General features: G+C 30.5%; 2 protein-coding genes and 2 pseudogenes across 2 annotated transcripts; all 4 read right to left on the reverse strand.

Annotated features, from left to right (window-relative positions):
• Positions 1-18,807: 18,807 nt before the first annotated feature.
• LOC124943833 lies at positions 18,808-21,546 on the reverse strand (annotated as a pseudogene).
• Positions 21,547-28,493: 6,947 nt separating this feature from the next.
• Positions 28,494-30,538, reverse strand: LOC124943834 (serine carboxypeptidase-like). Its single transcript, XM_047484297.1, has 8 exons — positions 30,213-30,538; positions 29,808-30,096; positions 29,591-29,734; positions 29,386-29,536; positions 29,199-29,299; positions 28,869-29,127; positions 28,657-28,790; positions 28,494-28,589 (listed from the first exon to the last, which is right to left on the reverse strand). The coding sequence occupies exons 1-8, from the start codon at positions 30,536-30,538 to the stop codon at positions 28,494-28,496; spliced, it is 1,500 nt and encodes a 499-aa protein (XP_047340253.1).
• Positions 30,539-37,266: 6,728 nt separating this feature from the next.
• On the reverse strand, positions 37,267-40,031 carry LOC124943835 (annotated as a pseudogene).
• An 8,121-nt stretch (positions 40,032-48,152) lies between these two features.
• Positions 48,153-48,801, reverse strand: LOC124943836 (serine carboxypeptidase S10 family member 2-like). Its single transcript, XM_047484298.1, has 3 exons — positions 48,456-48,801; positions 48,284-48,384; positions 48,153-48,212 (listed from the first exon to the last, which is right to left on the reverse strand). Exons 1-3 carry the CDS (start codon positions 48,799-48,801, stop codon positions 48,153-48,155), a joined length of 507 nt encoding a protein of 168 aa, XP_047340254.1.
• Between the last annotated feature and the right edge of the window lie 23,288 nt (positions 48,802-72,089).

Raw genomic sequence — 72,089 nt, forward strand, 5'->3', positions numbered from 1 at the left:
TTTTGATAGAACATATGTTTGAATTATTTTTTATTAGTTCATAAATTTAAGTGAACTAATTGTACAAATACATACGTCTAAGTGAGTTTTTTTTTCAATGTTTGTTATCATGTACCTCAATTTATTATTTATTTGTAATATTATTTATGTTTAAATTCCTTTTTATTCGATTTTATTTTGGAATTAATTATAATTTTTAAAAGTTAAGAATTTATTTATCTTGGTTTTTTTATTATTTATGTATTTTAATTATAACTGTATAAACACATTATAAAGATATTGACAGAGAGTAGTGAAAATAATTTAAATTAAAAAATAATCGGATTATCTTCTTCTCTTTTTTCAGTATGCCTTCTTTTATGCAACTAAGGACACACCCAATCAAAATGATCGGTAAAACGGGTCTCTATGAAAAAGTTTTAGAGAAGTTGAAAAAACATTATTTTTTGGACTTTCGATGGTTTTTCTAGTATCGAAGGGTGCCCTATTTTTTTCTACCACTTAGATTTGAGTTAGTGTTGTATTTTATTCGATGCGACATCTTATTTAGTCGAATTGAATTTTTTATCTCGAATTTTTGAGATCTGAATAGTTCTCTCATTCTTTGGTGAGTCGTTTGCTGCTTATATCCTCCGATTGTGTTTGTGATGCTTTCTCGAGTCCGTATTCGTTCAATTTTTGCAGCAAAAGAGACGTAGTTATCAGATATAGAATTATTTTTCATGTTTTCAATAACGAGTTATTTGATTTGATATGTAATATGAAGGGTCTCCTATATGTATCCTCTCCTGATTTGTATAAGTTTTTACTATTTCGATCATATATATGTGGTCAATTATTATTTGGAAAAATATTTTTTTGCGTCGCTTACAAACCTCGACTAAAGATAATTTTAACAGCCGCTAAGAATATTTGATAGAGATTTTTTCAATGTCGTTTTATTGGTTATTTCGGCTAGCTCTATTTCAACACTAATCGTTTAAGGACTCAAATGAGTTCGTTCCGGAGTGACCTCAATAAATTGCATTATTGTTGAATTATTTTAATTAAAAAAAAATAATTTTGTAAATTGTTATTATATTTTAATATCTACATCATCAATTATGTGTATTGATTTTTTATTTTATTTTTCTATTATTTATTACTTAATTTTCTATACGTAACTCTAATTGATTTAATAAGAAATATTTTTTTTATAAAAAATATTAATTTAAATAAAATGTCACACTTTTAGGTTGTAATCTCAATTTTATATACATTCACCAAAAACTTTAATATAATACGTCTCACCATTTGCTTAATTTTTAATACAAATCTACTCAAATTTAATTTAGGCCAACAATCCGCAAAATGTAATTTATTCTTTCTAGATTTTAAAATGATTTACAAAATAAATGGACACAATTAATTATATATTGATTTAGAAAATTTGTAAATTCTTTGTTTTTCTAAAAAAACAAATAAATAGTTGAATATAAGATAGGGTGAATCTAGAAAAAATTAAAAATACATCATATAAATAATTGTTTTATTCTAACACAATAATATGTAGATTGTTTTTGTATTATAAACTAGATAAAATAAGAACAATATATATATATATATATATATATATATATATATGAACATTTAATTAATTTTTGTTTTAAAAAAAAGTATATATTATATTAATAAATATAATGTAAGAGTGGTTTTTATTAAATATATATTAATAAATATTATTAATAATTTCTTTTATCTATTAATTAATTATATTTAATTTATTATAATATCAAAGTCATATCATCCCACATAAACTAAAAATATTTAAATTAGAGTGTAAATATAACTATATTATGTTTTTTATTAATAAGATTTGAACTTTAAAATATCTTTTTATTTTATTTTATATCCTCCGATTGTGTTTGTGATGCTTTCTCGAGTCCGTATTCGTTCAATTTTTGCAGCAAAAGAGACGTAGTTATCAGATATAGAATTATTTTTCATGTTTTCAATAACGAGTTATTTGATTTGATATGTAATATGAAGGGTCTCCTATATGTATCCTCTCCTGATTTGTATAAGTTTTTACTATTTCGATCATATATATGTGGTCAATTATTATTTGGAAAAATATTTTTTTGCGTCGCTTACAAACCTCGACTAAAGATAATTTTAACAGCCGCTAAGAATATTTGATAGAGATTTTTTCAATGTCGTTTTATTGGTTATTTCGGCTAGCTCTATTTCAACACTAATCGTTTAAGGACTCAAATGAGTTCGTTCTAGAGTGACCTCAATAAATTGCATTATTTTTTAATTATTTTTATTAAAGAAATTTAATTTTATAAATTATTATTATATTTTAATATCTACACCATCAATTATCATCAATTATGTGTATTGACTTTTTAGTTTTATTTTTCTATTATTTATTGATTAATTTTCTATACTTAACACTAATTGATTTAATAAGAAATAATTTTGTATAAAAAAATATTAATTTAAATAAAATGTCACACTTTTAGATTGTAATCTCAATTTTATATACTTTCATCAAAAACTTTAATACAATCCTTCTCACACATTGCTTAACTTTTAATACAAATATACTCAAACTTAATTTATGCCAACAATACGCAATAGTACTTTATTCTTTCTAGATTTTAAAATGATTTACAAAATAAATGGACACAATTAATTATATATATAAAATAATAAGATGAAAATATTTACTTTTATCTCATGTAATTTAGAAAATTTATAATTTCTTTGTTTTTCTCAAAAATAAATAATTGAATATAAGATATGGTGAATCTAGAAAAAAAAAATCGAAAGTACATAATATAAATAATTTTTTTATTCTAACACAATAATATGTAAATTATTTTAGTATTATAAAATAGATAAAATAAGAACAATATATATATATGAACATTTAATTTATTTTTGTTTAAAAAAAAGTATATATATATCATATTAATAAATATAATGTATGAGTGGTTTCTATAAAATATATATTAATAAATATTATTAATAATTTCTTTTATCTATTAATTAATTATATTTAATTTATTAAAATATCAAAGTCATATCATCCCACATAAACATAAAATGTTTAAATTAAAGTGTAGATATAACTATATTATTTTTTTTATTAATTAATAAATTTATTCTCCTAAAACATTACTTAATAGAATGATTGAAATATATAATATATATTGTGGGCAATACTAATAAATTAAAATATTTTACAATATAATAAAAAAAAAACTATTACAATTTGAGGTTTAAATTTATTTATTTTTTATTAAATAAGATTTGAACTTTAAAATATCTTTGTATTTTATTTTTAGTTTTATTTATTTTGTTATTTATGCATTTTAAATGCGTTGAACAATTTTAATAAAATTCAAAAATGATAAAATAATAAAAATCAGTAAAAATAATATTTTTAAACAAGATAATTTTTCTTATTTTTTTCCATGTGACCATAAATTATTTGTACGTCTTCTTTTTAACTTCCTTAAAAAAAATTGATCTTAAAACATTTTTACCCATTTTTAAAGGTAGTTTGTGCGATCCAAAATTTGTCGTCCCATGCCTTATATTTCTCTCGAATCTTGAGGAGTGAGATGAAGAACTGAAATTGTAAGCTCGACCCGTGCACTTTTTGGAAAATATTTAGTCGATTACCTTGTTAAGTACTTTGGATTATTTTTCTCTCGAATCTCGTCAGATTAAACGACAGATCGACTCTCTTAGGAATCGCCTCGTCTTAAATTGAGATGTGGAAGATATACATGATTTTGGCTCTTTTAAAGAATCGTCACTTAGTTTGATTCGAGAGAAACTACTAAATATTTTTTTTTAGAAATTCTTTTAAGTTTGGTACTTAGTTACGTGTAAGAAAGAACATTTGACCCTATTACCTACATGCCCATCCAAATGGAGAGTCTATACTATGAAATAATTGACTTTTCAAAACGTGAAAAATTATTACACTTTTTTTTTATTCTAAACCTGATTTATTCATCTAAGAATATAGCCTACGTCTAAAAAGACTACGCTTATTTTGTCCCTATACGATGTCTATGATGTTTTAAGCTTTAGACAAGACTAACAATATAATATACTTGACAAAGCATTAATAACGAGATGACTGAAAGGAAGCACAAATGTGAACATGTCCAAAGTTCATTGTCAACACGTATTCTCTCACCAGAGTTGTGAGTTTCATTTCTCCATTTTCTAAGATCTGTCTTTTTTGATTCACGAAAATACGATTTCACTTCGCTTCGCGGCATGTATATATATATATACTTATGTTGTTTTTTATAAATTTCGGTCTTGTTTGTGTTACTGGAACTTGCTTACATCAATACTCGTCTCCTTCTCTTGAAATCGACTAAGAAACAACGCACATGTTCTTCTTTTCGTATTTTTAAGTTTACAGTAGGATTTGAGATTACTCTATGAATGATTTTTAAATTTCATTGTTTGTAATTGAACATTTAAGTTTTCATTTAAATGTATTCTATGTTATTACTTCATCTGGAACGAAGAAAGGAGAACTGCTCTTAGCTGATGTGTATACTCAGTTGAAGAACAAGAATGTTACTACAGAAATCGAAGTACACACAAGCTCCAACATGAGCTTTTACCCCTTTCCTCTTTCGTTTCATTTCTTATATCGATGCTTAACCTGTATTTTCTACATTGTTCCAGATTTTCACAACCTTCACAGTTGATGAATATATTCCTAAGTTGAAGACAATCATTAGTTTCAGAGTACATCTAGAAAGGTAAAGAACATCTTATTATGTTCATATTTGATTTAGGGATGGGTAAGGGTTCTAGTTACTTACACGAATGAATTTGAATCCATTTGACAGTTGGAAGTTCAATATCCACATGACTACAGATGCTCGAAGTCATCAAGAGAATGTCCAGCAGATTAGATTTCTAACAACGATGATATTGTCCAGAGCTTACAAATCTACGTAGGCGGTGGGTCTCTCTAGTTGTCGTTCTCATTAATTGTGTGATCTCTAACATTGCTCCCATAGCTGATACTAGCAGGTAAAATGAATCCTATTGTTTTTCAAAGAACACTTGGTTTTCCAACTTAGATCTTGAAGATAGGGATCTGAGAATGGTGTGCATATAACTACTTAATTACTATTACATATATAGTAGTTTACCCATTTTTATGGAGGTCACTGAAATGGTTGGGGGCACAATATACTAGAGAAGATACCTTGATCATTTGATTCCTTCATGTTGTCTCGATGACAACACATTCAGAAGCATGGAACCTTTTCTGTTACAGGTAAAATATCGCATTTAAAATAATTAAATGTAATCTTTTTAAATGTTTGTCTTCTTCTAGTATATATTATGAGGATTGATTTCTACGAGATTGTCTTATTAGATATGTCTGCCTATATTGTTATAGATGAGGTAAATTTTCTAATGTTTCCTTCATTATGAACCCTAAATTGTATTAACACTCACTCTCTAAACATAATATAAGACTTACCAAGGTTGTTCTTAGGATTGGTGTTGGTAACATGGTGAATGTTATTCTACAAAAATTAGTTTCACTTATGGTACTTTTTTAAGAAGAATAAAATTGTTTTATTCATTTCCATGGAATTGCATGATCAATATAACTTAGTATAGTAAGCAATTCTGCAGGAAAGTAACTTACTTTCATTACCAAATATAGAAGTCAATAAGGACGTGTTTTTGCAATAATTTATTCACATCAAGGTGTATGCTCACAGCAACTACTACACTCATTTATAATATTATTCTTTGAAAAGATATTTTCCTCTTGTTGTTTATATTTGTGGTTTTGGTAGTGGATGGTTAGGCGATGGATAAAATATCTTGGACGCGATGAAACAGTTAAGTTGATGGTGTTGAGCAATAGTAACCCCAACTTCATCTTGAGGTTCATACGCTAACAATTATTATTTTATTACGAAAATGAATTTATTTCTTATTTTTCTGAAATCTCTATCTTAGAGCAAACATCAGAAATCTCTATTCTTTCATGGAAGATAAAATGAACTTGCAAATGGAGAGCAGTTAACTTTGGAATTGCATTCGTTCGTAGGTTTAATTCTGAATTCGCCTTTCATGGTTTGAACTATATGAGAAATGAGTCTAAACGCCAAGTTATTTCAGAATCCAAACATCATCCTTGCATAGGCTTAATTCTTACTTTGTCTAATCTGAACTGCATAAGAAATAATTTGTATGGATTTAAGTTATGTCTACTGATAGTAAGGAACTATTTTTTTATGGCTGAAAATGTAAAGTGAACTTGCAAGTGGAGAGCAGTTAACTTTGGATTTGCAATTGTTCATAGGCTTAATTTTGAATTTCGGGTCTACACCATGAGAAATAATTTGTAAACGGTAAGTTATTTCAGAATCTAATCATCATAGTTTGAGGATAAAATCTCTTTTAATTTTCTGATTTTTCCCTCTATATCAGAATAAATTCTATGGGATAGACATAATGTTTTAATGTTTACATTTCAACTGATAATCATTTTAAGGACAGTGTTCAACAGCTTTCAAAACCTCTAGAGTTTATAGTTGTTCGGGAGAAATTTTCTTTCTTTTGATAGCAATTGAATCATGCAATCTCAATTGTACATGCAATCTCGGAATACCTCCAGTTCATCAAGCTTCACATAAGGTATAACTAATTTAGCATGTTTTTAAAAAAAGAAAATTCCGCAACCCACCATCTCCCTCTCACATGTCCAGTACTTATTACCCTCCATTGATAAGCACACTTACTTATCACTGATAAGTCAATATAACATGGAAAGTAAGACCCACTGCAAAACGCATCAAAGATAATGAGACCGATGCATCCTCTCTCATATTTCCATTTCTGCAATCTTTCTCCAGAAACCCTAGACCTCACCGGAATTCTCCTTCGATTCTGAGCTTGATTCACCGATCTGCTAGGTTTTACGTTGTTAGATTTTAGTTCAGATCAGACTTTTCTTACGTGATATGACCTCGCTCAGTAGAGAATTGCCAGTTTCTGGAGGAGGAGAAATTTAAGGGAGCTGTTCACAAGTAAGTTTTTATCATGTTTATCTTTTACTGTTTTGTTCATATATGAGTGACTCTTCTTGTTCTTGTTTTTTTTTTTATATCAATGATGGAGGTTAAGATGTTAAAGACCTCTTTATCTTGTAGTAGGGGAGGAGATGATTATTACATTTGAGTGCTTCTAGGTTTTATTTCCCTAAATCGAAATTTTCAGTTTAATTAATGATTGCAATGAAGTTTTGCTTGCTTAGTCAGCAAATAATTGCTAACATAAGTTTAATCAATCCATTTGAAAGTATCATTTCTGCTTCTGCTGCTTTGAGTTTTAATTTGATATACAAACCAGCATTTTACATTATCAAAACTCGAAACAGAAGCAACCACTTATTTCCTTTCTTAGCCTCTCTCACAGATAGAGGATAACCCGAATGTTTTTCATCTGAAATTGATTTTGGTGATCAGGGTTGAGCAAGAATCGGGATTTTTCTTCCACATGAAATATTTTGAGGAGAAAGTACAAGCTGGGGAATGGGATGAAGTTGAAAACTACCTCTCTGGATTTACGAAAGTTGATGAGAATCGATACTCCATGAAGATATTTTTCAAAATTAGGAAGCAAAAGTACCTCGAATAACTAGACAAGTACGTGTTTAATTTAAACATTTTTTCCTAGTTGAATCGGTTTGACATAGTTAAAAAAGAACTTAGTTTTTCTTACATATTTAACTAAACTGAACAGGCAAGATAGAGCAAAGGCTGTTGAGATACTAGTGGGTGATTTAAAAGTGTTTTCAACATTTAATGAAGAATTATACAAAGAAATTACGCAGTTCTTAACACTTACCAACTTCAGGTACACAATAGTTTAACACCAACTTTTGGATTATGAGAAGTAAAATTTTATTCTGTCTTAAATACAATGGAGCCTCGGTAATTTTGTGTTCCTATTATAGACCTTATAAATTATTATATTACAATAACTATAATAACCATGCTATCACTGTCCGTCCACAGTTTAATGTTTGGTAGTTCCAAATGAGAACATTTTGAAATATCTCAATCAGTTTTTTTAGTGACTTGCGACATTTTCCTGTGGAGATCCTTCTAGCCTTCATTAGTGCCTCAAGTGAGATTACTTACCTCTCTTAGAAGTTGTTTTTAGTGATCCAACTAAAAGTTCTTGAAAGATTTTTGATTGATTGTAGGGATGGGTAGTCCACTTCAGTGCCATAGCACAAGTAATGAAATCTCAAAACTTGATATAAATATATTAATTCATTGAATTAGGTTAGTTTTCTAATAGGTTCTTCATATGTTGGTTGGTTACCAGGTCAAAAACTTGCATCAAGTTGTTCTCTACCAAAACCCAAACATGATGACATTTACACAGATAATTTTCAATCTTATCAATCTTTCATAAAACAAAAAATATTTCCAAAACTATCTTTGTATGATGTTAAGAAATACAGGAAATGAGCAGAAAATTGTGGTATTCCTGGTATTGGAGCCAGTATTATTGATCCTTTTGACAATTGATGTTAAATTCTGTTGTATACTCTAGAAAAAGAAGAAGCTTAAAGGTGAACAAGAGATTATGAAGTTTTTGGAAAAAATGGTAAATCAAACTCCTAAAAGATTATGTGTGTGATATTATTATAGTAGAGATTGTCAAGTGTGTGCTCAAGTGTAAAGATTGTCCAAGTTGATATGCTATATAAGTAGCTTTATTCAAATCGTCAAAGGATCTATCTTATTTTAATCGTCAAAGAATTGTGTTGGTAAAAAGTAGTAAGTTTAAATACTTAATTTAATGCATTTTATTTAATGAAATAGTTCATTAGTGATAAGTTAACAAATTAATTTTTTTTATTTAATTATTTAAGTCTTAATTATTATATTTTAAATGTTGGTGTTTTTAATTAATTTATGAAAAAAATTAAAATAACATATAAAAGAAAAGTAAAATTAAAAAAAATTAAAATAATTGTTAAAAAAAGTTTAAAAATAAAATAGACTTTTTGGCGACGTTTGAATTATTGTTGCCAATGTTTAAATAAGCGTTGTTAAAACTTCTGTCTTTCGGCAACACTTGTACCGACGCTTAAATAAACGTGGTAAAAACTTGCGCCCACCCTGCTTTCGGCGACGCAAGAATAAGCGTCGGTAACATTTTTAGCGACGCTTTTAAAGGTTGGCAGAAATCATTTTTAGCGGCGTCGTAAGTCAATTTTTTTGTAGTGAAGTATATGAGCATCTCGGACGTGAGATGTCTTTTATTCAACGGAAGTGAAGAAACCATTGATCATTTGTTTGGGAGTTGTAGTATAGCATTGGAAATTTGGGACAGATTTTCTAAAAGCTTGGAGTTGATTAGTTTCCCGAAGTAATGGAAAGATATCAAATAAACAACAATACTCAAAGCCAAAGGAAACAGGTTCGCAACAATCGTATTCAAGTGCGGCTTTGGATCAGTAATTTACAATATTTTGCAGGAATGTAATGCGAGAGTCTATGGAAGAACCCGCAGAAGTGTTGAAGAATTATGGAGAGACATATTCTCGGGTTTTGACGCACTTGCGGGAACGTGGAGAAAAGTTCTAAGTACGGAGTAGAATTGGATTACGAATTGGAATTTACCGTTTATATCATTATAAACATAAACATTGTAATCAGATAATTCATTTACGTTTTTTGTTTTATTCAGAATGGTACGACTGTAAAATCATTTTAGTTCTGTCTAGAATGATCTCTTAAACTCGTGGTTTTTTTCCTATTTTTGAGAATTTTTTAATGAAATGAAGCTAAGTCGTTTTTCCCTCCCAAAAAAAATACGAAGATGTGGTCTTGTTTCTTCTCCTGTAAATGAGTCCATTTTCCACATGCAATAAATTTCATAATCTGTTTTATTATCAATATCTTTCTAAGGAAATTTCATAATATTGAATGTGAAGTCAGCAATGAAGCTGCGATTCCCGAGTCAACAATCTTCATGAATTCAATAAATGTATTTTCCTGTTTTACCAAGACAAAAAAATATAAACATAAATGTGAAATATAAACACTTTTAGATAAATAAATTCAGCTCATTACCAAGGCCTTAGATGTATTATATTTTTTCTCCCATTGTAAATCTTTAGGCAATGGCAGGTTGTCAAGTAATTGGATTTCTTTTTTTTATTGTTGATGTAGTACACATAATAATGAGCATGTTATAATATAGGGAACAAAAGCTGCATAACAGGACCATTTTATTTAAGATATCATATAGTTAACTAGTCCAAAAATTAGAATGTTCTAAAATATTGGAGAGGTTACTTGCAAGGTTATCCTTCTTTAAGTCTTCAAATGATAAATGAAATAATTTATTTCTTCTTTTTTTTTTTTGAAAAAACGACTTAACGTTATTTCATTAAAAATTCCCCCCAAAAAAACAAATGAGTTACTATATTTTCCTAGACAAACTTAGGAAAATTAAGGTCGTTACGGTCTAAAACAAATAAATTACAAACAATCATCAGAATTACAAACAAATTTAAATTGCGTTTATCTCGCTAAAAAAGCAGCATCTTTGGTAACTTCCTGATATGATACCTTTCCATTCCTGCAGAGGTTCTAATTCTGTTCATTTTTCGGGGCTCTTCTTCACATCTAGATGTTTGCGATATAGTCAGTTACAATATCATCTCAGGTCCTCTCCAGACTTCTTCAATTCCTAGAGAATGCCCTCGCATTTTTCTTCTTTCAGATGTTGTAAACTGTTGAGCCGAATCTGCATTTGAAAATCTTTGACTTAAACTTGGTGCCCTTCTCTTTCTTCACAGCCACTTCCTTAATTTCTTTTCTAACTCCTAGAAATCTGGTCATCTCCATATTTTTTGCAAATTTATTCCAAAGTTTCGAGGTAAATAAATAGTTCCCGAATAGATGATCAGCTGTTACTTAATTCCCTTCACATAGCACACAGCTTGAATCCAGAATTTCCATGTACTTCCTGGCGCGATCTCTCGAGTTTATCCTTTCCCGAAATGTAAGTCATAGGATGAATTGGTGTCTCGTGATAACCTTTAATGACTAGACTAAATTAGCCCAATTTACTATTTGCGCCTTCTCTCGGACACTTTGCTTGAAAACATCTTCTTGTTTCCTCCGCAACCTGTTGATCACATTCAGAAATTCTGAAAAAATCAAAGACATGGGTTAAACTATTCCTTACTAATGCCATGTAAGAAGAGAAAAGAGTCGTCCCAAGTTTTTTAATTCTCTCAAGTTGTGTTCTATGCAAGAGTGGGCTACTTTTGCAACCTCTACGAGTTGAGGTTCTACTTTTACAATCAGAAGTGGTGATATTTCAACTCGAAACGCTGACCGATTTTTAATCATTAACTTCCTCTTAGGTTGTGTTAAGTGGGAGTGGGACTTCTTTTGTAACCTCTGTGGGTTGAGGTTCTTTTACCCAGATTTTCTTAATCGGGTGCTCTGTTCTCTATGAGGCATCTTTGGGTGATGATGATTCACGTATAAGCTTCCTCTTAGACTTCACCACTTCGGATTGATGATATATGGCAATAACCACAGCCTCCACCATTTCGGGTGGTGTTTCAACTCGAACCTTAGCGAGTTGATGATCTATGGCAACAGCCACATCCTCCACCACCACTTCGGGCGGTGTTTCAACTCAAAAATCTATGGGTTGATGATCTATGGCAACATTCGCATCCTCCGCTACCACTTGGGGTGGTGTTTCAACTCGAACCTCAATGGGTTGAGGTTCTTCTACAGGGGTGCCTTTTTGAAATAATTGTGAATGACATCCCTAAGAAATTAATTTTTGTCCATAGCCTCAAACAAGACATGGATGGAGGAATCAAATAGGATAGATGAGTTGAACTTCTATTGTTATGATGATGCTACTACATCTTCCAACCCTTGTATTGTTTTTGCTATATTTTGTGTAGATCTAGCCATGTTCTATGTAGATCTAACAATTGTGTCTAATGTATTTTTATTGATGGAGTAGGTTAATACATGAGGCTCATTCTCTCCAATCTGAGCCCTTCCACATTATTTGTCACATGATCTGCCACCTGATCTGCAACATGATCTTCGACATGATCTGCCAAACTTTCAGATAATCTTCCACCTAATCTTCTACCCGATTTCGCACCTCATTTACCATAATCATAGGATCATTCTAGTGGGTGATTAAAAGTGGAAGTCATCCAACATCACTTCCATGTCTGAATCCTTCTCGTTTCATTTCCATCTGAATCCTACTTCTCAGATTATCGAAAATTGTTGTTCGTAAGGAAGTTGGAGTTTAGGGACCGCAATCCTATCCATGTAGAACAACTGAAATAATAAACAATATGTTAGAACATTTACATTGACATTTGAATATACCACTGAATTAGAGTATTGACAAAGTTTACTTACAATGAGAAATGTATGTAATCTAAAAGAAATTACGAGCTTCATTTTTCAGCAGACTCTGTATCGTTTTCAATAGACTCAATAATTTCATATTCCCCTCTAGGTATGCCCAGTACGCACTAAACATCATCTTCCTCAATTTTCACTTTCTCGCCATTCCGTAGGTTGATCATACAATTAATGTTGTCGTTGTCGAATTCGAATGACCTAACAAAGTGTCGAGAGAGTTCACCCGAACATTTTGAAAGTCCAAGTGTAAGAAGCCCTCTGAAGCCTATGGCCTTCACGACCTCTTTTGTTCTTTTGTAAATTGTTTTTTTAGATCGAAAAGCCTTTTGACGAAGTCCTAGTCAAAAAAATCTTGTGTTCAGATTTTCTTGGAGAGGGAGGAGGTGAGGGATCTGGAGATGATGGAACGAAAGGTGAGGTGGGAGCTTGAGATGAGGGAGCAGAGGATGCAGTGGGACCTAGAGGTGAGGGAGCGGAGGGTGCAGTGGGAGATGGAGATAGAGATAGAGATGATGGAGTTCTAGAAGTAATGTCCATCAATGACAAATTTTTCGTCGAGGGTCAACAACGGTTCATTTTATATACTCTACAAAAAAATAAGCACGATATTTTTAAATAAGCCAAAGAAGAAAAATGATATTAGAAATTAAAACTATCATAAAATTTCAACGAAATGGTCCGAACATGACCATGTTCAGAAAAAAATGGTCCCGACCATGACCATGTTCGGAAATAAATGGTCCTGAATATGGTAATGTTCAGGACAAAATGGTCACAATAATGACCAAAATCTAAAATTTCTGAAAATGTCTAAAACCTATATAACTGCAAATTCAATATTGGTTCCATTTTTAGACCTATATAACTGAAAATGTCTAGAATTACAAATTCATTTGATGTCCTTTCTAGACCTCTATAACTGAAAATGTAACATTTTTGAAAATGTCTAGAACTACAAATGTTGGTGCTATTATAGAGCTATATAACTGAAAATCCTATAAAACTGAAAATGTAACTTTATTTAGATTTGCAAATATATATATAACTATAACTGAAAATCCTATATATTTATCATTAATATGTAATTACACACTATAACCTAGTTTACTATGACACCCTACTAGTTGTCCTTACTATACCATGTCATCAAATCTCCTAACTTAGATATAGAAACCAGAAACAAAAACCAGAAATATAAATAAAAATAGTATCCAAATATTCAATCTAGTTCACGAACATGGACATGTTCGGGAGATAACCCTAACTACATGATGATCATGTTCATGAACTATTTTTTTTGGAAAATCGACATAGCGTTATTTCATTAAAAATTCCCAAAAATGGGAAAAAAAACCACGAGTTTAAGAGATCATTCTAGACAGGCCTAGAATGATTTTGAAATCGTAACATTCTGAATAAAAACTAAAAAGCTAAAAACGTAAATGAATTATCTAATTACAATATTTTCAATTCTAGTGAGTTCAAAAAACGGTAAATTCCAGTTCTTGCAGATATTTCAGTTTTTCTCCGTGCTTGGAATTCTTCTCCACGTTCCCGCGAGGGCGCTGCAATCTGATACAATATCTTTCCATAACTCTTCAACACTCCTGCGAGTTCTTCCATATACCTTTGCATTCCGTTCTTGCTATATGTTATACATCACTGCTCCAAAGCCGCACTTGAACACGATTGTTGCAAATCTATTTCCCTTGGCTTTGAGTAGTGTCACTTCTTTGATTTCATTCCATTCGCTCGGGAAACTGATCAGCTCCAGGCTTTTATAGAATCTTTTCCAAAACTTCGAAGAAATACAACAGCTCCCGAATAGGTGATTTATGGTTTCTTCATTTCCTCTGCATAGAAGACAGCTCGCGTCTGGGATACTCATATACTTGCTGATATAATCACGAGTGTTGAGTCTTTCCCAAAAAGCGAGCCATATGATGAAATGGTGTCGAGAGATAATCTTCATTGACCATACAAGAGGAACCCATTCTACTTTCTACGCTTTTTCCCAGGTTACCTCCCATATTTTCTTCGATACTAGCTTCCCATTGGCCTCAGCTTTCTATTCATGAATATCCGACCTATCGTGTAGTTGTATGTTACTTATATGATCAAGTATCTTCTATCCTTCTAGATTTCTTATCAGGAGTGATTCTCAATTCCCATCTTTAATGTCTCTGATTTTCACTTCTGCGCAGTCCCTTCTGACATGGGTATTTTGAAACTCCTCCTTTTGGATGATAGGCTGGTTTTCGAACCAGGGGTCATGCCAGAATAGAGTGTATTTCCCGTCCCATATCCGGATGTCATAAAGATCTGCAATATCGTTTCTTAATTAAACAATCTTTTTTAGAGACCAGCTCATACCTTCATGAATTTTGGAGGTCCAAATACTGGTTTCGTATTTCATAAACCTCGTATGCACCCATTTAATCCATAGTGACTCCTGGTTGAGCTCCAAAGCCCATAGATGTTTGAAGGTGAGAGAATTGTTCCACTCGATATAGTTCTTCAAGCCGATGTCTCCCTCGTCCTTTGGTTTGAAGAGAGCGGTCCATTTGACTTTCTTTCCTCCTCTTCCGATGCTACCCTAGATAAAGTTCCTCATCAGCGTGTCGAGCTCCTTCATTACCTTCTTCGGAATGACCATCTGCTGCGCCCAATAGCGAATTATGCCCATGACCACGGTTTAGATAAGTTTGATCCTCCCTGCATAAGAAAGTTTTTTCGATGCCCAGCCAGATATCGTGTTTTTTACCTTTTCAATTAGCGGTTTGCAGTGTGAGATCTCGATCTGTTTCACGGTTAATAGAATTCCTAAGTACCTTACGGGAAAGCTGCCTTCCTTGATGCCCGTGATGTTGAAAATGTCCTACTTTGTTTCATCCTTCATGCCTCCATAAAATGCCACACTTTTGCTTTCATTAATAGTTAAACATGTAACCTCAGAAAAGAACGTTAGTGCAGCCCTAATAGTTTTAATGGAATCAATGTCTGTGTGCGCTAGAATGAACAAATCGTCAGCAAAGCATAAATGAGTTACCTTCTCTACCTCACAGAATGGGTGAAATATGTATGGACGATTCTTTCGGAACATCGCGAAGATGCTCTCAAAGATCGCCATGATAACTACGAAAAGGTAAGAAGAGAGGGGGTCCCCTTGCCTTACCTTGTTTCCCCCCTTAAAATAGCCTACATGGACTCCATTGATGCTAACAACAAAGCAGGATGATGAAACGCACTGCATAATCCAATCAATAAAAATCATAGGAAAAACAGAAACAACCAAAAAGTAATGAATGACTTCCCATCTAAAAGAGTCGAAAGCTTTCTTGATATCTATTTTGAAAGTCATTCTCAATGATATTTTCTTTTTCCCGTAGCCTTTTAAAAGGCTCTGCATGAGAAGAATATTATGAGAGATTGTCCTACTGGGGATGAATGTAGATTGATTAAGATTTATAATTTTTCCTATGACATTTTTAAATCGTTTAGAAATGATTTTTGAAATTATTTTATAAATCACATTGCAGCATGAAATTGGTCTAAAATCTTGTACTTTCTCGGGTACCGTAGTTTTGGCGATCAAGGTTAGGACCGCTGTATTTCATTGCTTAAACATCTTCCTGTTCTTGAAAATTTCATGAACCCCATCAATAACGTTTTTACCCACAACTGACCAATTGTCTTTGAAGAACTGTGCATTAAACCCATCAGGACCGGAACTTTTATTCCCATCAATACTAAATAGAGCTTATTTAACCTCAACCCTCGTGACCACCCTTATCAGCTCGCGACTATCTTCTGTAGAGATTTTCCTATCAATAATCTAATACAAGGTATTCGGGTGACTTTGATGGTTCTTTCTTGTACCCATAAGCTGCTTATAGAAATCGATAGCCAAATCTTGTACACCCTTTTGACCCTGAACATATTCACCATCATTATTCTTCAGCATGTATACATTGTTTCTCATATTTCTAGTCTTGCATTTTCTAAAGAAGAAAGATGTATTTTTGTCACCCAACGAGAGTTAGCTCTATCTTGATTTCTGTCTAACAAAATTCTCTTCAAGCTGAATAAGCTTCCTGAAGTTTTCAAGCGCGTCCCTTTCTGTTTCATTGAGTTGTTCATCACTATCATCCCTTAATAACCTTTTCTGAACTTCTTCTAGTTCTTCTCTAGAAGCCAAAAATCTATTGGAGATATTGTTGAATTTCTTCTTGTCAAATCTTTGAAGATGATTCTTCAGAAGCTTAAGCTTCTCAAAAACCCTATACATGTTGTATCCCTTGACATCTGTAGACCATACTCTTTCGAGAATACCCTTGAATTTGTCGTTTTCTATCCATAAATTGAAAATTTTAAAGGGTCTTTTGAACATTTCTTCCTTTTCCCAGAATAATTTAATCGGACAGTGATCAGATATACCCGGATTCAGAACGTGAGGTTGACTTCTCAGAAATTGGTTAATCTAGTTCTCATTTACCAGACATCTGTCAATTCTACTTCTTCTAATTTGCTCATTCCCTCTCGTAGAAGACCAAGTGAAGAAATTCTCAGAATTGGTAGGCTCGATACAACCCATATATCTGATGCAGTCATTAAAGTCAATCATATTTCGAGTTATTTCTGATTATGGGCTACGATCATATTCCCAGAATTTGCTCATGAACTTACCTTCTCTTAGTGTTGGACTTGGATGTAGTTGAATGAAAATGATTTTCCTAAAAAGTAAAAGTAAAATGATTTTAAAGTTTTTGTTGTTTGGTAACATTGTTGTTTGCAATTGAATATAAGGTTTACCATTTTCGAACTTATTGAAGAAGATAATCGGAAGAAAAAATAAATTGCCAAAGTTCAAAGTCACAAAAGAAGGAAGAAGAAAGCCGGAAAAAATCGCCGCAGAAGAAGAAAGAAGCGAAAACCCAGAAATCGAAAATAAGAAAGAGAGGAACTAAGAGAAATTAAAAATATATTAAAAACAAATTATTTTTAATTTTCTTTTGTCGACTGCGCCCAACGTCACTCTCCCTCTATCACTTTTCATATATATATATATATAATCATAAGTTTAAATTTATGTTTAAATATTTTTATGAAGTTGCTCATGGGTGGCAGTGTATATGATCTAAACTCTTTTAATAATTTGAAGATAACATGTATAAATAATGGAAATAATTCATATATATACATATATATATATATATGTCTAATTAATGTTTAAAGAATTGAGTATTACTATTTCTTCATTCGTAATTAAATAAATATATTTCAAATATATATTATTTTTTTCAAATAAATCAAAGAGATAATATGTAATGTTTCCTTAAATTTTATTTTAATTCTCCATTTTATTTTTTTCAAAATTATAGTATAATTTTATTAATCTAATAACAAAATAATTTGAAAAATATTTCAGAATAGATTTAATATCCTATCTTGTAATAATTTTTAATTTTAGTTTCAAACCATTATTTTTTCTAAATTTTAAGATAAAAAATATAAAGTTTTTCAATTCTTTTTTAAAACTAATTTTATTTGCATTAAATGTTTTGCCTGATTTTTATAGACACTTAAAAAGATATAAAAATATTAAAATGACAACCTTGAAAATAATTATATAAATATATAAACATCAAAATCATAATTAAAAAAACGTAATAATAATTACATATAATAAAGACTCATTTTCGATCTCCAATTTATATTTGGTGCCTCGGATAGCCGCTGTAAAGATGCAACAACTTATCCGATTTGATCTTGGGAGTCGTCAAAATTGGATCAGCGATTCCACCGAGATAGTGAAAAACGACTATTTCAAACTTCTAAAAGAGAGATCACACATAGATACAGAGGAGACTATTGAGAGAGAAGGAGACAGATCGAACACATCAACATACGAACAACAAATTAGAAATTTTAGTTTTATATTAGAAATTTTTATCTTCTATGTTCCGAGAGTTTTCTAAACCAATTTGAAATTATTCTTTGTTCTACTGTTATCCTTGTATTGTATAAGTAAATCATAATATTTTATTTTTGTCAAATATTTAAATAAACAAATTAGATTAAGTCAAACCTCCCATAGACAAAAATAAACTATTAAATATAAACTTTAAAATTATCTATAAACATTAATCAAACATTTATTTTATTTTATTACATTGAGAACATTGTAGGACTCCTTTGATATACCCTCAAAAATAAAGATTCAAACTTATTATTATGTTTTAAGACTTAACTAAGAGATTCAATATTCATAATTGGACTTGAAGAATTAAGTAATATTTTGTCCGCCTTATTCTCTTGACATAAGGGTACCACTTTGTGTCCATCTTTCCAGCATCTTTAATGCCGCTTTCGGTTGATCCATAGGAACCATATGCCCCGAGTCATGAACCTGATCGATCACACAAATTATTTAAATATGTAATTAAACATATATATATTTGATTTATTGCCTTAAGGAATGCCAGAGGTCCGTATTCTTTAAGTTCTCCTTTCATAGCATGATCGACTACATATGAAACTAAGTCTTTATCATTGAATATTCTTTGACCCGACCAATTCATCTCAGTAACCCACCTATAGATTCCTAGAATAGTTTGATTGTGAGTTAATAATTAGTTGGTCTAATAAGAAAGAAGAAAAGTTTTGATAATTCATTACCAATCCAGTTCACGATGAGATCATATTCTCCTGCATATAAGACCTTAATTCCATCTTCAAGAAGAGCAGGAATTTCCACTGCATGATTCCTCATCCAATCATTAATCATTGCGTTAAAAATAGTTACGCTCAGGGATACAAACCGAATATTTCCAACTCCAATGGATGTTCTAATCGTTGCATTATTTAACATATTTTCCATATACGAGAAATCATAACACATTCCACCCACACGTTCCTTCCGAATGTCATAATACTGTAAGCACCACCCATATTGTTACACTTATATAACAAAAATAAATAAATTGTAACATTAATTCATTCCTTACATTTCTATTAGAACCATAATATTCTAATAAACGATTGAATACGGCAGTACAAGAAGAATATGCTTCCATACAGCTCCCTCCTACTCCTCATATCCTTGCATCTAAATTTTATTTTTAAAACATGATCATGAAAATTGAAACAATATATATATATATATATAAATATATAAATATATAGTAAAAAAGAGAAAGATTACTGCATCTAGCTGCGTCTTCCTCGCATTTTGGTAACAATCTGGCGACACGTCTGACTTCAGTTTCTGTGATCAGTCTCATATTTGAAGCATAATCTGTTAATGACTTGTATTGAATAACAGGGTGTGTCAATCCATTTCCAATAGCAATACCCTGTTGTATAAATAAATTATTAACTAAAAGATGAATGAATGAATTAATAAATATTACCTTAAGGTTAATGTGATCTCCATCTCTGTTATTGTTTCCATTGCGAATCCGAGTGGCTAAGGCAGGGATATAGTGGCCGGCATATGATTATCCTGTTATGTAGAGATCGTTCCTCAAATATTGAGGATGTTGATGGAAAAATACCTTACATATATGATAATAATAATAATAATAAGATTAGTTTGCTTGATTGATTGTTTGTTTAGAAGTTAGCTTAGAAATTAGACCTGCAAGAAATCATATAAGTCATTGCTAACACTCTCTTGATCGGTACGAATATCAGATTCATCTGAACTATAGCTGAAACCGGTGCCTGTGGGCTGGTCGATATAGATTATGTTAGACACCCGGTCCCAACCAAAGTCATTCCAGATAAGAGAATGGTTGATTATCTGGTAAGGCCCGTTTTCATAAAACAGACCAATTGAACTGCTGGCTCCAGGTCCTCCATTCAGCCATATCACAACTGGGTCATTCCTCACATCCCTTCTCCTTCTCGACTCAAAGAAGTAGTAAAACATCCTGAATCACCAAATCCAAACAAGGGTAAATGCATGATTGAATACATTACAAATATATATTTTTTTTAATTAAGTAAAACTGGCATTACACCCCAAAAAAAAAAATTGGGTCGTTCAAAACCTAGCTGATCTTAGTGTTTTTTATTATGTGAGATTGTTTGATTAGAGAGATTGATTGATATTTGGACTTTAATTTTTTTAATTATTTTATCTAAAATATAACTATCATTTTATTTATATAAATACATTTCATTTAATTATTTAAAATTCATTTTTATTCAAGATAGAAAAAATAATTCAAGGGGACCTTGATCTTTAATCAACCACAAAAAAATGTTTTTATTTTGAAAAAATTATAAGAAAATCCCAAAAATAAATATAAAACTAGATTATTTCGATTCTAGTTATTTTTGTTAGGGTTGATTTGATAGGGTTATTTGCGTATTTTTATAAAACTTTGAGTATTTTTTTATCTCTTAAATTTGTTTAATTAATAATAATATTTCTTTGTGACAATATTTGTAGACTAAAGATTCCTTTTACTTGCATGTTATTTATTTTTTCTTTTTATTTTTTTTTCACACAATCCAAAATGTTTTCTTCATTTTTATCAAACTCATCCTAATTTTTCAATCTGTCCTTAATCAAAAATAATTCGAATGGAAATCGAACCCCGTGATCTTTTAGTCTCTTACTTCGACCCTTAAATTACATTATAAATATTTTAAAACTGAATCTCTACTCATTCAGAGTTCAGTTCAGGTTGCATTTTAGAAAAGACAAGTACCTTGCATCACGCGAGTGAGGAAGTCGATAATAGCCGGCGTAATGACCCAAATTCTGAATCGAAGTCCCTGGATCACCAAGGGCTTGGAGGCGGAATTGTTGTTCGACCAATGATGATGACATTGCATCGGGTAATCGACGGGAAGAAGGGTCACCAGAGTTGACGGCAGAACTGGGAAACAAGTTTAAACTCTTGATAATCCTCTCCACTTCCGTAATAGTCGAATTAACCTTTGATGTTCGCAGGGAAGACGGTGATGAAAGAATTGGACATGAGAAGAAAAGTAGAGGGAAAAGAGTTAGACAAGAGAGCCTTCTTTGTGTCATATTGATTTGCATGTAAGATTGGTTTGGTTGGACTGGAATTTATAAGATTTGCATGTGTGCAGTGTGATAGAGATAATAAAATACCAATGCTTATTTTCATATACCTTAATTCATTGTTTATTTGTAATATTTTTAATGCCCAATTCTTTTTATTCAATTTTATTTTGGAATTAGTTATAATTTCAAGAACATAAGAATTTATTTATCTTGGTTTTTTTTATTGTGATATATTAATTATAATTGTTTATACACATTATAAAGATATGGATAGAGTAGTGAAAATAATTTAAAAGAATATCGAATTTATAAAAAAAAATAATTAATCAGATTATCTTCTTCTCTCAGGTAAGGCTTCTCTGGGAAAAATTTGTTTTGATGAAAAATTTCTAGAGAAGTTGAAAAAACATTATTGTTTTGACCTTTTCGATGAATTTTTTAGCATCGAAGAGTGCTTTATTTTTTTCCACCACTTAGATTTGAGTTAGTGTTGGTTTTTATTCGATGCGACATACTATTTAGTCGAATTGAATTTTTTATCTCGAATTTTTGAGATCTGAACAATTCTCTCAATCTTTAGTTTTAGTAGGTTGTTTGCTGCTTATATCATCTAATTGGGTTGATGATGATTTTTTGATTCATGTCCGCCCCATATTTAGCAACAAATGGGATGAAATTATCGGATTTATAGTTATTTTTAATGTTTTCAATAATGAGTCATTTGATTTGATATTCAATATGGAGAGTTTCCTATATATATATATTCTGATTTGTACAAGGTTCTTACTATTTAGGTGATATATGTTTATGGTAAATTATCATTTGGCAAGATTTTTTTCGGCATCGCTTACCAACTATCGGCTAAACATGATTTCAACTATAGCTCATAATATTTGTTAGAGATTCTTCCGATTTCGTTTTATCGGTTACTTCAATTAGCTCTATTTCAACCCTCATTATTTAAGAATTTAAATGAGTTTGTTCTTGGAGAGACCTCAATAAATTGTATTATTGTTAATTATTTCTATTAGAAATTTTAATTTTGTTAATTATTATTATATATTAATATTTATATCATCAATTATTTATATTGATTTTGTAGTTTTATTTTCTATTAATTACTAATTATTTTTTTTAATGTAAGTCTAATTGATTTAATGAGAAATATTTTTTTTTAAATATATTAATTTAAATAAAATATACTTTTAAGTTGTAATCTCAATTTTATATACTTTCACCCAAAACTTTAATATAATCCATTTTATCGATATATACGCAGATTGCTTAACTTTCAATACAAATCTACTCAAATTTTTGCTTAACTTTCAATACAAATCTACTCAAATTTAATTTAGGTAAACCATAAGCAATATGTACTTTATTCTTTTCAGATTTTAAAATAATTTACAAAATAAATGGACACAATTAACTATATATATATATATATATATATATATATATATATATATATATATATATATATATATATATATATATATATATATATATATAATGAATAGGATATGAACATATTTTATTGTTATTTCACATTATTTAAAAAATTTGTAAATTCTTTGTTTTTCTCAAAAGTAAATAAATAGTTGAATTTAATAAGATATTGTGAATCTAGAAAAAAAAAAGTACATAATAAAAATAAATATTTTATACTAACATAATAATATGTAAATTGTTTTTTATTATAAAATAGATAAAATAAGAACAAAATATATATGAAAAATTAATTATTTTTTGTTTTATAAAAAAAAGTATATATATATATAGAAAAATGATAGAGCGCGACTTGAGACAGCGACTGGAATAGCGATGTCTACTTGGGCAGGTAGAATATTCTCTCTCCTATTATTAATTATTTTTTCTCTCCTATTATTAATTATTTTCTCTCTCTTCTTATTAAATAATTTCTATCATATAAAATAATAAAAAAAGAAAAAAAGGCCATAAAAAATAAATAAAAAATATTTGATAAATAAATGAATTGAAAAGTCATAAAAATAAAATAAAAATAAAAGAGATAAATTCATAATTCAACTAATTAGTAATATTAATTAGGGTTTAGGGTTTAATATTTAGGATTTAGGGTTTAGTGTTTAGGGTTTAGGATTTAGGGTTTAGAGGTCAGGGTTTAGGATTTAGGGTATAAGATTTAGTGTTTAGAATTTATTTAAACATATTATTAAAATATTTAGTAAATTATTGAGAAAATTATTGAGTAAATTATTCCAAAAAATATGTGTTTGTTGTAAATTATTGAGTTATTTTAACCGTGAAAATGAGAGATAATAAATATCAAATAAATGAGTAAAATAATAATCGTGAGAATATGGATAAATGAGATAATTTAATTTGTAGAGATAGAGAGAAAATTTATTTAATAAGAGGAGAGAGAAATTAATTAATAATAGGAGAGAGAATATTCTACAATCGTGTTTTAATTATTATTATATTTTTATTTATTTATTAATTCCACCTGTCGGCCACGTAGACCATCGCGCTTCCAGTCGCTGTCTCACAGTCGCGCTCTATATCATTACTCATATATATATATAAAGAGAAAGAAAGAGAGAGAGTGTGAGCGAAAATATTGTAACGAAAGTGTAGCGAATGTGAGAGTGATTATGATTGATGACTAGGTCTTCTTTAATATATTTATTTATCTCTCCTCCTTTCATTAATAATTTCTCTTTCTTCTCTTCATTTATATTTTTTTCTCTTTTTATCTATTAATTTATAATTGTATATTTAAATTAATTAATATATATATATTTAAAAGTAATAACTGTAAAAATTAATAAATATATATATAAAAAAGAATAAGAAGTTAAATATGAATATGATAAATTTTTTAATTTAATTAATTTTTTGCGATTAATAGTTAATTAATTTATTTATGTATTTTTAATATAAATAATATTAAGGAGAACGAATAAATCAAATTAATAAAATATATAAATACACATATTTTTTTAAATATATATTAAATTATAAATATAAATATATATAAAATAAAAAGTAAATATATATATTCATAATTTGAATTATTTCTCTTAAAAATATTCATATTAAATTATTATTTCTCTTCTTTAAATATTCTTATTTCTCTTAAAAAAAATAAAAGTCGCGTTTTATTCTTGTTTAATCCTCCTCGTTTCATTTTTATTTGAATCCTACTTCTCAAATTATTGTCATTCTAATATGACAATATCAGAAATTGTTGTTCGTAAGGAAGTTGGAGTTTAGGGACCGTAATTCTATCTATATAGAACAACTGAAATAATAAACAATATGTAAGAACATTTACATTGATATTTGAATAAACCACTGAATTAAAGTACTCACAAAAATTATTACAATGAGAAATGTATGTGATCCAAAGAAATGACGAGTTGCATTCTTCTTCCACTACTGGCATGCTTCAACTAAGTCTTTCATTGTGAATTGACACTAATTCAAGTTTAAGATATTATTGACATTATTTTAAGAATTTTAAACCAGCATGCACAAAAATTGGATAATAGAAGTGTACATAATTTACTGATGCTTTCGAATGTAAGTGTATACATGCACTTTTGATTTTGTGAGGTAAAGAGAAAGTTGCTAACAACGTAGACTACAACATCTATCTTAAAATTATTGTCAGATTCTCTGTTGTTTAGAATCATCTTTGAAATTACAATTGTTTTAGGACCAAAACTATTTTGTTTCATTCCCCATCGTCTCCTCCAAGTCCTCAACCGTTCATCATATTCAACGAACTCTATAGCGTTTCCAATAGAGTCAATAATTTCAGTTTCTCCTCGGGATGGCCAGTACGCACTGAACATCATCTTCCTCAATTTTTACTTTCTTGTCATTCCGTAGGTTGATCATAATTACTACTATCGTTGTTGAATTCGAATGACCTAACGAGGTATCGAGAGAGTTCGTCCAAACATTTTGAAAGTCCAAGTGTAAGAAGCCATCCGAAGCTTATGGCCTTCACGACCTCTTTTTGTTCTTTTTTCATTTGTTTTATTAGATTGAAAAAACCTTTTGACGAGGTCCTAGTCAAAAAAATGTTTTGCTCAGATTTTTTTAAAGAGGGAGGAGGTGAGGGATCTGAAGAAGATGGAACATAGGGTGAGGTGGGAGCTGGAGATGAGGGTGCAGTGGGAGCTAGAGGTGAGGGAGCAGAGGGTGTAGTAGGAGATGGAGATGAGTGAGTTGTAGCAGTAATGGCCATCAATGACAAATCTGTCGTCGATGGTCGACAACGGTTCATTTTATATACTCTACCAAAAATAAACACGATATTGCGAATAAAGCCAAAGAAGAAAAATGATATTAGTAATGAAAACTAACATAAAATTTCAAATAAATGGTCCTAAACATGGTCATGTTTAGCACTAATTTTCTCGAACATCGGGACCATTTATTCCTTAATATGGTAATATTCTGGACAAAATGGTCATAATAATGGCCAAAATCTAACATTTCTGAAAATGTCTAGAACATATATAAATGATTCAATGTTGTTTTTATTTCTAGACTTATATAAATGAAAATTTTTAAAACTGCAAATTCAATTGATGTCCTTTCTAGACCTATATAATTGAAAATGTCTAGAACTACGAATTCAATGCTGGTGCTATTATAGTCCTATATAACTGAAAATCCTATAGAACTGAAAATGTAACTTTGGTTAGATTTACAAATTTATATAATTATAACTAAAAATCCTATATAAGTATCATTAACATGTAATTACACACTATAATCTGGTTTACTATGACACCTTGCTAGGTGTCCTTACAATATCATGTCATCAAATCTCCTAACCCAGATATAGAAATCGGAAATAGAAACCAAAAATATAAATAAAAACAGTTTCAAAATATTCAATCTAGTTTTCGAACATGGACATATTTAGGATAATCGTAACTACATGATGATCATGTTCAGGAACTTACATTCCCTTAGTGTTGGACTTGGATGTAGTTAAAGGAAGCTGATTTTCTTAAAAAGTAAAATGATTTTAAAGTTTTAGTTGTTCGGTAACATTGTTGTTTGCCATTGAATTGAAGGTTTACCATTTTCAAACTTGTTAAAAATGATAATTGGAAGAAAGAAGAAATCACCGAAGTCTGAAGTTGCGGAAGAAGGAAGAAGAAAGCCGTAAGAAATCGCTGCAATCGCCCCAGAAGAAGGAAGAAGCGAAAACTCATAAATAAAAAATGAGGAAGAGAGGGAACTAAGAGGGATTTTTTTTAGCCCACCGGCATTTTTATCCACTCTAACTGTCAGCTGGGGCTTCGTTGGGGAGTCGGTGCACCAATATTGTTCTCCCTATCACTTTTTTATAAATTTCAATATATAATCAAATAAATTTTTAAATTTTTTATTTTTAACAACTCAATTAGAACCATTTATGTTTAGAATAAAATGAACTTATTTAGGCCTTGTTCGGATTGGGGTTATTGTAATAACCTAGAGGGGGAAAATAAATAATGATTCGCGATGATTTTGAGGTAGTGAGAATATTTTTGGTAAAATTACTTAAAGGGTATTAAAAATAATAATAAAATAATAAATAGTAATTTAAAATAATAGATATTTTTGTATTTGGGGTAATGAATTGAATGATGTGATTGATGAGAATGAGTGAAAAGAAGATTAAATGAGTTGAGTTATTTAAATAATCTCAACCAAACAAGGCCATAGTCAATTATTTTAGTCAATTATTTTTATGAAATTAGATGCTCTGTGCCAATGAGCCAGAGTCGACACTGTATATGATCGAAACTCTTCTATTTGAAGATAACATGTATAAATAATCGAAATAATTAGTATATATATAATTAATGTTTAAAAAATTGAGTAATACTAGCTATCTTCTCAATTAAATTAATATATTTCAAATATATATTATTTTTTTCAAATAAATTAATAGATAATAAGTAATGTTTCCTTCAATTTTATTATAATTCTTCATTTTATTTTCTTCAATATTATAATATAATTTTATTAATCTAATATAAATATAATTTGAAAATATTTTAGAATAGATTTAATATCCTATCTTGTAATAATTTTAATTTTAGTTTCAAACCATTGATTTTTTTTTTTCTAAATTATAAGTTAAAAAATATAAAGGTTTTTCATTTTTTTAAAAGCTAATTTTATTTGCATTAAATGTTTTTCCTGATTTTTATACACACTTGAATATGAGTACATATAAATACATTAAAATGACAACCGTGAAAATAATTATAGAAATATATAAACATCAAAATAATAATAATAAAACGTAATAATAATTATATATAAATATAAACACTCATTTTCGATCCCGATTTTATATTTTTGGTGGCTTGAATAGCCGCTACAAGGATGCAACAACTTATCCGATTTTATCGTGGGAGCGTGTGGTCGCCGTGAAAATTGGATCTCTAACTCCACCGAGATAGTGAAAAATGACAATTCCAAAATTCTAAAAGAGAGATCCGACATGGATACAGAAAGAAAGGGGAGATCATTGAGAGAGAATGAGACAGATCATTGTGAGTTTTATGACATGGATACATAAAGGGGAGATCATTGTGAGTTTTATGTTAAAAGTTTTTATCTTCTTTGTTCCGAGCATTTTCTAAACCAATTTGAAATTATGCTTTGTTATCCTCATATTGTACAAGTAAATCATAATATTTTATTTTTGTCAAATACTTAAACAAACAAATTAGATTAAGCCAAACCTCCATAGACAAAGATAAACAATTAAATATAAACTTTAATCAAACATTTATTTTATTTTATTAAATTGAGAACATTGTAGGAATTTGATACACCCAAAAAATTAAGATTCAAACTTATTATTATGTTTTAAGACTTAATTAAGAGATTCAATATTCATAATTGGACTTGAAGAATTAAGTAATATTTTGCCCGCCTTATTCTCATGACATAAGGGTACCACCTTGTGTCCATCTTTTCAACATCTTTAATGCCGCTTTCGGTTGATCCATAGGAACCATATGCCCCGAGTTATGAACCTGATTGATCACACAAATTATTCAAATATGTAATTAAATATATATCTATATATATTTGATTTCTTGCCTTAAGGAATGTCAGAAGTCCATATTCTTTAAGTTCTCCTTTCTTTGCATGATCGACTACATATGAATCAAAGTTTTTATCATTGAATCTTCTTTGACCGGACCAATTCATTTCAGTAACCCACCTATAGATTCCTAGAATAGTTTTATTGTGAGTTAATAATTAGTTGGTCTAATAAGAAATAAAGAAGAAAAGTTTTGATAATTCATTACCAAGCCAATTCATGATGAGATCATATTCTCCTGCATATATCAATACCTTAATTCCATCTTCAAGAAGCGGAGGAATTTCCACTGCATAATTTCTCATCCAATCATTCTTCAATGCATAAAAAATAGTTACGCTCAGGGATACAAACCGAATATTGCCAACTCCAAGGGATCTTCTAACCGTTGCATTATTTAACATATTTTCCATATACGAGAAATCATAACACATTTCACCCACACGTTCCTTCCGAATGTCGTAATACTGTAAGCACCACCCAAATTGTTACACTTACAACAAGAATAAATAAAATGTAACATTTATTCATTCCTTACATTTCTATTAGAACCAGAATATTTCACTACAAGATTGAACATGGCAGTACAAGAAGAATATGCTTCCCCACAGCTGATTCCTTCTCCTCCTATCCTTGCATCTAAATTTTATTTTTAAAACATGATCATGAAAATTGAAACAATATATATTTATGTATGAATATATTGTAAGAAAGATAAATATTACTGCATCTAGCTATGTGTTGCTCGCATTCTGGTACCATTTTGGCGACATGTCTGACTTCAGTTTCTGTGACCAGTCTCATATTTGAAGCATAATCTATTAATGACTTGTATTGAATTGCAGGATGTGTCAATCCATTTCCAATAGCAATACCCTGTATAAATAAATTATTAACAAAAAGATGAATGAATTAATTAATAAATATTACCTTAAGGTTAATGTGATCTCCATCTCCGTTATTGTTTCCATTGCGAATCCGAGTGGCTAAGGCAGGGATATAGTGTCCGGCATATGATTGTCCTGTTATGTAGAGATCGTTCCTCAAATATTGAGGATGTTGATGGAAAAATACCTTACATATATGATAATAATAATAAGATTAGTTTTTTTGATTGATTGTTTAGAAGTTAGATAAGAAATTAGACCTGCAAGAAGTCATATAAGTCATTGCTAACACACTCTTGATTGGTACAAATATCAAAGTGATCCGAACTATAGCTGAAACCGGTGCCTATGGGCTGGTCGATATAGATTATGTTCGACACCTGGTCCCATCCAAAGTCATTCCAGAAAAGAGTTTGGTTCATAATCTTGTAAGGACCGTTTTCATAAAACAGACCAAGTGAACTGCTGGCTCCAGGTCCTCCATTCAACCATATCACAACTGGGTCATTTCTCATACCCCTTCTCGACTCAAAGAAGTAGTAAAACATCCTGAATCACCCAATCCAAACAAGGGTAAATGATTGAATACATTACAAATATTATAAAACTGGATTTCTAACAATTTGGAGTTCAATTAATGTTGCATTTAAAAAAAACTCATGTACCTTGCATCTATCGAGTGAGGAAGTCGATAATAGCCAGCGTAGTGACCCAAATTCTGAATCGAAGTCCCTGGATTACCAAGGGCTGCGAGGAGGAATCGTTCTTCGACCAATGATGATGACACTGCATCGGGTAATATACGGGAAGATGGGTCACCAGAGTTGACGAGAGAATTGGGTAACAAGTTTAAACTCTTAATAAGCATCTCCACTTCTGTACTCGTCGAATTAACCTTTGATGTCCGCAGAGAAGATTGCGATGAAAGAATTGGACATGAGAAGAAAAACAGAGGAAAAAGAATTAGACAAGAGAGCCCTCTTTGTGCCATATTGATTTGCATGTAATATTGGTTTGGTTGGACTGGAATTTATAGGAAGATTTGCATGTGTGCAGTGTGATAATAAGATACAATGTTTTTTTTTCATATAACTCAATTGAATGTTTATTGTAATATTTTTTATGTTCAAATTATTTTTATTTGATTTTATTTTGGAGTTAATTATTTTTATCCTGGTTTTTTATTATTGTGATATTTTAATTATAACTGCATATACACATTTTAAAGATATAAATAGAGTAGTGAAATAATTTACAACAAGAATTTATAAAAAATAAAATCGAATTATCTTCTTCTCTTTTTTCGGGTATGGCTTTTCTGGGAAAATAAGGACACACTCAATCAAACAATCGGTAAAACGAGTCTATGAAAAATTTCTAAAGAAGTTGAAAAAAAAAATTTCTTGGCCCTTCCGATGATTTTTCTAACATTAGAGGGTGTCCTATTTTTTTCTTTTACCACTTAGATTTGAGTTAGTATTGTATTTTATTCGATGCAACATCTATTTAGTCGAATTGAATTTTTTTTCACGGATTTTTTAAATCCGAATAGTTCTTCCAATCTTTGGTGGGTCGTTTGTTGTTCATATCATCCAATTGTGTTGATGATGTTTTTCTCGAGTTCGTTTCTGTCCAACTTTTAACAGCAAAAGAGACGAAGTTATCAGATTTGGAGTAATTTTTCATGCTTTGAATAACGAGTTATTTGATTTGATCTTCAATAGGCCTCTTATATGTATCCTCCCATGATTTGTACGAGTTTTTACTATTTCGGTCATAAATGTATATGGTCAATTATCATTTGGAAAGACAATTTTTGTTGTCGCTTATCAACCCTCGGCAAAAGATAATTTCAATTGTCGCTCAAAATATTTGATAGAGATTTTTCGATGTCGTTTCATTGGTTAATTCGACTAGCTCTATTTCAACACACGTCGTTTAGGAACTCAAATGAGTTTGTTCTTGGAGTGACCTCGATAAATTGTATTATTGTTTAATCATTTCTATTAGAAATTTTAATTTTATAAATTGTTATTATATTTTAATATCTATATTATCAATTATTTGTATTGATTTTGTAGTCATATATTCTATTATTTATTAATTAATTTTCTATACGTAACTCTAGATCTAATTGATTTAATGATAAATAAATTTTATAAAAAAATATTAATTTAAATAAAATGTCATACTTTTAGGTTGTAATCTCAATATAATATATTTTCACCAAAAACTTGAATGTAATCTATGAAAAAAACTTGAATGTAATCTCTTTCATTGATATACACGCAGATTTCTTAACTTTTAATACAAATTTACTCAAATTTAATGTAGGCAATACGCAATATGTACTTTATTCTTTCTAGATTTTAAAATAATTTACTAAATAAATAATTAATTATGTATAAAAATATAATAAGATATAAAAATATTTATTTTTATTTCACATGATTTAGAAAATTTGTAAATAAAAATAAACAAATAATTGAATCTATTAAGATTATGTCTTGGATAGGGTTTAAAATTGAGTCGTGCAATTTTTCAAAGCGATTTCATTTCTCTCTCAAATAGGTGATCTTTTTGCTCACAAAGAATCATTAAAAGTGATATGCTTATCCTCGTCAATATATATATTTTTTCATTATAGGATTAATTTTCAATAATAAATTTCCAAGTCAATCAATTAGGCTGTCCCATTGAACCTAGTTCTTGGAACATCTAGTCTGCATAGGTTGAATTTTCCTTCATATTAACTTATAGTAGGCTAATGTTTAAAAAGAGTTCAAATTAACTCTCTATTCAATAATTTGATTAGTGGATCCACAATGTTATCTTTGACTTACATAGACAAATTTGATAACTTCATTAGAGTGTATATAGTTTAATGACATTTTTTATAAGACGTGTATGTCTAGACTTGTCATTGACTCTAAATTTGTCCAATTTCAAATTACTATCACAATAATTAAAAAAAATTGTTGGTACATTCTTAGATAATCTTTGAACATCTTCTAATAAAAAACATAGTCATTTGTAAATGATTAAACATTTTTTTATGAAAATATTGTTTACTTGGCTAACTAGTAGACAAAATATATTTGAATTATTACGCGTTCGTGTAAACAACTACATATTTTCATAGAAATTTTTATTTTTCGACATAGGTCAAAATTATAAATTATAACGTTTAATATATGAATCATAATTTTCTTAGAAGATTTTCATACATTGATTGCACTTTAAGCGTAAACAATTCACTTATAAACGTAAAGTCTTTTATTTAATAATATAAATATATGATTTGATGACAACATGATATTTCATAAATTACAATTCACATTCTTAATGGATTTAATCTTTTTCATCGTAATTTTCAACGATAAAAATATCGTACAAAAGACACGTAATGAAATAATTTTCATTATCTTCATGATATATATAATTATCACATTCACTTTAATCAAAGTATGATAAAATTTTCATATATATCATTATTATAAAATATTTTATAAGTCATACAAACATTTTATAAACATTCTTTTTCGTCTATTTCATAAAATTATTTTGAAGTCATTGGTTTTTCAAATTTTTATGAAAGTAATGTCAAAGAAATGATACGTTTCTTGATATCAAAATTCATAAATTTTAAATATCGATGTCAGAACCAACTCAACAAATATAAACAATACATTTTCTTGTTATTTTATTTCTTTTTGTAAAATTGTGCAACTTTATCTTTTGTAGATAACATATTTTTATTATAATAAATTATCTTTTTTTATTTATCATAATATACACAATAATTTTTGTATTATTATGAATAAAAATATTTACCCCACATTCGTGTTGGTACCTTTTTTAAATCACACATATTTTAATGATTTAAATTATACAAAAGGTCACATGTTCGATTTATCTGAAAACACTTTGAGTTTAAGCGGGGCATGAATGTGAGTGTCATGCTTGTTCTCTTTTAATTCCAAAAAAATACAATTTAAATCAATCATTTTCTAATAAAGAATTTGTCACACAATCTCTTACAAATTTCTTTTGTTATGCTTATCATATAATGAATAAGATAACTATATTACAAATATTTAATTGAATAAAAAATAATTTCTATACAAAAGATTATAATGTTTATTCATATATAAATCATTTTTCACATAATTTTTACATAAGAAATTATAATATTTAATCAATTAAAATATTTATTTATCACAATAATTTTATAAAAAAAATAGAATATTTAATCAAATAAATATTAACCATGTCACATTAATATTTCTACAAAAGAAATTAAAATGTTTCAAACTTTTTTGACTGAAGCCACTTAAATATTTATATTGGTTGCACATTTGCATCCTATAATATTATCACATTTTCCACATTATTCTTAAATCAAATAAAAAAATTTCTAATAATTATTTAATTTCAAAAATATATATCCAGTGGTCTTTATAATGGAATTGAACCATGAATATAAATATATTTTATTAAACCAAAATTAATATATATATTTATATATATTGCTTCTTTAATTTTAGTCACAAACACAATTAACTATCAACTTAATGATTTATTCGTTCATAAGAGATAGGACTAATTTGAAATTTTTTATACTACTCATTCTTTATCTTAATTACCTTAAAACATTACCTCAAATATATCAAATATATGCACGATAAAAACAAATATATATATATATATATATATATATATATATATATATAATAACTTAAAAACATAACCAAATAAATAATATGTCATATATTCAAATATATATATATATTTATATATATATATATATATAATTTCATATATCAATAAATATCTTTATAAAATACAAAATAATTAATTAGAATATTGACCATTAATCTTTTATCAAATATAAATAATTATTCATGTCATCTATTATTTGTTTCTTAATTAATTAGATGATCTTTAGCTTTCTATATAAAAAAAAAAATCTTTGTCAATCAAAAGACACATAATTTTGTAACAAATTTCTTATCTTTTAAAACAAAATAGATATACAATAGATCTTTATTCATATGTATACAAAATGCTAGATAATCATACTTTTTATTAATGAACATGAATCATCATATTAATAGCTGATATATATTTATAATCCCTTAGAAATATAATCAAATAAAATATAACTACATATAAATATTTCATGTCTTAATCGAATCACTTACATTTCCATGTTTGAACAATAATCGACGTAAAGCGACTATGCATGCTCAAAACAAATCTAGATTAATTGTTCTCACCGAGACAATTCTTGCCAAGACAATTTCGACTAATAGTGTCTTTTTAAATGCATGATTAGAATAAGTTCTAACACAAACACTTTTTTAATCTCTTTATACAAATGATCTTCATACTCTATCATGATTAATCACATAATATCTATAGAATAATTTAAAATGCTTCAAAATATTATTGACAACATCATTTTGACAAATTAAAATTCTACATAAGAAATCGTTAAGACCCCAATATATTTCATAATTTATACATAAGAAATTATAATGATTTCAACATTCATGATTAATGTCATTTTGAAAAATCAGATTTCTTATAAGAAATCGTTATCAACCTCATGTTTTACAAGAAATTAGAATGATTTTCACATCAATGACTAAAGTCATTTTAAGGAGTCTGATTTCTATATAGAAATTATTGACTACTATATTCATCTCCAACATCAATGACTAGAGTCATTTAAAAGAGTTTGATTTCTACGAGAAATCATTGACCATCTTATTCATCTCATAATTTTTACCCAAGAAATTAGAATGGTTCCAATATGAATGACTAATGTTATTTTATCACGTCACATTTCTACAAAGAAGCCATTGGCTAGATTCAAACAGGGATCTGCCTTCTGCCACGCACCAATACATCCGAACTTTGAAACACTGCGCCGTTTCATTAGTCTATCGTTGTTTATGACCTTCTGTCTTCTTTTAAAAAAAACATTTTCTTCATATTTCATTTTCCAACTCAACTCTTTTTCCTGAAACATGAAAGACAAAAATTTCGATGAAACAATCTACTAAATAACTTAGCACACGAAACTGTTTGAAGATTGTTAGATATTCTTGTCTTTAAATAAAGAGAAAATATATAATAGAATGATGTTATAAATAAATAAAATAAAATAAAATATACAAAGAATGAAATCATCGATTTAGAGGTTGATTTGAGGCATGTGTTAGACACATTTTCCTTATAACAGTTTCATTGTCTCCTGTTTGTGCTACAGTTTATCCAGATGACTGTCTTCCAAGGTAAAGGAATCTAATATTGATTCTTCATTGGAATCACTACGCATCAAACTTTATCAACGAACCTAAACTATCACCGGGTTTCAATGGAAAATATATATTGAGCGAAAACTCGAAGAACACTCACAAAATAAAAATATATGTTTTGAAATTCTAGAGTGAGAAATGACAAGAGGATGTAGTGATATTTGATGTGTTATGGAAATTATAAAGAAGGGATATTTATATTGTTGAAATAATAAATTGTCATAAAAGTAAAATCAATCATTAATATTTGATTCAACGACTGACATTGATTGTCTCTTCATTGCCCTTTGTATTTCCTTTTCATTAGAAAAAACACGTTACATGACTTTTTCTAATCGCTAATAAATTGTTAATAATAATCTCACGGAGGTTACAATGATAATTAACAACATTGAATTAATTTAATTCATTAAATGTTAATTAAACAATTTTTTAAAAAAATTATAATAATTTAATTATTTGGATCAAATTTCACTTTAATTCACGTATGAATTTCATGTTAATTTCGTTTTAATTTTAATTTTTCTTGGTTTGTCGGATGGATCGAAAATTGTGGTTAATTTGAATATATATGTGAGAGTAAATGAATAGTTGAGTTAGGTTCTGAGTTGACCTACTCATAAACTTGAAACGATAACATAAAAAAAAATAAAAATGTTATATATAAGTGTTGAACTTGTAATCTAACCATGTAAGTACTTGTTTATTAAAATGATTAAATATATATAATGGTAAACACTCCTTTTCGATCTCTAATTTATATTTTGCAATGATGGTAACATCTCGTCCGATTTCATCGCGTGGTCACCGTGAAGATTGGACCACCGAGCTAGTGAAGAACGATGATTTCGAACTTCTATAAAAGAGATCCGTCATGGATAAAGAAAGGGGAGACCGGTCAATCAATTAACAGACTATCAACAAACTTTCACCGATTGTGAGTCTTAGGTTAGAAGTCTTTATCTTCTTTCTTCATAAACAATGAACCCAATTTGAAATTATTATTTCTACTGTTATCCTCATATTATACAAGTAAATCATAATTTTGTTTTTGTCAAATACTTAAATAAACAAATTAGATTTAGCCAAACCTCAATAGAAAAGAAAAAATAAACAATTAAATATAAACTTTAAAGTTGGTCTATACTTTATTTTATTTTATTAAATTGAGAACTCAGAACTCAGTTGATATACCCTCAAAAATAAAGATAGATGCAAACTTATTACGGTGTTTTAAGACTTAATGTAGAGTTTAACTTTCATGATTGGACATGGAGAATTATTCAGGTATTAATAGTTTGCAAATTAATATTTGCAATAGAATAGTAACAAAGAACAATATTCATATAATTATGAATTAATCTAATATCGCTCAAGTAATACTAGGCTCGCCTTATTCTCTTGACATAGGGGTACCTTGTGTCCATCTTTCCAACATCTTCAATGCCACTTTCGGTTGATCCATAGGAACCATATGTCCCGCATCATGAACCTGATCGATCACACAAATTATCAAAACATGTAATCAATATATATATATATATATGTATTTTGATTTCTTGCCTTAAGGAATGTCAGAGGTCCATATTCTTTAAGATCTCCTTTCATAGCGTGATCGACTACATATGCAACTATGTCTTTATTATTGAATTGTCTTTTACCCGACCAATTCATCTCAGTAACCCACCTATAGATTCCTGAAATAGTTTTATTTTGAGTTAATAATTAGTTGGTCTAATAAGAAAGAAGAAAAGTTTTGATAAATCATTACCAAGCCAATTCACGATAAGATCACATTCTCCCGCATATATCAAAACCTTAATTCCATTTTCAAGAAGTGGAGGAATTTCCACTGCACGATTCCTCATCCAATCATTAATCATCGCTTCATAAAAAATACGGTTGACGGATACAAACTGAATATTGCCAACTCCAAGGGACATTTTAACCGATGACTTATTTAACATTTTTTCCATATATGAGAAATCATAACACGTTTCACCCACACGTTCCTTCCGAGTGTCGTAATACTGTAAGCACCACACATATTGTTATACTTGCAACAAAAATAAATAAAATGTAACATTAATTCATTCCTTACATTTCTATTATAACCATAATATCCTAATAAACGTTTGAATATGGCAGTACAAGAAAAATATGCATCCGTACAGCTGATTCCTCCTCCTCCTATCCTTGCATCTAAATTTTATTTTTAAAACATGATTATGAAAATTGAAACAACATATATATATAAAGATCATAAGAGAAAGATTACTGCATCTAGCTGCGTCTTCCTCGCATTCTGGTACCAATTTGGCGACATCTCTGAGTTCAGTTTCTGTGATCAGTCTCATATTTGAAGCATAATCTATTAATGACTTGTATTGAATAGCAGGGTGTGTCAATCCATTTCCAATAGCAATACCCTGTTGTATAAATAAATTATTATCACAGAGATGAATGAACTGATATTAATTAATCAATTAATTAATAAATAGTACCTTAAGGTTAATGTGAGCTCCATCTCCGTTATTGTTTCCATTGCGAATCCGAGAGGCTAAGGCAGGGATATAGTGGCCGGCATATGATTCTCCTGTTATGTAGAGACCATTCCTCAAATATTGAGAATGTTCATTGAAAAATACCTTACATATATGATAATAAAAAGATCAGTATTCATTGATTGTTTTTGTAGAAGTTAGCTAAGAAATTAGACCTGCAAGAAGTCATATAAGTCATTGCTAACACACTCTTGATCGGTACAAAAATCAGACTCATCTGAACTATAGCTGAAACCGGTGCCTATGGGCTGGTCGATATAGATTATGTTCGACACCTGGTCCCAACCAAAGTCATTCCAGATAAGGGATTGGTCGATTATCTTGTAAGGACCGTTTTCATAAAACAGACCAACTGAACTGCTGGCTCCAGGTCCTCCATTCAACCATATCACAATTGGGTCATTTCTCATACCCCTTCTCGACTCAAAGAAGAAATAAAACATCCTGAATCACCCAATCCAAACAAGAGTAAATGCATGATTGAATACATCACAAATATATTTTTTTTTTTAATTAAGTAAAATTGGCATAACACCCCCACAAAAAAACTGGGTCACTCAAAACATGAGTAGGATGAGGGCACCTAGCTGATCTTATTGTTTTTTATTATGTGAGAATGTTTGATTAGAGAGATGATTGATATTTGGATTTAAATTTTTTTTTTTTATCTAAAATATAACTATCATTTTTTTTTTTATAATTTCTTTTTCTATTAAAATAAAAAAAATACATTTCATTTAATTATTTAAAATTCATTTTTATTCAAAATAGATAAAATAATTCAAGGGTACCTTGATCTTTAGTCAACCAAAAAAATGTTTTTTTTCAAAATTTTAGTTAAAAAGTTTTTCTTTTGAAAACATTATAAAAAATTCCAAAAAATAAATAACAGACTAGATTATTTCGATTCTAGTTATTTTTTTAGGTTTGTTTGATAGGATTATTTGCCTATTTTTATAAATTTTTGAGTATTTTTTATCTCTCAAGTTTTTTACTTACTAATAATAATTTTTGGTGATAACATTTGTAGATCATATCTAATCTATTCCTTTTACCTAACATGTTATTTTTTTTCTTTCATATTTTCCCAGTCAGTCCAAAATGTTATATTTTTTACAAATCCATCCTAATTTTTGAATCAGTCCTTAATTATGATCGAAATCAAATTCGTGATCTTTGGTCTCTTATTTCAACTCTTAAATTACATTATAAATATTTTAAAACTGAATTTCTACTCATTTAGAGTTCAGTTAATGTTGCATTTTAGAAAAGACAAGTACCTTGCATCACGTGAGTGAGGAAGTCAATAATAGCCGGCGTAATGACCCAAATTCCGAATTGAAGTCCCTGGATCACCAAGGGCTGGGAGGCGGAATTGTTGTTCGACTGCATCGGGTAATATGCGGGAAGATGGGTCACCGGAGTTGACGCCAGAATTGGGAAACAAGTTTAAACTATTGATAATCCTCTCCACTTCTGCACTCGTCGAATTAACCTTTGATGTCCGCAGAGAAGACGGTGATGAAAGAATTGGACATGGGAAGAAAAATAGAGGAAAAAGAATTAGACAAGAGGAGAGACTTCTTTGTGTCATATTGATTTGCATGTAATATTGGTTTGGTTGGACTGGAATTTATAAGAAGATTTGCATGTGTGCAGTGTAATAGAGATAATAAAATACTAATGTTTTTTTTTCATATGCCTTATTTCATTGTTTATTTGTAATATTTTTTTTGCTTAAATTCTTTTTTTCGATTTTATTTTGGAATTAGCTATAATTTCAAGTACTTAAGAATTTATTTATCTTAGTTTTTTATTATTTTGATATTTTAATTATAATTGTTTATACATATTATAAAGATATAGATAGAGTAGTGAAAATAATTTAAAATAAGAATTTATAAAAAAATATTAATCTAATTATCTTCTTCTCTTCTCTCAGGTAAGGATTCTCTGGGCAACTAATGACACACTCAATCAAACGATCGTAAAACGTGTTTCGATGAAAAATTTTCAGAGATGTTGAAAAAACATTATTGTTTTGACCCTTCTGATGATATTTTTTAGCATCGTAGAGTGCCTTATTTTTTTCCACCACTTAAATTAGAGCTAGTGTTGTATTTTATTCGATGCGACATCCTATTTAGTTGAATTGGATTTTTTATCTCGAATTTTTTAGATTCGAACAATTTTCTCAATCTTTAGTGGGTTGTTTGCTGCTTATATCTTCTGATTGTGTTGATGATGATTTTTTGATTCCATGTCCGTCCCATATTTAGCAACAAATGAGATGATGAAATTATCGGATTTATAGTTATTTTTAATGTTTTCAATAATGAGTCATTTGATTTGATATTCAATATGCAGAGTTTCCTATATGTATTCTCTCATGATTTGTACGAGGTTCTTACTATTTCGGTGATATATGTATATGGTAAATTATCATTTGGCAAGACTTTTTTCGATGTCGCTTATCAACCCTCGACTAAATATAATTTCAACAATAGCTCATAATATTTGATAGAGATTCTTCCGATGTCGTTTTATCGATTACTTCAATTAGCTCTATTTCAACACTCATTGTTTAGGAACTCAAATGAGTTGTTCTTAGAGGTACCTCAATAAATTGCACTATTGTTGAGAAATTTTAATTTTGTTAATTATTATTATATTTTGATATTTATATCATCAATTATTTGTATTGATTTTGTAGTTTTATTTTCTATTATTTACTAATTATTTTTTTTATACGTAAGTTTAATTGATTTAATGGGAAATAATTTTTTTTTTAAATATATTCATTTAAATAAAATATACTTTTAGGTTGTAATCTCAATTTTATATACTTTCAGACAAAACTTTAATAAAATCCATTTCATTGATATATACGCAGATTGCTTAACTTTCAATACAAATCTACTCAAATTTAATTTAGATAAACAATAAAATATGTACTTTATTCTTTCTAGATTTTAAAATAATTCACAAAATAAATAGACACAATTAATTATATATAAAAAAATAATAGGATATGAAAATATTTATTGTTATCTCACATTATTTAGGAAATTTATAATTTTTTTGTTTTTCTCAAAAGTAAATAAATAATTCAATCTAATAAGATATTGTGAATCTAGAAAAAAAATTTAAAAGTACATAATAAAAATAATTGTTTTATACTAACTTAATAATATGTAAATTATTTTTGTATTATAAAATAGATAAAATAAGAACAAAATATATATGAAAATTAATTATTTTTTGTTATAAAAAGTATATATATCATATTAATAAATATAATGTAAGAATGGTTTCTATAAAAATATATATTAATAACTATTATTAATAATTTATTTTATCAAGTAATTGATTATATTTAATTTATTAAAAGATCAAAGTCACATCATTCCACTTAAAATACTTAAATTAAAGTGGAGATATAAGTCATATAACTATATTTTTTTTAATTAATTAATAAATTTATTCTACTAAAAAATTAGTTAATAGAATGATTGAAATATATAATATATACAATATAATAAAAAACTATTACTATTTGTGGGTTAAATTTATTTCTTTTTTAATAAATAAAATTTGAACTTTAAGCTCTCTTTGTATTTTAATTTTAATTTTATTATTTTGTTATGTATACATTTAAAATGCCTTGAACAATTTTAATAAAATTCAAAATAAAAAATATAATACTTTTAACCAAGATATATTTTTTATCCTAGGTGGCCATAAACAATGTCTTCATTTTCAACTTTTTTTTTTTTTTAGTTTTCGATATTTAAACATTTTTACCCCGTCTTTAAGGATGGTATGTGCGATCCGAAATTGGTCGGCCCTATGCACTTTTAAAAAAATGTTTAGACGATTACCTTGTTAAGTTATGTGGCATATTTTTATCTTGAATCTCGTAAAATTAAAATAGATAGACTCTCTAAAGAATCGTCTCGTCTTAAATTGAGATGAGGAAGATAGACATGATTTTGACTCCATTTAAGAGTCGCGACTTAGTTAACTTAGTTTGTTACGAGAGAAATAAAAAATAATTTTTTTAGAAATTCTTTTAGGCTCGGCGCTTAGTTACGTATAAGAAAGGACCTTTGTCCCTATGATCCACATGCCCTTCCAAATGGAGAGTCTATATTACAAAACATTTGACAGTGAAAATTTATTACACTTTTATTTTGATTCAAAACCTGAGTTATTCATCTAAGAATATAGCCTACGTCTAAAAAGACTACGCTTATTTCGTTCCTTTAGGATGTCTATGATATTTTTAACTTTAAACAAGACTAACAATATAATTAGGACGGACCCATTATTCGTTGGTGGGGTGGGATAAAATATAAAACGAGAAAATTTTGGATAAAATAGGTAAATAAATGTAAGTTTTATTTTTTTTTTAATAATTAAATAAATAAAATAGTGAATTCAATTGAATTTTTTAAAAAAATTATGGGGTAATGTCACATTTTAACTGTAAAATTTTATTATTTTTCGAAGTGGGTCGGGGCCTACATAGATCCGTCCCTGAATATAATGTACTTGACAAAACATTAATAACAAGAGGGCTTAAAGGAAGCACAAATGTGAACATGTCCAAAATTGCATTTTTATTAATTTTTTTGTTAGAATAATTATATTATGTCATTAATCGTTTTTTAGATTTTATAAATTATTTAAACATAAATAATGGCTAATGAAATCGAAATGGCCAAAGATCCAAAATCAAACGAGCCTCAAAATACCATTTAGAGATGTTTTTACATATAAAGTTGACTTACATGAACATAAAATCATAATTGGTAAGGCATATACATGAGATACAAAGATATCAAATTCAAGAACATAATCACAACATCTAACAATGGCTAGGAATCAAGCTGGAGTTTCAAATTTTATCCAAATATTCTGCCTAACATTAGAATTCATTTGGATTGATTATATAGTTTTTTAGATCCACAAACGAACTAAGTAATTGATTTAGAATGTGCATGAGTAAGTTAGAAGGCCTGATTTGACCCATATTATCAATTCTCACAAACATGATTATAGTAGAGTAATTCCTACTCTAATCAACCTAAAATCATCCTAGGAAGATAACAACGATCTCAGATTGGCACAAGAATCGTTAGATAACTCTAGCTAACACTTAAGAAATAATTAACTATTTTTTCAAGAATTTTGTGCATGTGATCAAACTTCAACACAACCGTGATTTTCTTCAAAAAAAAAAGGTTTCAAAATCGATTATAAGATGATTCTAGATCATATCTCAAACTTATGCTTGAAGGAGACAATTTAAAATTTTCAACCGAAGTTCAAATTTAGACAAATTTAGATTATGATGATTTCGTTAGTTCTGATATATTATATAGTCCCTAAATCATTCCTAGACCATCTTAAAGCAAACGGATTGAAGAACCGCGGAGAAATGAGATAATTATGAACTTAAGAGCTTCAGAACGAAATTCAATCAAGTTCTCAATTATTGGTAAAATTGATACTTACAATTAATGTAAAAAACTTTCTAAGACCTTCAGCTTCTTATCCCCAGATCACAATCTTAGAGAACTCTTATACAATTTGAGGATTTTTACGATTTACAACTCAGGTCTCACTAACTTCCTCTCTAGCTCTCTTCTAATTGACCTAGGCTTAACTATTTATATAAATCATTACCTCTAATTTTATAAAACGCTTAGAATATTTAATTTAAATCTTTATTTTTTAATCCAAAATCTTAATAATCTAAAAGCCAAAAACTTTTCTTTGCGACCCTAGCTTCTCGAGCCTCCGTGACTAATTCAGTTTATTTGAGTTGTCTATAAATAGGCTCCTTCTATCGCGTTTATGTTTGTTGGTAAAAAAAATATGACAACAAATTAAGCATGTAGCCTACATACACACTTAACCATTTAACTAGGCGCAAAACTTGCCACCTGACGGACCCAAACCCAGGACCTTAAAGTGAGAATATTCACATCTTGTTGCCACTAAGCTAGAAGTGGGGATTATGTTTCTTAGTCATAATTCACTTTAATTGGGTTTATACAAAAATAAGTAAGAATCCATAATGTCTTTTTTCCTTATTTATCTTATCTCTAATTAATGCAAACTTTGAACTTTGCATAAATAGACTATTTTGAAATAGACTATTTTAAAATATTCATACAAATTTTTAAGTATAAAAATTTGACATACCCCAATTTATAATTTTAAAATAATATTTTGAATTTTAAAAATTCAAAATAATCCAAATAAGAGATCAAAGTTAAATTATGATTAATTATTGTGATAATTAAACCTTAATTAGAAAAACTAATTAAAAATTATAAATATTTTATTCATTTTACCCAAAATAAACTTAAATAGGGGTTGAAATGATTTAATTATAACTAGCATTTAGCCCGTGCATTTGCACGAGTAATAATATAAAAAACCGTGAAAAAAATTACGGATAACATTTTTTATTTTATTTTTAACCGTTTTAAATTTATGGGTGGGTCAACACATAATCCGACCCAAGTATCCATTTACTCAACATCATTATATATTAGTTAGTTAAAAAGTTGAACTTATATTAATATTAAAACGCCCCGCATTTATCAAATTTGGTGTTTGAATTTAATATATAAAGTCTTTGTACCCTAGTTGGTTAAAGAGTTGTACTTGTTTTGTTAGGTTGCAAGTTCAAAACATACCTCTAGCATTTTTAATTTTATTTTTAACCGTTTTAAATTTAAAAACGGGTAAACCCACAATCCGACCCAAGTATCCAAATTAACCACAGCTCTCGACCCGGCAATCCGGACACTTTAAAAATTAAGCATCATTATATATATATATAGATTAGTTAGTTAAAAAGTTGAACTTATATTAATGTTAAAACGTCCCGCGTTTATCAAATTTGGTATTGAATTTAAAATATAAAGTCTTTGTAGCCTAGTTGGTTAAAGAGTTGTACTTGTTTTGTTAGGTTGCAAGTTAGAAACATACCTCTAGCATTTTTAATTTTATTTTTAACCGTTTTAAATTTAAAAACGGGTAACCCACAATCTGACCCAAGTATCCAAATTAACCACAGCTCTCGACACGGCAATCCTGACACTTTAAAAATTAAGCATCATTATATATATATAGATTAGTTAGTTAAAAAGTTGAACTTATATTAATGTTAAAACGTCCCGCGTTTATCAAATTTGGTGTTGTTTTTAAAATATAAAGTCTTTGTAGCCTAGTTGGTTAAAGAGTTGTATTTGTTTTGTTAGGTTGCAAGTTCGAAACATACCTCTAGCATTTTTAATTTTATTTTTAACCGTTTTAAATTTAAAAACGGGTAAACCCACAATCCGACCCAAGTATCCAAATTAACCACAGCTCTCGACCCGGCAATCTGGACACTTTAAAAATTAAGCATCATTATATATATAGATTAGTTAGTTAAAAAGTTGAACTTATATTAATGTTAAAACGTCCCGCGTTTATCAAATTTGATGTTGAATTTAAAATATAAAGTCTTTGTAGCCTAGTTGGTTAAAGAGTTGTACTTATTTTGTTAGGTTGCAAGTGCGAAACATACCTCTAACATTTTTAATTTTGTTTTTAACCGTTTTAAATTTAAAAACGGGTAAACCCACAATCCGACCCAAGTATCCAAATTAACCACAGCTCTCGACCCGGCAATCCGGACACTTTAAAAATTAAGCATCATTATATATATATAGATTAGTTAGTTAAAAAGTTGAACTTATATTAATGTTAAAACGTCCCGCGTTTATCAAATTTGGTGTTGAATTTAAAATATAAAGTCTTTGTAGCCTAGTTGGTTAAAGAGTTGTACTTATTTTGTTAGGTTGCAAGTTCGAAACATACCTCTAGCATTTTTAATTTTATTTTTAACCGTTTTAAATTTAAAAACGGGTAACCCACAATCCGACCCAAGTATCCAAATTAACCACAGCTCTCGACCCGGCAATCCTGACACTTTAAAAATTAAGCATCATTATATATATATAGATTAGTTAGTTAAAAAGTTGAACTTATATTAATGTTAAAACGTCCCGCGTTTATCAAATTTGGTGTTGAATTTAAAATATAAAGTCTTTGTAGCCTAGTTGGTTAAAGAGTTGTACTTGTTTTGTTAGGTTGCAAGTTTGAAACATACCTCTAGCATTTTTAATTTTATTTTTAACCGTTTTAAATTTAAAAACGGGTAACCCACAATCCGACCCAAGTATCCAAATTAACCACAGCTCTCGACCCGGCAATCCTGACACTTTAAAAATTAAGCATCATTATATATATATAGATTAGTTAGTTAAAAAGTTGAACTTATATTAATGTTAAAACGTCCCGCGTTTATCAAATTTGGTGTTGTTTTTGAAATATAAAGTCTTTGTAGCCTAGTTGGTTAAAGAGTTGTACTTGTTTTGTTAGGTTGCAAGTTCGAAACATACCTCTAGCATTTTTAATTTTATTTTTAACCGTTTTAAATTTAAAAACGGGTAAACCCACAATCCGACCCAAGTATCCAAATTAACCACAGCTCTCGACCCGGCAATCCGGACACTTTAAAAATTAAGCATCATTATATATATATAGATTCCATCCTAATCTAAAATATCACTCCATCCTCTTATCATTTCTTACTCTAGAATTCCAAAAGCCATTTTCTTATTTTGTGAGTGTTATTCGAGTTTTTCGCTCGATATTTTCTGTTGAAACCCGATGATAATTCAGATATGTTAATCAAGTTCAATGCGTAGAGATTTCAGTGTAGAATCATTACTAGATTCGTTATACCCTGAGAGACAATCATCTACGATAAGTTTCAGCACAAACGGTAGACGATGAAACTGTTTTAAAAGAAATGAGCTAAGCACATGCCTCGAATCAACCTCTTATATGGTGATATCGTTCTTCATATATATTGTATTTTATTTAATTTATTTATATATATATATATAATATGGCATTGTTCTCTTTGATTTTTTTAAAAAAATTAAACCAAAATCAATTTTCCAATCAATCGTTTCACAACAATTACATCACTCATTTCATTAACAAAAATACTAAAAATACCCTCTATTTTAAATTATTATTTTTTATTTTATTTATATATCAATACCATTTAAGTCTTTTTACCAAAAATAACCATCATCTCCTCAAAATAATCACCAATCATTATTTTTCTCCTTCTATGCTTTTTAAAAACTCCAATCCCGAACAATGCCTATTATATATATATATATATATATATATATATATATATATATATATATATATATATATATATATATATATATATTTTTGGTAACTTAAAGACAAAATATCTAACCATTATTTAATTGTCTTTTACCCTACCAATTCATCTCAGTAACCCATTTATAGATTCCTACAAATTCATCTCAGTAACCCATTTATAGATTCCTTGAATAGTTTTATTATGAGTAAATAATTATTTAATATAATAAGAAAGAAAGAACAAAAGTTTTGATAATCCATTACTAAGCCAATTCATGAAAAGAATATATACATTCTCCAGTGTATATGAAAATCCTAATCCCATTTTCAAGAAAGTGAGGAATTTCCACTGCACGATTCATCATCCAATCATTAATCATGACATCACAAACAATATTACTCAAGGATACAAACTGAATATTCCCAACTCTCAGGGAATTTCTAACCGTTGCAATATTACTCAAGGATACAAGAAATCATAACACATTTCACCTACACGTTCATTCCGAGCATCGTAATACTGCAAGCACCACCAATATTGTTACACTTACAACAAAAATAAATAAAATGTAACATTCATTCATTCCTTACATTTCTATTAGAACCATAATATTCCAATAAAAGGTTCAATATGGAAGTACAAGAAGAATATGCTTCCATACAGCTCCCTCCTTCTTCTCCTATCCTTGCATCTACATTTTACTTTTAAAACATGATCATGAAAATCGAAACAATATATTGCAAAAAAAAAAGAGAAGATTACTGCATCTAGCTATGTCTTGCTCGCATTTTGGTATCAATCTGGCGACATATCTGACTTCAGTTTCCATTGTGAATCCGAGAAAACGGTCCTTACAAGATAATCGACAAATCTCTCGTCTGAAGCATAATCTGTGAATGACTTGTATTGAATTGCAGGGTGTATAGTTGAAACCGGTGCCTGTGGGTTGGTCGACAAAGATTATGTTCGACATCTGGTCCCAACCAAAGTCATTCCAGTAAAGAGACTTGTCGATTTTCTTGTAAGGACCGTTTTCATAAAACACACCAATTGAACTGCTGGCTCCAGGTCCTCCATTCAACCATATCACAACTGGGTCGTTTCTCATACCCCTTTTCTCGACTCAAAGAAGTAGTAAAACATCCTGAAGCACCCAATCCAAACAAGGGTAAATGATTCAATCAATTAATAAATATATTTTTATTTTTAACTTTAATAGAAAAATCATGACACTCCGTTCTCGTTTAAATAGAACAATCATTTCTTTCATTTTCATCTAGTCAATCCAAAAAAAAAAATCATCATTTATTTTAAACTGACCCTAATTTTTTGTTCCATCCCTGATTTAAAACATTTGTATGAATCGTTTATGTGATCTTTTGATCTCTTATAATGATTCTTAAATTATATTATAAATATTTTAAAACTTGATATCTACCAATCTGGAGTTCAATTAACGTTGCATTTTAAGTACCTTGCATCTCTCGAGTGGAGTGAAGAAGCCGATAATAGCCGGCGTAATGACCAAAATTATGATCACCAAGGGCTGGGACTTAGAATGGCTGTTCGACCAATGATCGATGACACTGCATTGGGTAATCGACGGGAAGAAGGGTCACCGGAGTTGACGCCAGAACTGGGAAACAAGTTTAAACTCTTGATAAGCCTCTCCTCTTCTGTACTCGCCGAATTAACCTTTGATGTCCGCAGAGAAGAAGATGATGAAAGAATTGGACAAGGGAAGAAAAACAGATGAAAAAGAATTAGACAAAAGAGCCCTCTTTGCGTCATATTAATTTGCATGTAATATTGGTTTGGTTGGACTGGAATTTATAAGAAGATTTGGCTGGATCGAGATAATGTATTAACTAATAAAAGATTATTCAAATCTATAATATCAAAAATATGATTATTTTATTTCTTTTAGTAAATAGATTTAATTTTTATTTTTTTATTTATATATTTTTAATTAAATATTAATATATTTTTTCGATACTTTTTTTTTATTAATTAATCCATTCTTTACTTTTATTTTTTTCATACATTTTTTATTATTAGATATTAAGAATTTATTATTGATTATTTTAATTTTATCTATATATATATATATTAGGAGCATTTATCATTAATTTTAAATTTATATATATATTTTTCTTTTTTACGTCTTTTTCTTATATTAACATCTATTATTATTTTAAAATTGTTTGGTCTCAATGGTTGATTATAAAATTGACTTATCTTTTCAACTATAAAAATTCTTCAACATAAAAATTAATTAATTAATAATTAAGAATTGAATAATCATAGCAAATCATTCATCAAAACAACAAAAGTGTAATAATCAAATATTAGACAAAATATTATTCCTTACTATTATTATAAGTCATGAATCAATAATTAAATAAAAAATTATTAATTTCATTTTTTTTCATATTAAATTAAATAAGAAATAAACCTTTCACAAAATATTACAGTAGAACAAAATTCATAAATAAATTGTTAAAATCTCTTCAAAAATGAGAATTTGAGTACTAAGAGAAATAAAAACAAATAAAAAAAGAAAGATGAAATAAAAGAAAAGGAAAATAATTTAGGAATGTGATACATTTTAATGGTTTAATTAATGGAAAAAAGAGAGAAAATATATTAATATTTAATTAATAAATATATAAATTAAAAAATAAAAATTAATTCGATTTATTAATAGAGGCTAAATGAGGCTATTTTTGATAGTACATATGTTTGAATTATTTTTTATTAGTTCATAAATTTAAGTGAACTAATTGTACAAATACATACGTCTAAGTGAGTTTTTTTTTTCAATGTTTGTTATCATGTACCTCAATTTATTATTTATTTGTAATATTATTTATGTTTAAATTCTTTTTTATTCGATTTTATTTTGGAATTAATTATAATTTTTAAAAGTTAAGAATTTACTTATCTTGATTTTTTTTATTATTTATGTATTTTAATTATAACTGTATAAACACATTATAAAGATATTGACAGAGAGTAGTGAAAATAATTTAAATAAAAAAATAATCGGATTATCTTCTTCTCTTTTTTCAGTATGCCTTTTTTATGCAACTAAGGATACACCCAATCAAAACGATCGGTAAAACGGGTCTCTAGGAAAAAGTTTTAGAGAAGTTGAAAAAACATTATTTTTTGGACTTTCGATGGTTTTTCTAGTATCGAAGGGTGCCCTATTTTTTTCTACCACTTAGATTTGAGTTAGTGTTGTATTTTATTCGATGCGGCATCTTATTTAGTCGAATTGAATTTTTTATCTCGGATTTTTGAGATCTGAATAGTTCTCTCATTCTTTGGTGAGTCGTTTGCTGCTTATATCCTCCGATTGTGTTTGTGATGCTTTCTCGAGTCCGTATTCGTTCAATTTTTGCAGCAAAAGAGACGTAGTTATCAGATATAGAATTATTTTTCATGTTTTCAATAACGAGTTATTTGATTTGATATGTAATATGAAGGGTCTCCTATATGTATCCTCTCGTGATTTGTATAAGTTTTTACTATTTCGATCATATATATGTGGTCAATTATTATTTGGAAAAATATTTTTTTGCGTCGCTTACAAACCTCGACTAAAGATAATTTTAACAGCCGCTCAGAATATTTGATAGAGATTTTTTCAATGTCGTTTTATTGGTTATTTCGGCTAGCTCTATTTCAACACTAATCGTTTAAGGACTCAAATGAGTTCGTTCTAGAGTGACCTCAATAAATTGCATTATTTTTTAATCATTTTTATTAAAGAAATTTAATTTTATAAATTATTATTATATTTTAATATCTACACCATCAATTATCATCAATTATCATCAATTATGTGTATTGACTTTTTAGTTTTATTTTTCTATTATTTATTGATTAATTTTCTATACGTAACACTAATTGATTTAATAAGAAATAATTTTGTATAAAAAAAATATTAATTTAAATAAAATGTCACACTTTTAGATTGTAATCTCAATTTTATATACTTTCATCAAAAACTTTAATACAATCCTTCTCAAACATTGCTTAACTTTTAATACAAATATACTCAAACTTAATTTAGGCCAACAATACGCAATAGTACTTTATTCTTTCTAGATTTTAAAATGATTTACAAAATAAATGGACACAATTAATTATATATATAAAATAATAAGATAAAAATATTTACTTTTATCTCATGTAATTTAGAAAATTTATAATTTCTTTGTTTTTCTCAAAAATAAATAATTGAATATAAGATATGGTGAATCTAGAAAAAAAAAATTAAAAGTACATAATATAAATAATTTTTTTATTCTAACACAATAATATGTAAATTATTTTAGTATTATAAAATAGATAAAATAAGAACAAAACATATATATGAACATTTAATTTATTTTTGTTTAAAAAAAGTATATATATCATATTAATAAATATAATGTATGAGTGGTTTCTATAAAATATATATTAATAAATATTATTAATAATTTCTTTTATCTATTAATTAATTATATTTAATTTATTAAAATATCAAAGTCATATCATCCCACATAAACATAAAATGTTTAAATTAAAGTGTAGATATAACTATATTATTTTTTTTATTAATTAATAAAATTATTCTCCTAAAACATTACTTAATAGAATGATTGAAATATATATATATAATATATATATTGTAGGCAATACTAATAAATTAAAATATTTTACAATATAATAAAAAAAAACTATTACAATTTGAGGTTTAAATTTATTTATTTTTTATTAAATAAGATTTGAACTTTAAAATATCTTTGTATTTTATTTTTAGTTTTATTTATTTTGTTATTTATGCATTTTAAATGCGTTGAACAATTTTAATAAAATTCAAAAATGATAAAATAATAAAAATCAGTAAAAATAATATTTTTAATCAAGATAATTTTTCTTATTTTTTTCCATGTGGCCATAAATAATTTGTACGTCTTCTTTTTAACTTCCTTAAAAAAAATTCGATCTTAAAACATTTTTACCCATTTTTAAAGGTAGTTTGTGCGATCCAAAATTTGTCGTCCCATGCCTTATATTCCTCTCGAATCTTGAGGAGTGAGATGAAGAACTGAAATTGTAAGCTTGACCCGTGCACTTTTTGGAAAATATTTAGTCGATTACCTTGTTAAGTACTTTGGCTTATTTTTCTCTCGAATCTCGTCAGATTAAACGACAGATCGACTCTCTTAGGAATCGCCTCGTCTTAAATTGAGATGTGGAAGATATACATGATTTTGGCTCTTTTAAAGAATCGTCACTTAGTTTGATTCGAGAGAAACTACTAAATATTTTTTTTAGAAATTCTTTTAAGTTTGGTACTTAGTTACGTGTAAGAAAGAACATTTGACCCTATTACCTACATGCCCATCCAAATGGAGAGTCTATACTATGAAATAATTGACTTTTCAAAACGTGAAAAATTATTACACTTTTTTTTTTTATTCTAAACCTGATTTATTCATCTAAGAATATAGCCTACGTCTAAAAAGACTACGCTTATTTCGTCCCTATACGATGTCTATGATGTTTTAAGCTTTAGACAAGACTAACAATATAATATACTTGACAAAGTATTAATAACGAGATGACTGAAAGGAAGCACAAATGTGAACATGTCCAAAGTTCATTGTCAACACGTATTCTCCCACCAGAGTTGTGAGTTTCATTTCGCCATTTTCTAAGATCTGTCTTTTTTGGTTCACGAAAATACGATTTCACTTCGCTTCGCGGCATGTATATATATATATACTTATGTCGTTTTTTTATAAATTTCGGTCTTGTTTGTGTTACTGGAACTTGCTTACATCAATACTCGTCTCCTTCTCTTGAAATCGACTAAGAAACAACGCACATGTTCTTCTTTTCGTATTTTTAAGTTTACAGTAGGATTTGAGATTACTCTATGAATGATTTTTAAATTTCATTGTTTGTAATTGAACATTTAAGTTTTCATTTAAATGTATTCTATGTTATTACTTCATCTGGAACGAAGAAAGGAGAACTGTTCTTAGCTGATGTGTATACTCAGTTGAAGAACAAGAATGTTACTACAAACATCGAAGTAGATACAAGCTCCAACATGAGCTTTTACCCCTTTCCTCTTTCGTTTCATTTCTTATATCGATGCTTAACCTGTACTTTCTACATTGTTCCAGCTTTTCACAACCTTCACAGTTGATGAATATATTCCTAAGTTGAAGACAATGTTGGCCCAGAAATAGAATCACTCACAAAACTTTGAGAAATTTCTATAAAATCTAAAAAAAAACGATTACAAGAGTTGTTATCTCTCTTATTTTTCTTCATCTAATAAGAGTAACATACACCTTATTTATACTAAAAAAAAAACTCTTAATTTTCTATTTTAATGAAATTTATTGAAAATATTCTATTTCCTCATTATTGCAAATATTTTGTTTTCTTCATCATTGCAAATCTGCCGTTTTCCTCATTAATGCAGATCTTCCATTTATTTGTAAACGTTGTAACAGCCAGGAGTAATACAAGATTCTCCCCCTTAGTCCTGGCGTGGTTCGAGATCACGAACACCAATCAGGTGTCGCATCATCACCAGTTTTGATGCTGACAAAGCTTTCGTAAGTATGTCGGCCTTCTGTTCATCTGTTCGAACAAATTCTACTTTGATTTGACTTCCTTCAACACACTCTCGAATGAAATGATATTTCGTGTCGATGTGTTTGCTACGACCATGAAAAACTGGGTTTTTCATGAGTGCAAGTGCAGACTTGTTGTCAACGTAGAGCTTCACTGTCTTAGGTTTCGAACCACTTAGTTCAAACAACAATGATTTCAACCAAAGTGCTTGACACGCTGCCGCTGCTGCAGCCATGAACTCTGCTTCACATGAGGATAATGCCACTGTTTTCTGTTTCTGGGAGTTCCACGAAACAAGACTATCGTTAATGTAGAACGCCATGCCCCCCGTACTTTTTCGGTCATCTAGGTCACCTGCGAGATCACTATCAGAGTAACCCACTATTTCCTCATCACCGCCTCCTTTCGAAACACTAGACCTAAGTGTATAGTGCCTTGAAGGTATCGAAGCACCTGCTTCACTGCCTTGTGATGTATCTCAGTTGGCCTCTCCATGAATCTACTAACAACACCAACAGCATAAGAAAGATCTGGTCTTGTATGAAGGAGATATCGCAGACAACCAATGACTCTTCGATATTCAGTTGCATCAATCGGTTGTCCTTCGGGATCCTTATAGAGTTGAGCCCTATGCTCCATTGGTGCCTTTGTTGAGTTACAATCAAGCATTCCAAATTGGTTCAACACCTTTTTGGCATATGTTGTCTGCTTGATCGATACACCTCCTTCGAACTGATCTACCTCGATTCCAAGGTAGTATGAAAGCAATCCGAGATCACTCATCTCGAACTCCCCCATTATCTGCTTTTTGAAAAGTTTGACACCCTTTAGATCTCCACCTGTTAAAATAAGATCATCCACGTAAATACCAACAATAATTCGGGTATTACCGTTGCCTCTTGTGTACACCGCTTGCTCCTGTGTACACTTTTCGAAGCCCATTTTCTTCAAACTTTTGTCCAACTTTAGATTCCACGCACGAGGAGCTTGCCTTAGGCCATACAATGCCTTTTTTAATTTAAGCACCATATTCTCCTTCCCTGTTGCCTTGAATCCTTCCGGTTGAGTTACGTACACTTCCTCTTCCAGTTCTCCATTGAGAAAAGCTGACTTTACATCGAGATGATAAATTTTCCAACCACAATTGGCTGCCAAGGCAAGAATGACTCGAATTGTGTCCATTCGAGCAACTGGAGCGAAGGTTTCTTCGAAGTCAATGCCTTGTCGTTGCACATATCCCTTTGCAACTAAACGAGCTTTGTGTTGGATCACCTCACTATCTGAGTTTTTCTTGAGCTTAAATACCCATTTGAGTCCAATTACCTTGTGTCCGACTGGCAATGGGACGAGAGACCACGTCTCATTCTTCTCGATGGCTTCAATTTCTTTAGTCATTGCTTCTTCCCATTGTGGTTGTCCAACCGCTTCATTGTAGCAAGAAGGTTCCTCCGTCTGTGCTAACATCAAGTCTTCAAAATCAAGTGTCACTCGAGGTGTTTCTTCCAAGATATCGGTCATGTTCTTGTATCGAACAGGTCCTTCATCACTCCCAATGTGTCCACCTGACCATGGAGTGGGTAAACCATCGCCTTGGTCTATTTGTTCAGTCACTTGCTCGAGCTGTGGAGGATTCGAGACAGCCTCTTGGAACATTTCTGAAGTATACTGTCCTCTTGTCGATCCACTCTCAAATGGGATCGTTCGAATTCCAACATGCTCGTGATTAACCTCTTCGTAAACTTTGAAGGGTTGATCACTCTTTTCATTTTGCCAATCCCATGCTGCACTTTCTTCGAACACAACGTCACGACTCACATGGATCTTGTCACTTTGTGGTTCGAGCAACCTGTGTGCCTTACTTCCTTCTTCGACACCTAAATAGACAAACAACTGACTTCTGTCGTCTAACTTTTTTAGATGGGGAGTGGTCACCTTGGCATGCGCAGTACACCCAAAAACACGAAGGTGCGCTAGGTGTGGCTTCATTCCAGTCCACATCTCAAATGGAGTTTTGTCTCGAACAGCTTTGGTTAGAACCCGATTGAGAAGATAGACTGCATGACGAACTGCCTCCCCCCAATACTTGCTCGGAACTGCCATGCTTTTGAGCAACGACCTAGCCATGGCCATCACTGTTCGATTACGCCTCTCCACCACACCATTTTGTTGAGGAGAGTATGGTGCTGTGAATTGTCGCTATATCCCTGCTTCTTCACACATCTCTCTAAATTCCCTCGAGAAGAATTCACCTCCTCTATCTGAACGAAGGACTTTGATTCGAAGTCCGGTCACATTCTCGACCAATTGCTTCGTCTTCTTAAACGAAGAGCATGCTTCGTCCTTTGTTTTCAACATATGGAGCCACGTCCACCTGGAATTATCATCAACAATCAGCATGAAGTATCGATTTCCTCCTGGGGTTGATGGTGTGATTGGCCCACATAAGTCAATGTGCAACAATTCGAGTGGCTTTTTCGCTCGAAACTTGACTTCTAACGCAAACGGCTGTCTCGTTTGTTTTGCAACTAGGCATGTTCGACAAAGTTGTTTTGGAGGAGAAATTTTTGGAACACCAGCGGCCATTCCCTTATTTATGAGGGACTTTAGTGCTTGGAAGTTAACATGACCGAGACGAGCGTGCCATAACCATGCTGGATCTTCAAGATTAGCTAAAAGACAAACCGTTTTTTGCTAATTTCAAGCAAATTTGATATAGTCGATTATGAGTTCGTCTCACTTTCATGATAAGGCATGAAGGGTTCTTAGCGAAGACTTCAAGCTCTTCTCCATCCATCACCACCCTGTGACCTGTCTCGGTAAGTTGCCCGAGACTCACTAGATTACTTTTTAAAGAAGGAATGAAAAAAACTCCCTCGAGAAGCCACTGGTCGCCATTTTTGCATTCGAACATGATAGAACCTTTACCACAAATTTGTACCGTGGAATCATCTCCGAATTTCACCTTTCCAGTGACGGCCTCGTCTAGTTCAAAGAACTTCTCTTTATCGCCAGTCATGTGATTGCTAGCGCCATTGTCCAAAAACCAAGCATCTCTTGATGTCTCATCGTTCTTAGCTTCTAGAATTTCTGGAGTCAGCTTCATTTCATTCAGCATGACAACATTGATTGGAGGAATCTCCTCCGAGATTGCCATAAGTAATGCTGGTTCGACGTTGTCTGTGTGGGTAAGGTGTGATACCTCGTTCTTCTTTGCTCGACATTGTGTTGAGTAATGTCCCATCTCGTTGCAATTAAAACAACGAATGTGACTATTGTCTCGAGGAGCTCCTCGACCACCTGAACCACCTTCTTTGTCTTTCCGAGATGGTGCTCCTCGGCCTCCTCTCCCTTGGCCTCTACCTCGGGTTCTAGCTCCTTGACCACGGGTCCCACTATTTGTGGAATCCTTTTTCCACTGGTTCAATGAGTCTTCCTCGTCCCTTTTCAATCGTGCCTTCCACTCCTCCTGAGTGAGTAGCACTTGTCCTTCGTTTCCTCCAAAGTTTGTGTTTTTCTTGCGCGTACGCTCCTCAAAGACCTTCAGCCTTCCAACAGCTTCCTCAAATGTTAACGTCTCGAGGTTGTAAAACTGCTCGATGCCGGCTACCACACTGATAAACCTTTCTGGCACGGTGTCGAAGAGCTTCTTTACTATCACAATATCATTTAGTGTTTCTCCAAGGCTTGAGTACCTGACTGATATGGATGTGAGTCGACCAGCATATTGATCGAGCGACTCACTGTCGTTCATATGCATCCTATCAAACTCACTCTTCAATGTCTGTAATCGTGCATTCTTCACTCGGTCTGCGCCGACGAACCTCGTCTTGAGACAATCCCACACTTCCTTCGCCGTCTTCTTATTTGCCACCTGCATTAGAAGATCCTCCGGAAGTGCTTGTAGAAGATGTGATCTCGCCTTCTTATCAAGTCGGACATCAATCTTTGTGCCTTCTACTGACTCGACTGCCTCCCATACTCCTTGGTCCTCCATCATAGCCTGTACACGAATCACCCAACTGATGTAGTTCGTGTGTGTTAGCTGCGGATAGTGGAATATGCCATTGTTTTGCGGCGCTCCTGATGATCCTGCACCTTTCGACATTTGATCCCACCGGATGATTTTGGGCATTCACCTGATGCTCTGATACCAAATGTTGGCCCAGAAATAGAATCACTCACAAAACTTTGAGAAATTTCTATAAAATCTTAAAAAAAACGATTACAATAGTTGTTATCTCTCTTATTTTTCTTCATCTAATAAGAGTAACATACACCTTATTTATACTAAAAAAAAAACTCTTAATTTTCTAATTTAATGAAATTTATTGAAAATATTATATTTCCTCATTATTGCAAATATTTTGTTTTCTTCATCATTGCAAATCTGCCGTTTTCCTCATTAATGCAGATCTTCCATTTATTTGTAAACGTTGTAACAGCCAGGAGTAATACAAGAGACAATCATTAGTTTCAGAGTACCTGATTAGAGATCTAGAAAGGTAAAGAACATCTTATTATGTTCATATTTGATTTAGGGATGGGTAAGGGTTCTAGTTACTTACACGAATGAATTTGAATCGATTTGACAGTTGGAAGTTCAATATCTACATGACTACAGATGCTCGAAGTCATCAAGAGAATGTCCAGCAGATTAGATTTCTAACAACGATGATATTGTCCAGAGCTTACAAATCTACGTAGGCGGTGGGTCTCTCTAGTTGTCGTTCTCATTAATTGTGTGATCTCTAACATTGCTCCCATAGCTGATGCTAGCAGGTAAAATGAATCCTATTGTTTTTCAAAGAACACTTGGTTTTCCAACTTAGATCTTGAAGATAGGGATCTGAGAATGGTGTGCATATAACTACTTAATTACTACTACATATATAGTAGTTTACCCATTTTTATGGAGGTCACTGAAATGGTTGGGGGCACAATATACTAGAGAAGATACCTTGATCATTTGATTCCTTCATGTTGTCTCGATGACAACACATTCAGAAGCATGGAACCTTTTCTGTTACAGGTAAATATCGCATTTAAAATAATTTTATGTAATCTTTATAAATGTTTGTCTTCTTCTAGTATAGATTATAGTATAGATTATGAGGATTGATTTCTACGAGATTGTCTTATTAGATATGTCTGCCTATATTGTTATAGATGAGGTAAATTTTCTAATGTTTCCTTCATTATGAACCCTAAATTGTATTAACACTCACTGTCTCTAAACATAATATAAGACTTACCAAGGTTGTTCTTAGGATTGGTGTTGGTAACATGGTGAATGTTATTCTACAAAAATTAGTTTCACTTATGGTACTTTTTTAAGAAGAATAAAATTGTTTTATTCATTTCCATGGAATTGCATGATCAATATAACTTAGTATAGTAAGCAATTCTGCAGGAAAGTAACTTACTTTCATTACCAAATATAGAAGTCAATAAGGACGTGTTTTTGCAATAATTTATTCACATCAAGGTGTATGCTCACAGCAACTACTACACTCATTTATAATATTATTCTTTGAAAAGATATTTTCCTCTTGTTGTTTATATTTGTGGTTTTGGTAGTGGATGGTTATGCGATGGATAAAATATCTTGGACGCGATGAAACAGTTAAGTTGATGGTGTTGAGCAATAGTAACCCCAACTTCATCTTGAGGTTCATACGCTAACAATTATTATTTTATTACGAAAATGAATTTATTTCTTATTTTTCTGAAATCTCTATCTTAGAGCAAACATCAGAAATCTCTATTCTTTCATGGAAGATAAAATGAACTTGCAAATGGAGAGCAGTTAACTTTGGAATTGCATTCGTTCGTAGGTTTAATTCTGAATTCGCCTTTCATGGTTTGAACTATATGAGAAATGAGTCTAAACGCCAAGTTATTTCAGAATCCAAACATCATCCTTGCATAGGCTTAATTCTTACTTTGTCTAATCTGAACTGCATAAGAAATAATTTGTATGGATTTAAGTTATGTCTACTGATAGTAAGGAACTATTTTTTTATGGCTGAAAATGTAAAGTGAACTTGCAAGTGGAGAGCAGTTAACTTTGGATTTGCAATTGTTCATAGGCTTAATTTTGAATTTCGGGTCTACACCATGAGAAATAATTTGTAAACGGTAAGTTATTTCAGAATCTAATCATCATAGTTTGAGGATAAAATCTCTTTTAATTTTCTGATTTTTCCCTCTATATCAGAATAAATTCTATGGGATAGACATAATGTTTTAATGTTTACATTTCAACTGATAATCATTTTAAGGACAGTGTTCAACAGCTTTCAAAACCTCTAGAGTTTATAGTTGTTCGGGAGAAATTTTCTTTCTTTTGATAGCAATTGAATCATGCAATCTCAATTGTACATGCAATCTCAATTGTACATGCAATCTCGGAATACCTCCAGTTCATCAAGCTTCACATAAGGTATAACTAATTTAGCATGTTTTTAAAAAAAGAAAATTCCGCAACCCACCATCTCCCTCTCACATGTCCAGTACTTATTACCCTCCATTGATAAGCACACTTACTTATCACTGATAAGTCAATATAACATGGAAAGTAAGACCCACTGCAAAACGCATCAAAGATAATGAGACCGATGCATCCTCTCTCATATTTCCATTTCTGCAATCTTTCTCCAGAAACCCTAGACCTCACCGGAATTCTCCTTCGATTCTGAGCTTGATTCACCGATCTGCTAGGTTTTACGTTGTTAGATTTTAGTTCAGATCAGACTTTTCTTACGTGATATGACCTCGCTCAGTAGAGAATTGCCAGTTTCTGGAGGAGGAGAAATTTAAGGGAGCTGTTCACAAGTAAGTTTTTATCATGTTTATCTTTTACTGTTTTGTTCATATATGAGTGACTCTTCTTGTTCTTGTTTTTTTTTTATATCAATGATGGAGGTTAAGATGTTAAAGACCTCTTTATCTTGTAGTAGGGGAGGAGATGATTATTACATTTGAGTGCTTCTAGGTTTTATTTCCCTAAATCGAGATTTTCAGTTTAATTAATGATTGCAATGAAGTTTTGCTTGTTTAGTCAGCAAATAATTGCTAACATAAGTTTAATCAATCCATTTGAAAGTATCATTTCTGCTTCTGCTACTGCTTTGAGTTTTAATTTGATATACAAACCAGCATTTTACATTATCAAAACCCGAAACAGAAGCAACCACTTAGCCTCTCTCACCGATAGAGGATAACCCGAATGTTTTTCATATGAATTTGATTTTGGTGATCAGGCTTGAGCAAGAATCAGGATTTTTCTTCAACATGAAATATTTTGAGGAGAAAGTACAAGCTGGGGAATGGGATGAAGTTGAAAACTACCTCTCTGAATTTACGAAAGTTGATGACAATCAATACTCCATGAAGATATTTTCGAAATTAGGAAGCAAAAGTACCTCAAAGAACTAGACAAGTACGTGTTTAATTTAAACATTTTTTCCTAGTTGAATCGGTTTGACATAGTTAAAAAAAACTTAGTTTTTCTTACATATTTAACTGAACTGAACAGGCAAGATAGAGCAAATGCTGTTGAGATACTAGTGGGTGATTTAAAAGTGTTTTCAACATTTAATGAAGAATTATACAAAGAAATTACGCAGTTCTTAACGCTTATCAACTTCAGGTACACAATAGTTTAACACCAACTTTTGGATTATGAGAAGTAAAGTTTTATTCTGTCCTAAATGCAATGGAGGCTTAGTAAGTTTGTGTTCCTAATATAGACCTTTTACACTATTTTATTACAATAACTATGATAACCATTGTATCACTGTCCGTCCACAGTTTAATGTTTGGTAGTTCCAAATGGGAACATTTTGAAATATCTCAATCAGTTTTTTTAGTGACTTGCCACATTTTCTTGTGGAGATCCTTCTAGCCTTCATTAGTGCCTCAAGTGAGATTACTTACCTCTCTTAGAAGTTGTTTTTAGTGATTCAACTAAGAGTTCTTAAAAGATTTTTGATTGATTGTAGGGATGTGTAGTCCACGTCAGTGCCATAGCACAAGTAATGAAATCTCAAAACTTGATATAAATATATTAATTTATTGAATTAGGTTAATTTTCTAATAGGTTCTTCACATGTTGGTTGGTTACCAGGTCAAATACTTGCATCAAGTTGTTCTCTACCAAAACCCAAACATGATGACATTTATACAGATAATTCTCAATCTTCTCAATCTTTCATAAAATAAAAAATATTTCCAAAACTATTTTTGTATGATGTTAAAAAATACAGGAAATGAGCGGGAAATTGTGGTATTCCTGGTATTGGAGCCAGTATTATTGATCCTTTTGACAATTGGTGTTAAATTCTGTTGTATACTCTAGAAAAAGAAGTAGCTTAAAGGTGAACAAGAGCTTATGAAGTTTTTGGAAAAAATTGTAAATCAAACTCCTAGAAGATTATGTTGTGATATTATTATAGTAGAGATAGTGTGTGCTCAAGTGTAAAGATTGTCCAAGCTGATATGCTATATAAATAGCTTTATTCAAATCGTCAAAGGATCTATATTATTTTAATCATCAAAGGATCTATATTATTTTAATCGTCAAAGAATTGTGTTGGTAAAAAGTAGTAAGTTTAATTACTTAATTTAATGCATTTTATTTAATGAAATAGTTCATTAGTGATAAGTTAACAAATTAATATTTTTTAATTTAATTATTTAAGTCTTATTTATTATATTTGAAATGTTGGTGTTTTTAATTAATTTATGAAAAAAATTAAAATAACATCTAAAACAAAAGTATAATTAAAAAAAAATTAAAATAATTGTTAAAAAATAAGTTTAAAAATAAAATAGACTTTTGGCGACGTTTGAATTATTGTTGCCAACGCTTAAATAAGCGTTGTTAAAACTTCTGTCTTTCGGCAACACTTGTACCGACGCTTAAATAAGCGTGGTTAAAACTTGCGCCCACCCTGCTTTCGACGACGCAAGAATAAGCGTCGGTAAAATTTTTAACGACGCTTTTAAAGGTTGGAAGAAATTATTTTAAGCGTCGTCGTAAGTCAATTTTGTTGTAGTGAAGTATATGAGCATCTCGGACGTGAGATGTCTTTTATTCAACGGAAGTGAAGAAACCATTGATCATTTGTTTGGGAGTTGCAGTATAGCATTGGAAATTTGGGACAGAATTTCTAAAAGCCTAGAGTTGATTAGTTTCTCGAAGTAATGGAAAGAAATCAAATAAACAACAATACTCAATGCCAAAGGAAACAGGTTTGCAACAATCGTATTCAAGTGCGTCTTTGGAGTAGTAGTTTATAATATTTGGCAGGAATGTAATGTGAGAGTCTATGGCAGAACCCGCAGAAGTATTAAAGAATTATGGAGAGACATAGTCTCGGGTTGTGGCGCACTTGCGGGAACGTGGAGAAAAGTTCTAAGTACGGACCAGAATTGGATTACGAATTGGAATTTACCGTTTACTGAAATCATTATAAACATAAACATTGTAATCAGATAATTCATTTACGTTTTTGCTTTTATTCAGAATGGTATGACTATAAAATTATTCTAGTTCTGTGTAGAATGATCTCTTAAACTCGTGGTTTTTTTTCCTATTTTTGAGAATTTTTAATGAAATAACGCTAAGTCGTTTTCCAAAAAAAAATACGAAGATGTGGTCTTGTTTCTTCTCCTGTAAATGAGTCCATTTTCCACATGCAATAAATTTCATAATCTGTTTTATTATCTATATCTTTCCAAGGAAATTTCATAATATTGAATGTGAAGTCAGCAATTGAAGCTGCGATTCCCGAGTCAACAATCTTCATGAATTCAATAAATGTATTTTTCTGTTTTACCAAGAAAAAAAATATAAACATAAATGTGAAATATAAACACTTTTAGATAAATAAATTCAGCTCATTACCAAGGCCTTAGATGTATTATATTTTTTCTCCCATTGTAAATCTTTAGGCAATGGCAGGTTGTCAAGTAATTGAATTTCTTTTTTTTATTGTTGATGTAGTACACATAATAATGAGCATGTTCTAATATAGGGAACAAAAGTTGCAAAACAGAACCATTTTATTTAAGATATCATATAATTAACTAGTCCAAAAATTAGAATGTTCTAAAATATTGGAGATGTTACTTACAAGGTTATCCTTCTTTAAGTCTTCAAATGATAAATGAAATAATTTCATTTCATCTTTTTTTTGGAAAAACGACTTAACGTTATTTCATTAAAAATTCTCAAAAAAGAAAAAAAAAAACAAATGAGTTACTATATTTTCCTAGACAAACTTAGGAAAATTAAGGTCGTTACGGTCTAAAACAAATGAATTACAAACAATCATCAGAATTACAAACAAATTTAAATTGCGTTTATCTCGCTAAAAAAAAGCATCTTTGGTAACTTCCTGATATGATACTTTCCCATTCCTGCAGAGGTTCCAATTCTGTTCGTTTTTCGGGGCTCTTCTTCACGTCTAGATGTTCGCGATATAGTCAGTTACAATATCATCCCAGGTCCTCTCCAGACTTCTTCAATTCCTCGAGAATGCTCTCGCATTTTTCTCCCTCTATATGTTGTAAACTGTTGAGCCGAATCTGCATTTGAAAATCTTTGACTTAAACTTGGTTCCCTTCTCTTTCTTCACAGCCACTTACTTAATTTCTTTTCAAACTCCTGGAAATCTGGTCATCTCCATATTTTTTGCAAATTTATTCCAAAGTTTCGAGATAAATGAATAGTTCCCGAAGAGATGATCAACTGTTACTTAATTCCCTTCACACATCACACAGCTTGAATACAGAATTTTCATGTACTTCCTGGCACGATCTCTCGAGTTTAGCCTTTCCCGAAATGCAAGTCATAGGATGAATTGGTGTCTCATGATAACCTTTAACGACTAGACTAGATTAGCCCAATTTACTATTTGCTCCATCTCTCAGACACTTTGCTTGAAAACATCTTCCTGTTTCCTCCGCAACCTGTAGATCACATTCAGAAATTCTGAAAAAATCAAAGACATGGGTTAAACTATTCCTTACTAATGCCATGTAAGAAGAGAAAAGAGTCGTCCCAGGTTTTTTAATTCTCTCAAGTTGTGTTCTACGCGGGAGTGGGCTACTTTTGCAACCTCTACGAGTTGAGGTTCTACTTTTATAATCAGAAGTGGTGGTATTTCAACTCGAACCGCTGACCGATTTTTAATCATTAACTTCCTCTTAGGTTGTGTTTTATGTGGGAGTGGGGCTTCTTTTGTAACCTCTGTGGGTTGAGGTTCTTTTACCCAGATTTTCTTAATCGGTTGCTTTGTTCTCTATGAGGCATCTTTGGGTGATGATGATTCAAGTATAAGCTTCCACTTAGACTTCATCACTTCGGATTGATGATATATGGCAATAACCACAGCCTCCACCATTTCGGGTGGTGTTTCAACTCGAACCTTAGCGAGTTGATGATCTATGGCAACAGCCGCATCCTCCACCACCACTTCGGGAGGTGTTTCAACTCGAACATATATGGGTTGATGATCTATGGCAACATTCGCATCCTCCGCTACCACTTGGGGTGGTGTTTCAACTCGAACCTCAATGGGTTGAGGTTCTTCTATAGGGATGACTTTTTGAAATAATTGTGAATGACATCCCTAAGAAATTAATTTTTGTCCATAGCCTCAAATAAGACATGGATGGAGGAATCAAATAGGATAGATGGGTTGAACTTCTATTGTTGTGATGATGCTACTACATCTTCCAACCCTTGTGTTGTTTTTGCTATATTTTGTGTAGATCTAGCCATGTTCTATGTAGATCTAACAATTGTGTCTAATTTATTTTTATTGATAGAGTAGGTTAATACATGAGGCTCATTCTCTCCAATCTGAGCCATTCCACATTATTTGTCACATGATCTGCCACCTGATCTACAACATGATCTTCGACATGATCTGCCAAACTTTCAGATAATCTTTCACCTAATCTTCTACCCAATTTCGCACCTCATTTACCATAATCATAGGCTCATTCTAGTGGGTGATTGGAAGTGGAAGGCATCCAACATCACTTCCATGTCTGAATCCTCCTCGTTTCATTTCCATCTGAATCCTACTTCTCAGATTATTGTCATTCTAACATGAAAATATCGGAAATTGTTGTTCGTAAGGAAGTTGGAGTTCAGGGACCGCAATCCTATCCATGTAGAACAATTGAAATAATAAACAATATGTTAGAACATTTATATTGACATTTGAATAAACCACTGAATTAGAGTATTGACAAAATTTACTTACAATGAGAAATGTTTGTGGTCTAAAAGAAATTACGAGCTTCATTTTTCTTCCACTACTGGCAAACTTCAACTAAGCCTTTTATTGTGAATTAACATCAATTCAAGTTTCGGATATTATTGACATCAAATATGAATTTCAGGATTTTAAACCAGCATGTACAAAAATTGGGTAAGAGAAGTGTACATAATTTAATGATGCTTTGGAATGTAAGTGTATACATGCACTATTGATTATGTGAGGTAAAGAGAAAGTTGCTGACAATATAGACTACAACGTCTATCTTAAAATTATTTTCAATTTCTCTGTTGTTTAGAATCATCTTTGACATTACAATTTTTTTAGGACCGAAACTATTTTGTTTCATTCTCCATCGTCTCCTCTAAGCCCTTAATTGTTCATCATATTCAGCAGACTTTGTATCGTTTTCAATAGACTCAATAATTTCATATTCCCCTCTAGGTATGCCCAGTACGCACTAAACATCATCTTCCTCAATTTTGACTTTCTCGTCATTCCGTAGGTTGATCATACAATTACTATTGTCGCTGTCGATTTTGAATGACCTAACAATGTGTCGAGAGAGTTCACGCGAACATTTTGAAAGTCCAAGTGTAAGAAGCCCTTTGAAGCATATGGCCTTCACGACCTCTTTTGTTCTTTTGTAAATTGTTTTATTAGATCGAAAAGCCTTTTGACGAAGTCCTAGTCAAAAAAATCTTGTGTTCAGATTTTCTTGGAGAGGGAGGAGGTGAGGGATCTGGAGATGATGGAACGAAGGGTGAAGTGGGAGCTTGAGATGAGGGAGCGGAGGATGCAGTGGGACCTAGAGGTGAGGGAGCGGAGGGTGCAGTGGGAGATGGAGATAAAAGATGAGGGAGTTCTAGAAGTAATGTCCATCAATGACAAATTTGTCGTCGAGGGTCAACAACGGTTTATTTTATATACTCTACAAAAAAATAAGCACGATATTTGTAAATAAGTCAAAGAAGAAAAATGATATTAGAAATTATAACTATCATAAAATTTCAACGAAATGGTCCGAACATGACCATGTTCTGAAAGAAATGGTCCCGACCATGACCATGTTCAGAAATAAATGGTCCTAAATATGGTAATGTTCGGGACAAAATGGTCCCAATAATGACCAAAATCTAAAATTTCTGAAAATGTCTAAAACCTATATAACTACAAATTCAATGTTGGTTCTATTTTTAGACCTATATAACTGAAAATGTCTAGAACCATAAATTCATTTGATGTCCTTTCTAGACCTCTGTAGCTGAAAATGTAACATTTTTGAAAATGTCTAGAACTACAAATGTTGGTGTTATTATAGAGCTATATAACTGAAAATCCTATAAAACTGAAAATGTAACTTTATTTAGATTTGTAAATATATATAACTATAACTGAAAATCCTATATATTTATCATTAATTTGTAATTACACACTATAACCTAGTTTACTATGACACCCTACTAGTTGTCCTTACTATACAATGTCATCAAATCTCCTAACTTAGATATAAAAACCAGAAACAGAAACCAGAAATATAAATAAAAATAGTTTCCAAATATTCAATCTAGTTCACGAACATCGGGAGATAACCCTAACTACATGTTGATCATGTTCATGAACTTTTTTTGGGGGGAAAATCGACTTAGCGTCATTTCATTAAAAATTCCCAAAAATGGGAAAAAAAACCACGAGTTCAAGAGATCATTCTAGACAGGCCTAGAATGATTTTGAATTCGTAACATTCTGAATAAAAACTAAAAAGCTAAAAACGTAAATGAATTATCTAATTACAATGTTTTCAATTATAGTGAGTTCAAAAAACGGTAAATTCTAGTTCTTGGAGATATTTCAGATTTTCTCCGTGCTTGGAATTCTTCTTCACGTTCCCGCGAGGGCACTGCAATCCGATACAATATCTTTCCATAACTCTTCAACGCTCCTGCGAGTTCATCCATATACTCTTGCATTCCGTTCTTGTTATATGTTATACATCACTGCTCCAAAGCCGCACTTGAACACGATTGTTGCAAATCTATTTCTCTTGGCTTTGAGTAGTGTCACTTCTTTGATTTCATTACATTCTCTTGGGAAACTGATCAGCTCTAGGCTTTTATAGAATTTTTCCCAAAGCTTCGAAGAAATACAACAACTCCCGAATAGGTGATTTATGGTTTCTTCATTTCCTCTGCATAGAAGACAGCTCGTGTCCGGGATACTCATATACTTGCTGATACGATCACGAGTGCTGAGTCTTTCCCAGAAGGCGAGCCATAGGATGAAATGGTGTCGAGGGATAATTTTCGTTGACCATACAAGAGGATCTCATTCTACTTTCTACGCTTTTTCCCGGGTTACCTCCCATATTTTCTTCGATACTAGCTTCCCATTGTCCTCAGCTTTCCATTCATGAATATCCGGCCTATCGTGTAGTTGTATGTTACTTATATGATCAAGTATCTTCTGTCCTTCTAGATTTCTTATCAGGAGTGATTCTTAATTCTCATCTTTAATGTCTCTGGTTTTCGCTTCTGCGTAGTCCCTTCTGATATGGGTATTTTGAAACTCCTCCTTTTGGATGATAGGCTGGTTTTCGAACTAGGGGTCATGTCAGAATATAGTGTATTTCCCGTCCCATAGCCAGATGTCATAAAGATCTGCAATATCGTTTCTTAATTTAAGAATCTTTTTTAGAGACCAGCTCATACCTTCATGAATTTTTTAGGTCCAAATGCTGGTTTCGTATTTCATAAACATCGTATGCACCCATTTGATCTATAGTGACTCCTGGTTGTGCTCCAAAACCCATAGATGCTTGAAGGTGAGAGATTTGTTCCACTCGATATAGTTCTTCATGCCGATGTCTCCCTCGTCCTTTGGTTTGAAGAGAGCAGTCCATTTGACTTTCTTTCCTCCTCTTCCGTTGTTGCCCTAGATAAAGTTCTTCATCAGCGTGTCGAGCTCCTTCATTACCTTTTTCGGAATGACCATCTGTTGCGCCCAATAGCTAATTATGCCCATGACCACGGTTTTGATAAGTTCGATCCTCCCTGCATAAGAAAGTTTTTTCGATGCCTAGCCAGATATCGTATTTTTACCTTTTCAATTAGCGGTTTGTAGTGTGAGATCTCGATCTGTTTCACGGTTAATAGAATTCATAAGTACCTTTCGGGAAAGTTGTCTTCCTTGATGCCTGTGATGTTGAAAATGTCCTACTTTGTTTCATCCTTCACGCCTCCATAAAATGTCACACTTTTGCTTTCATTAATAGTTAAACATGTAACCTCATAAAAGAACGTCAGTGCATCTCTAATAGTTTTAATGGAATCAATGTCTGTGTGCGCTAGAATGAACAAATCATCAGCAAAGCATAAATGGGTTACCTTCTCTACCTCACAGAATGGGTGAAATATGTATGGACGATTCTTTCGGAACATCGCGAAGAAGCTCTCAAAGATCTCCATGATAACTACGAAAAGGTAAGAAGAGAAGGGGTCTCCTTGCCTTACCCTGTTTCCCCCCTTGAAATAGCCTATGTGGACTCCATTGACGCTAACAACAAAATAGAATGATGAAACGCACTGCATAATCCAATGAATAAAAATCATAGGAAAAGCATAAACAACCAAAAAGTCCTAAATGACTTTCCATCTAACAGAGTCGAAAACTTTCTTGATATCTATTTTGAAAGTCATTCTCAGAGATATTTTCTTTTTCCCGTAGCCTTTTAAAAGGCTCTACATGAGAAGAATATTATGAGAGATTGTCCTACCGGGGATGAATGCAGATTGGTTAAGATTTATAATTTTTCCTATGAGATTTTTAAATCGTTTAGAAATGATTTTTAAAATTATTTTATAAATCACATTGCAGCATGAAATTGGTCTGAAATCTTGTACTTTCTCGGGTACCGTAGTTTTGGGGATCAAGGTTAGGACCGCTGTATTTCATTACTTAAACATCTTCCTGTTCTTGAAAAATTTAAGAACCCCATCAATAACGTTTTTACCCACAACCGACCAATTGTCTTTAAAGAACTGTGCATTAAACCCATCAGGACCCGAACTTTTATTCTCATCAATACTAAATAGAGCTTCTTTAACCTCAACCCTCGTGACCACCCTTATTAGCTCGCGACTATCTTCTGTAGAGATTTCCTATCAATAATCTGATACAAGGTAATTATGTGACTTTGATGCTGCTTTCTTGTCCCATAAGCTGCTTATAGAAATCGATAGCCAAATCTTGTACACCATTTTGACCCTGAACATATTCACCAACATTATTCTTCAGGATGTATACATTGTTTCTCATATTTCTAGTCTTGCATTTTCTATAGAAGAAGGATGTATTTTTGTCACCCAACGAGAGTTAGCTCTATCTTGATTTTTGTCTAACAAAATTCTCTTCAAGCTGACTGAGCTTCCTAAAGTTTTCAAGCGCGTCCCTTTCTGTTTCATTGAGTTGTTCGTCACTATCATCCCTTAATAACGTTTTCTGAACTTCTTCCAGTTCTTCTCTAGCATCCAGAAATCTATTGGAGATATTGTTGAATTTCTTCTTGTCAAAACTTTGAAGATGATTCTTCAGGAGCTTAAGCTTCTTAGAAACACTGTACATGTTGGATTCCTTGACATCTGTAGACCATACCCTTTCGAGAATACCCTTACATTTGTCGTTTTTCATCCAGAAATTGAAAATTTTAAAGGGTCTTTTGAACATTTCTTCCTTTTCCCAGAACAATTTAATCGGGCAGTGATCAGATATACCCGGATTCAGAACGTGAAGTTGACTTCTCGGAAATTGGTTAATCTAGTTCTCATTTACCAGACATCTGTCAATTCTATTTCTTCTAATTTGCTCATTCCCTCTCGTAGAAGACCAAGTGAAGAAATTCTCAAAATTGGTAGGCTCGATACAACCCATATAATGCAGTCATTAAAGTCAATCATATTTCGAGTTATTTCAGATTCTGGGCTACGATCATATTCCCAGAATTCGCTTATGAACTTACCTTCTCTTAGTGTTGGAGTTGGATGTAGTTGAATGAAAATGATTTTCCTAAAAAGTAAAAGTAAAATGATTTTAAAGTTTTTGTTGTTCGGTAACATTGTTGTTTGTAATTGAATTGAAGGTTTACCATTTTCGAACTTATTGAAGAAAATAATCGGAAGAAAAAATAAATCGCCAAAGTTCAAAGTCACAAAAGAAGGAAGAAGAAAGCCGGAAAAAATCGCCGCAGAAAAAGGAAGAAGCGAAAACCCAGAAATCAAAAATGAGAAAGAGAGGTAACTAAGAGAAATTTAAAAAATATTAAAAACAAATTATTTTTAATTTTCTTTTGTCGACTACGGCATTTTTATAGTATAACTTTATTAATCTAATAACAAAATAATTTGAAAAATATTTCAGAATAAATTTAATATCCTATCTTGTAATAATTTTTAATTTT

The sequence above is a fragment of the Impatiens glandulifera genome, chromosome 6 (assembly GCF_907164915.1).
Source record: "Impatiens glandulifera chromosome 6, dImpGla2.1, whole genome shotgun sequence".
Classification (NCBI taxonomy): Eukaryota; Viridiplantae; Streptophyta; class Magnoliopsida; order Ericales; family Balsaminaceae; genus Impatiens; species Impatiens glandulifera.

What these genes read in the sequence shown, in the direction of transcription:
- LOC124943834 (XM_047484297.1), bottom strand. Translation starts at nt 30,538, where the DNA reads ATGGCACAAAGAGGGCTCTCTTGTCTAATTCTTTTTCCTCTGTTTTTC. An exon ending in GCAACACATAGCTAGATGCA is followed by an intron (nt 29,300 to 29,385) that starts GTAATATTTATC and finishes AATAAAATTTAG; the next exon opens with ATGCAAGGATAGGAGGAGAA. An exon ending in ATTCTGGTTCTAATAGAAAT is followed by an intron (nt 29,128 to 29,198) that starts GTAAGGAATGAA and finishes TGGTGCTTACAG; the next exon opens with TATTACGACATTCGGAAGGA.
- LOC124943836 (XM_047484298.1), bottom strand. Translation starts at nt 48,801, where the DNA reads ATGAGAAACGACCCAGTTGTGATATGGTTGAATGGAGGACCTGGAGCC. An exon ending in GCAAGACATAGCTAGATGCA is followed by an intron (nt 48,385 to 48,455) that starts GTAATCTTCTCT and finishes AGTAAAATGTAG; the next exon opens with ATGCAAGGATAGGAGAAGAA. An exon ending in ATTATGGTTCTAATAGAAAT is followed by an intron (nt 48,213 to 48,283) that starts GTAAGGAATGAA and finishes TGGTGCTTGCAG; the next exon opens with TATTACGATGCTCGGAATGA.